At 46.8% G+C, this 71,623-nt stretch overlaps 1 protein-coding gene and 1 non-coding gene across 2 annotated transcripts; both read right to left on the bottom strand.

Annotated features, from left to right (window-relative positions):
* Window positions 1-23,019: 23,019 nt before the first annotated feature.
* STARD10 (StAR related lipid transfer domain containing 10) lies at window positions 23,020-58,510 on the bottom strand. Its single transcript, XM_027848250.1, has 7 exons — window positions 58,416-58,510; window positions 56,922-57,222; window positions 36,359-36,506; window positions 34,268-34,371; window positions 32,653-32,770; window positions 23,757-23,809; window positions 23,020-23,554 (listed from the first exon to the last, which is right to left on the bottom strand). The coding sequence occupies exons 2-7, from the start codon at window positions 57,123-57,125 to the stop codon at window positions 23,315-23,317; spliced, it is 867 nt and encodes a 288-aa protein (XP_027704051.1). The 5' UTR covers window positions 57,126-57,222; window positions 58,416-58,510; the 3' UTR covers window positions 23,020-23,314.
* On the bottom strand, window positions 46,438-46,574 carry LOC114032866. Its single transcript, XR_003567882.1, has one exon.
* Window positions 58,511-71,623: the final 13,113 nt, after the last annotated feature.

Genomic DNA, 71,623 nt, shown 5'->3' with positions numbered 1-71,623 from the left:
TGAGGAGAGGGTGGTACGTAGGGTGTATGTGATATGGGTAGGCCTGTATTTTAGGAAGATCTCTTTGATAGCTGAGTGGGGAATGGACCAAAATGGAGAAAGATGTGGCAGGCAGACCCACCAGCAGGGTATTGCAATAGTCCAGCTGTGAGTTGATAAGGGCCTGAACCAGGCTGGTATCAGAGGAGAGAAGGGGGCTTATGCCAGAGATGGTGCAAAGATAGAGTCAGCAAGACTTGGTAACAGATTTGGATATGGGAGGAGGGAGGTGAGAGTAGGAGTTGAGGATGACACTCAGGTTGTGAGTCTAGGGAACTGAGAGGGTAGCAGTGCCCTCAACGACAACAGGGAAGTTAGGAAAAGAGGAAGGTTTGGGGGGAGGGGAGTTAAGGAGTTCAATTTTGTACACATTAAATTTGAGACGTCTATGGGACAACCAGTTAGAGATGTAAAACAGGCAGCTGGTGATGGCAAGACTGGAAGTCAGGAGACAGAATAGAGCTAGGTAAATAGATGAGAATCATCTGCATGGGAGCTGATGAGATCACCCAGTGAAACAGTATATATTTCTTTTCTTTTCTTTTTCTTTTTTTAGGTAAGCAATTGGGGTTAAGTGACTTATCCAGAATCACCAGTGAAACAGTATAGAGACAGCCTTGGAGGGTATCACGATTAGGAGATGGGGCCTGGATGCACATCCAGAAAAAGGGACTGAAAAGGAATAGTTAGCTAGGTGGGAAGAGAACCAGGAGGGAGTGGTACCCTAAAAACCTAAAGAGAAGGGGGTAGCCAGGAGGGAACAGTGATAAACAGTGTCGAAGGCTGCAGAGAGGCTGAGGAGAAAGAAGATTGAGAAAAGGCCATTTGGATTTGGCGACTAAGTGAGCATTAGTAACTTCGGAGAGGGCAGTTTTAACAGAATGATGGGATCAGAAGCCAGAGTGCAGTTAAGAAGACTGTAAGAGGAAAAGAAATGGAGACCTCAGTTGTACATGGCCTTCTTAAAGAGTGTAGCCATGAAAGGGAAAAGAGACATGGGACATTAGCTATGGGGGACGGACAGATCAAGTGAGGGTTTTTTGAGGGTGGAGAAAACATAGGCATGTTTGTAGGCAATTGGGAAGCAGTCAGCAGAGAGGGAAAGACTGAAGATCAGGGAGAGTGAGGATGACAGAGGTGGCAATCTGCTAGAATGGTACGGCTTGTGCACATACAAAGGTGTCCCTTGGTAAGGAGAAAGGCTACTTCTTCACATGTGACAGAGTGAAAGGGGAGATGGTGTCAGAAAGAATCTAAGTGATCTGACATGAGGAGGACAAGAGAAGAGAGAGCTCTCATCAAATGGCCTCAATTTTTTTTCAGGCAAGGTTTTCAGCCAAAATCCCAAATTCCCCAAGGGTTTGGGTTAAAAGGCAGACAAACTGAGAATCTTAGGGACTTCGGAATTTACCTCATGTCACTACAGAAAGAGAAGTCAAGACCTCCCCCAAGGTCACACCACTGGCCAGGGATGGAGCAGAGACTAGAACTCAGGATTCTGATCCCAAGACTAAGATCCCTCATTTCACCTGACTCTTGGTCCTTGTCCAGAATGGGGATGATGAGGGGACCTGGTTTGGGCTGTTCCCCACCCCCAAAACCCAAACTAAGAATATCAGTCACAACTGCTCCAGTTTCTCCCCCCACCACCAATCCCACCCCCGCCACCACCAGGAACCCTTGGGATGGCAAAAGTGGGTTTTGAGGCCATTGACTGGAGCAGGTGATGGTGCCATTACTGGGGCCCTCGTCCCTGATGAGAGGCAACCAAAGACTAAAAAGCCCTGGCTTTTTCAATCAGAGGACTGAGGGTCCAGACCCAACTTGGCTGCTTATGTGACCTTGGGCCAGTCATTTCCCTTCTCCAGGCCTTGGTCTCCTTCTCTGTGAAATATTTCTACCACCTAATTTAGGGAATTAATTAAAGATAAAATAAAGTCCTTGAAGCATTTTGTAAACCTCAAAGGGCCACATAAATGTTGGCACTCATTCTTATTAATGATTCAGATTATTAGTATAGAAATGGGAGCTGTTATTCTTACTGTCCTTTCTATTATACACAAGCTCTGTCAAGACTCACCCATGCATGAATGGCTCCCTGTAACCTCACCTTCCTCCACTTCCCACTTGGGAGGCCCTGTGAGCTGATGGGAGCGGCGTTTGATAGAATGTAAACTCTCTGACAGCAGACAACATCTCATTTCTGTTTCTGTATACCAGGTATAAGGCATACAGTAGGCATCTAATAAATGCTTGTTATCTGGTTGGTACTCCAAGATAAACATGGCTCCAAAGCCTCATGTTCACTAACCATGGAGCTATCAACCAGCTACTGTCTCTGGTCCTGGACAGACAAAATCTAGTTTTATCTCTAGCCTGAGCCCATACTCTGGGTTCTTTACTCTTTACTCTTCCTTCCCCGTGTCCTCCAGACCACTATCCCCAAAGATGGAAAAACAAGGGAGCAGGGGGAAGCGGTAAAGTTCACAAAAAGACAGATTGTCAGAGCTGAAAGAGAACATGGGTCATGGGCCATCAGAACCAGAAGGGGCCCCAGAACATAAAATGTGAGAGCTACAGAGTACCTGAAATCAACCATCCAACAAGCAATGATTAAAGTATTGTACTAAGTGCTAGGGAAGCAAAGTCAATAAAAAAAAAAAATGGACCAGTTATTGCTCTCCCAGAGCTTATATTCTATCAAATACTGAATGCTGGAACTGGAAAAAACCTCAGAAATCATTCAGTCTGCCATCTTTATTGCAAAGATGAGAAAGAGGGAAGAGGCTAGCTAAGGTCACACATCTGAGGTGCCAAGGGCTAGTATTCCAAGCCCTGTGCTCATTCAGCTCCCTCATGTTGCCTCTCTTCCAGTCACAAAGACCTACCACTTATGTTGTCACTTATATCTTAATAAAAATAATAGCTAGCATTAATATAGTACTTTACAACTATTAATTCATTGGGTCCTCACAATAACCCTGGGAGGAGGGTGTTATTATTATCCTTATTTTACAGGTGAGTAAACTGAGGCTAAGAGGGGTTACATGACTTGCCCTGGGTCACAGAACTATTAAGTGTCCAACTCAGTATGTGAACTCAACTTTCCTAACTGAAGGTCCAAAATTCTATCGACCACACCACCTAGCTAGCCCCATGCCATAATCAATCAGTCAACAAGCATTTAAGTGCCTATGATGTGTGAAGCACTGGAGATATTAAGCCAAAAAAAATGAAACAATGTCTACCCTTTGGGGACTTATACTCTATGTACAACACATCCATCTACAAACATATACAGTACAAAACAAACACAAGGCATTAGGAGCTGGGGGAGACCAGAAGAGGCCTCCTACAAAAGGTAGCAGGCATAGGAACAAAATCTTGAAGGAAACCAAGAGGAAGACGTGAGAAGGGAGAAGATTCCAGACACAGGGGACGGCCAGTACAAAAGGCAAGGAGTCTGAACCAGGAGGGGAATAATCATCTATAGGTCAGTATGATAATGATGATGGTGGTAGTGGTGGTAGTGATAACAATATTTACATAACACTTTAAGGTTTGCAAAGCACTTTACAGATGTTATCTCATTTGATCCTAACAATCCTGTGAAACAGATGCTATTATTGTCCCCATTTGCAGATGAGGAAACGGAGACAGACAGAGGTGAAGCGACTTGCCCAGGGTCACACAGCTAGAAAGCATCTGAGGCAGGCTTTGTTCTCAGGTCAGCCTGACTCTAATTCGAGTTTTAGATCCCACTTGATCATCTAGCATGCAATGCCTTGGACCACCTGGCTACAATCCCCAAGGTTCAGGGCAGATCCCCAGGAACAGTCAAGTCAGAACACTGTCTCTACACAAGCAGGTACCATTTAAAAGCCTATACAAACTACACCATAGAGTGGGGCAAATCGTGGAAGTCATTCTGGGATGTGGACTCTAGGCTTCTGTCAGTGAAAGGCAAAGGTCAGAAGCACAGGGTAACTGTTCGAGGTTCTGAAACATCTGACGCTGGGCAGCAAGAACATCTAGACTGTGTTATGAATGAATGAATGAATGAATATGCATTTATGAAATACTTACTATTTGCTAAGTCCAGGTGATACAAGTACAAACAAGCAAGACAGCCCCTTCCTTCAAGGAGCTTATATTCTAATAATGTTCTGTATGAACACCTTCTGGGTGGTCAAGGAAAAATAAGAGATGGTATCATGGTACAGTATAAAGAGCCTATCTTTAGAGTTAGAGGACCTGAGTTCATATCCTGTCTCCATCACTTGATGCCTGTATGGCCTTGGGCAAATTAACTTCTCTAAGCCTTAATTTCCTCAACTGTAAAATGAGGAAGTTTGACTACATAGCCTTGAAGGTTCCTTCTGATACCATGATCCAAAGGTGCCCCTGTCTCTGGTCCACTGCTTGCTGAGAAGACAGAACAGATTCTGATGGGCAAATTTAGCTGTTCCTATCTTAACTAGTTAGATTTTTTAGAAGTTTGGCTGGGCCTGGGTTATTGGGAAGGGGAGGGTTGTATTTGGATTCAGAAGACCTGGGCTGAACCTTGAGCAAGTGACTTAATCTATCTGAGCCTCAGTTTTCTCTTTGTAAAATAGGAGGAAGAATTGTGTGGACAGAATTAGATTCTGTCTCTGAGGTCCTTTCCAGTCCTAAGTTCTAGATGCCTACACTGAACAACCAGAAAGAGAGGAGAATGATGGTAGTCTGGATAAAAGAGGATTTCTGAGGGATGAGAGGATCAGGGCAAGGAGCATCTCCCCAAGATGAAACATATAGGGTAGAAGACAGAGAAGGTGAGAGACAACTTTGGAAAAAGTAGCCTTCAAGAGTGAATTACACCAACCCATGGGCCCACCCTTCACCCCTGGGCTCCACTGGTCTTTGTGCTACATGCTATTTCCCAAACTTGGCACTCTATCACCCACTTCCCTGCCTTTGAATAGGCCATGTTTCATGCCAAGAATGCATTCCTTCCTCAATGCTGACTTGGAATTCTTAGCTTCCTTCAAGGCTTCCTGGCTATAGGAAGCCTTCCTGGATCCCCCCCCACTCCCACCCCAGTTGTTAATGTTATCTCCCAAGAGTCTTGCTCTTTTTTTGGGGGGGGCAGTATTTACTTATCTCTGGACATGTTGCATCCCGAAGTAGAATGTATACTCCTTGAAGGCAGGACCATTTGGTTTGGGCCGTTGTGTCCCCAGCAGCAAGCCTAGGGCCTTGCTCTTAGCAGGCACCATTTAAAAGTTTGCTGACGTATGTTCTAACATGCTACGTTCTAAAATTCCTTCCTGCTTTAACAGTCTACTCTATGCCCCATACAAGGGTAGAGCTCACAGCAGGGGATAGAAGGCAGAGGTGGAAGGAGGCAGGCCCTTTCTTCTTCCCCAGAGGTCCTCCTGTCCTGAAACCTACTCTCTCCTACAGGACTCATAGGTAATGTCCTCCTCCCCCAGAGAGATGATTTCAGCCTCTCTCCCCACCCACAATCTCATTAATCTTGTCCAACTAGTTTTCACCCACATACCCCCCACCTGGATGGGGGAGTGGGGCTGACGCTGGGAGAGGCCCTTGAGCCAGAACCTTGGATCACAGCCTAAGAGACCGAAAGGGGATAAAAGGCCAGTTAAAACAACACCTTTATTTTACAGATGTCGAAACAAAGGCCCATAGAGAGAAAGGGACATAGCCGAGGCTCGGTAAGTCAGTGGCAGAGCTGAGGCTCGAGCCTGGCTGCCTTCCTTCAGGACTCAGGGACCAAGACCCAGGAGAAAAACAGCAAAAAAGGGAAGGAGCTGAGCTCGGTAGCTCCAATTTTCTGTAGGGATTTACCATTCTCATGCACTTTTCTAGTCAGAGTCCTGTAGGACAGGTAGGCAGCGCAAGAACTGTTATTCCCTATGAAGAAACCAGAGACTAAGGAAGATTTATATGAACTGATGCAGAGTAAAAGAAATAGAACCAGGAAAACAACATACATGATGACTATAATAATGCAAATGGAAGGAACAATTAAAAAAAAAGAAAAGAAACTGAATACTGGTCAGTTATAATAACCAAGCTTTTACCTTAAAGAAGAGCTAAGAGAAAATGTACCTTCCTCTCTTCTTTGCAGCAGAGGTGGGGAACTATGGGTATGGAACACTGCACATACTATCACACTCAGTTGATGTGTTGGTTGATTAATTTTATTGGGTAGCTTTTTTTTTCTTTCCTATTTTTGTTCTTTGTTATAAGGCACATCTGCCTAGGTAGAGGAGGAGGGAGGGCTATATTCAAAGATGAAGATAAGCTGAAACAAAAATATCAGTTTAATAATTAAATGTTTAAAAGGAAATAATAAATAAAATGATCCAAGATAAAGATACAAGAAAAAAATTATTATTATTTTCTTTTTCCATATTAGGAAATGAGAATCTAGAAAGATAAAATAGAATATAATACAATCAACACATTAAGTACCTACTGTGTGCAGTGCTCTATGTTGGACACGAGGAAGATTAAAAAGTTTAGACAAGACTTGGTCTGTCCCTCCATGGAGCACATGGTCTAGGAGAGAGGTAAGATACTGACATAGGGAATGAAATGATCAGGTGTCTACAGTCAGTAAATAGGCATTTATTAACTGCCTGCTATGTGCCAGGCCCTCTACTAATCATTAGGGTTACAAAGAAAGGCCAAGGAGCTCACATTCTAATGGGGGAGAGAGCATGTAAGCCACTATCTACATACAAGATATTTATCAATCAATCAATGAACATTTACAATGTAAAAGACAGGAAGGCACTAGCAGTGGGGGGAAGGGAGGAAGAGTAGTGAAGGCCTTTTACAAAAGGTGGGATTTGAACTAGTCCTGAGGGATGTCAGAAAATAACAGTGAGAGGGTGAGGGAGGAGCATTCCAGGCACCACGGACAGTTGGTGAAAGGGATGGAGTCAGGATATAGAAGGTCACAGTGTGAGGAACAGCAAGAAGACAGTCACTGGATCATTGGGTGCATGGAGAGGAGGAAGATGGTAAGGGAGAAAAGGCCCAGCTTCTGAAGATGATGTTTAAGAGCCAAAAAAGGAATTTACACTTAATCCTGGAGGAAATGGGAAGCCACTATAAAACCAGGCATACCCTTTGATCCAGCAATAGCACCACTAGGTCTGTATCCCAAAGAGATTAAAAAAAAAAAAGGAAAAAGACCTCTATGTACAAAAATATTTATAGCAGCTCTTTTTGTGGTGGCAAAGAATTGGAAATTGAGGAGATGCCTATCAATTGGGGAATGGCTGAACAAGCTGTGGTATATAATTGTTATGGAATACTATTGTGCTATAAGAAATGATGAGCAACATCTCAGTAATATAATGATCCAAGACAATTCTAAAAGACTCGTAATGGAAAATGCTATCCCTATCCAGAGAAAGAACAATGGAGTCCGAAAGCAGATCCAAGCTTACTAATTTCACTTTTTTTTGTTTTTTGTTTTTTCTTTCTCGTAGTTTTCCCCTTTTGTTCTGATTCTTCTCTCACAACATGACTAATGTGGAAATGTTTAACATAATTGTACACATATAACATATCAGATTGCTTGCCATCTTGGGGAGGGCAGAGTGAAAGGAGAGAGGGAGAAAAATTTGGAACTCAAAATCTTACAAAAATGTTGAAAACTATCTTTACATGTAATTGGAAAAAATAAAAAAATACTCTTAAGTGGGGGTGGGGGAAGAAATGATGAACAGGATGATTTCAGAAAAACCTGGAAAGACTTACACAAACTGATGCAAAGGGAAGTAGGCAGAACCAGGAGAAGAATCGTACACAGTAACAGCAAACACTGTGTGATGATGAACCCTGAATGACAGCTATTCTCAGGAATACAATGATTCAAGAAAATTCTGAAGGACTCAGGATGACAAATGCCATCTATCTTCAGAGAAAGAACTGATGGAGTATGAATGCAGATCAAAGCATACTTTTTTTACTTTATTTTTCTTGGACTTGTTTGTTTGTTTTGGCTTGTGTTTTCTTTCACAACATGACTAATGTGGAAATATGTTTTGTACAACCTATATCTACTACAACCTATGTACAACCTAGTTGCTTGCCTTCTCAAGGAGGGAGGAAAGGAGGGAAGGAAGGACAAAATTTGAAACTCAAATCTTTACAAAACAAATGTTAAAAATTTTTACATGTAATTAGAAAAAAAATATTTAAAATAATAATAAAAAAAAAAGAAATAGGGAGTCACTGGAGTTTATTGAGTAGGGGAGTGACAGGGTCAGAGCTTCACTTCAGGGAGATCACTTTGGCCACTGAGTGGAGAATGGGATAGAGAGGGGAGAAAGTAGAGGCAGGCAGACCAACCAGCAGGTTATTGCAATAGCCCAGGCACAAAGCAGATAAAGGCTTGTACCAGGGGAGTGGTTATGTAAGTTGAAAAGCAGTGGTATGATGGAGAGATTGAAGAAGAGAAAGTGGAGGTGGGAAAACTTTATTAAGTAGGGGTCTATTTTGCAATAGCCCTGGAAGGTCACGGGACCATAGTTCTAGAAGCCACTAGTCCAACTCCCTCATTTTACATGAGAAAACTGATGTCCAAGAAAGTTGTGACCTGCCCAAGATCACACAAAGGGTCAGTGTCAGAGGCAGGATTTGAATCCATGTCCTTTGACAGAAACCTTTCCATTGTACCATTCTGACATCCCTCTCATGGGACAATGAGGGCCTGGGCTAGTGGTGTAGTAATAGAAACCAACTGGTGGGAGCATATCTAAGACATGGCACAGAGGCAGAATTGCCAAGACAAAATTAACTGATTAAACATGAAACACTGAGGGAAAGGGAAGAATTCAAAACGGCCCCAAAGTTATAAACAGGGGAAGAAGTCTAGGAGTAAAGATGAGTTCAGTTTGGGATCTTTTGAGGCTGAGGAGTGCAATTCTGGAGCACATAAGAAGACAGTGAGGAGTGAGGAATGTCACAGCCCCACAGACAGGTGGGCCCAGCAACCCAATGCAGCATGTTTTCCAAACCTTTATGTCCATCCGGAGTCAGGAAGACCTGGGTTCAAATCTGGCCTTTGACAATTACTAGCGATATGACCAAGAGCGTGCCATTTGACCACGTAATTGCCTCAGATTCCTCATCTATAAAATCAGGGGGCTGTAGTACTACATGGCCTTAATGAACTCTTCTAGTTCTGAATCTATGATCTTATGACCTTTTTCCCTCAAGCCCCCACCTCCATCCTTGTTTCTTTCTCAACAAAAGATTTCACCTCCTCTTGTACGGAAAAGGCTCAGGATTCCTGATGTGAATCCTTACATCTCCCTTCCTCAACACCTCAAAGCTCACCAGGTCCTCACCAGCCATTCTCTCTTCTCCATTCTTAGAGGAGGAGGAAGTGAAGGCTACCAAGACTAACTCTGCCTCTTGGGCCCTTAATATCTCTTTCCAGGACCCTGGTCCATCAATTATCTGCTATCTCTCTCTCCTGCATCATTAATCTCTCTCTACTGGAGGGCAACACAGTGCAATAGTTATATAGCACTGGTCAGTAATTTATTGAACCTCTCTGAGCCTCACTTTTCTCAGCTGCAAAATGAAGAACATAATAGCAACTGCCTCATGAGATTGATATGAAGATCCAATAAATAATATACATAAAATGCTTCACCAATCTTAAAGCACTATATAAATGTGAGCTATTATTAGTATAGGGGCAGCTAGGTGGTACAGTAGATAAAGAGTTGGGCCTGGAGTCAGGAAGATCCAAGTTCAAATGTGACGTCAGATACTTACTAGCTGTGTGACTCTGGGCAAGTCACTTAACCCTGTTTGCCGCAGTTACCTCATCTGTAAAGTGAGCTGGACAAGAAAATGGCAAATCATTCCTGTATTTTTGCAAAGAAAACCCCAAATAGGGTTATGAAGAGTTGGACACAACTGAAATGACTAAACAATTATTAGTATTGGAGCCTTTTGTTCTGCCTATAAATGAGCTCCCAATTCCTCAGGCTTAACCAGTGAGGAGTGGTCAGACAGGTAGAGGACCAGGAGGGTGGTCCCCCTGGTGCCTTCAACCTCCAACCTTTCCCCTGGCAACCTTTCACCCACTTCTCTCAAGCCTTCTGTCCCCTCTCTCTGGCCCTATGTAGCCCAAGACTCTGGAAAGAAGAATCTACATTGGCTGTTTCTACTTCCACCACTGTCTTTTTTCTACTTTTCTGCTTTTCCCACTCACTCATTCCTAAATATCTTGCAATCGGATTTCTATCCCTAACTCTATTAAAACCACTAGCTCAAAGGTCACCAAAGATGTCCCCATTGTTAAACCTCATTAATAGTCTTTGTTCAGCGGTTCCCCCTTGATTTCTCTGTAGCACCTGGTGCTCCCGTCATACCCCAGCCTCATCTGGCTCCAGCGATGCCACACTCTCTCCTGGTTCTCCTCTAAGCTGCCTGAGCACACCTCACTGATTCACCTTCTCCCTCTAACTGCCTCTTTGTGGGTGTCTCCAGTTCTGGTTCTGTTGTCCTCTGTTGTTCTCTCTCTGACGATCTCATCCACTCCCATATATTCAATTATCATCACCATGCAGATGACCCATAAATTCATCTGATTGCTCTCCTAAGCTCTAGCTCTTCATTTTCAAAAGCCCAAAAAGACATCCACCGTCTCAAAGGCAACATATCTAAAACTTGACCCATCATCTCCCCCCACCTCTCAATTTTAATTCTTCCTCCCTCGCTCCCAATCTAATTGACTGCCCAATTTGTAGACTTTCCCTTATCAATCCTTCTCACACCTATTCCCTCCCCTCCATTCACACAGCCATCAGAATGCCTCCAATCTCTTCACTTCTCCCATCCATCCTCCACACAATGCCAGAGTAATATTCCTAATACACAGATCTGACCATGTCACCCCTTTTCAAAAACTTGTCAATGGCTCTCCACTGAACAAAGTATATATACTCCTTAGTGTGGCACTCAAGGCCTTCTGCTAAGCTTCAATCTACCTGGCAAGGCTTCCTCACACCATTCCCATTCATGTAATCTTTGTTCCAGTCAAATTGGATTATTTTGGTGTTCCCAGTCCTCATTTCGTCCTGTCTCATCTCCAGGCTGTTGCTCATCCCAACTCTGGAGCCCAATTCATGCCAATAAGAGCCCACCTCCCAGTTCCACCAAGGCCTATCGCTCCCTTCAAGGTCTAGCTTAGGTGACATGACCCTCCAAGAAGCCTTGCCCATCTGGCTTCTAGATCCAGAAAGACTTGATCTCTTCCTACACAATGACTACAACACGGTAAGTGGAAAGAACCCAAAAAACTTGAAACTGGACACTGTGTATGTAATTATATGACTTGGCCCAGGAGGAAAAAAAATTGACAAACTTACACCTCCTTCCCTCTCTTTGCAGAGGCAGTGGGCTATGGGTTCAAAACATTGTATATAATATCAGACTAGTGTGGTGTGTTTATTAATTTTAGTGGACTGTGCTTTCCACCCTACTGCAATAGAGTGATGAAACTGTAAAAAATTGAGAAATTTCTGAGCTGAAGGATCAGCGAGTAGCCCCCCCACAAGCATATATTCATACATTCATTAGTCTTTGTATGGTGCTCCAAACACAAGGAGGGGCTTAACAAATGTTTCTTGTTTTGTACTGAATTTATTTGATGGTTTGGGGGTAGGGGATTACAAAAATTCCTATTATTTCTGAATAGGAAATAAAACATAAAAATATCCTGATTCAAAAAGAAAGAGATCTGTCCTACCTCACATTTCTCATAGCTCTTTTCATGAATCTCTCTCCTTTACATTGATCTCATTCTCCTTTGTAATACAGGCATTTCTGTACACAAAACAAGCATTTGTGTACATGATGCATTCCCTGTAATAGTGTAAGCCCCCTGAAGCAACAGACTGTCATTTTATCTCTCTAGACGAACAATTAGACACACAGGAGGTGCCTAAAAAAATGCCTGAGGAACTGAATCAGGCCTCTGTCCCTAGCATATCACCCTGACCCTCAGCAGAGGAAGGAAGCTGCTTTTCACACTTCACCCCCAACTCTTTACCTTGAGGCCTTGAGTGACATGAGCTAGGCCCAGGGAAGCCACATCATCTACAACCCCGCACCCTGCCACTCCCCACCCCAAGCCAGCTGGCATCTCTGAACTAAACATTGAAGGCCTAGGCCCCTCAGATCCTGCAAGCCCCGGTCAATTCCATCCCTACCCCTACCCCAGTCAAAGGTAGTGTGAAGAATCCTACCCAGGCTTTAGGGCTCAGTGATGGGGCTCAGCTTCCCAAGGGCCCCCAATGGAACTACTACAGTGGGGGTAAACCCAAGGGCCCCTGGACTGTGTCTAACGCTCTAAGGTCACCAGTGAAGTCAAGATGCTTCAGGGGCAGAGCCAAGAAGGTGAAGGGAAAGTAGTGACTTGCTTGAGCTTTCCCCCAAACCCCTCCAAATACCTGTAAAAAAAATGGCTCTAAACAAATTCTAAAGCAGCAGAACCCACAAAAAGACAGAGAGAAACAAATTTCCAGTCCAAGACAACCTGGACAGCTGATCAGAAAGGTATATCGTGCCAGGCAGGGAGAGGAGCGCAGTTCAGTGTGGGCGCGCAGGCTGCAGCAAACCTAGAGTAGGCCTCAGAGGACTGAATTTCGGGCAGCTGTGGTGGTTTCCAGACTTCTCAACCCACAAACGCCAAAGACAACTTGGAAGGTCAGTGGGAAAAGTCTGTGACTGTGGTGAGAGAGAGAAGGTAGGTCTCAGCCGACCCCAGGGCAGCGGCTGCCTCCTGAGCTTCTGGCCTACAGACTGAGGGGGAATTAAGTGGCTGATCAGGGGGGGATTGCGGGGATCTCTTTGCCAGTGCTGTGGCAGGAATCTCTTGCTTTGTTCATGCTTGGATCTGGGTCACAGTTCCGAGGGGTGGTCCTGGGGCGAGGAGGAGTGCTGATGTGGTGGAGCTTGTTGTGGTGGTGGAGAGGAAACATCTCGCCCCTTATCATACCACCCTGGAAGAACTGAAAATTTTCAGGTCCCTAGAAGTGTCTCTGAAAACAGCTGTACAAACCCCCGAAGCTTGGGACAGTACATTCTCCACATTGGAACAGACTCTTACCTTAACAAAGAGTTTAAAACTCACATAATTGGCTGGGATCATGAGCAAACCTCACAAAAAGAGTCAGACTATATTGTCTTACTTTGGTGACAAAGAAGATCAAAACATACAATTGGAAGAAGACAACAAAGTCAAAGCTCCTACATCAAAAGCCTCCAAGAAAAATATGAATCAGTTCCAGGCCTTGGAAGAGCTCAAAAGGGATTTTGAGAAGCAAGTAAGAGAAGTAGAGGAAAAATTGGGAAGAGAAATGAGAATGATACAAGAAAATCATGAAAAACAAGTCAACAGCTTGCTAAAGGAGACCCAAAAAAATACTGAAGAAAATAAACCTTAAAAAATAGCCTAGGAGCAGCTAGGTGGCGCAGTGGAAAGAGCACCAGCCCTGAAGTCAGGAGTACCTGAGTTCAATTCTAGTCTCAGACCAAACACTTGACACTTACTAGCTGTGTGACCCTGGGCAAGTCACTTAACCCCAATTGCCTAAAAAAAAAAAATAGCCTAACCCAAATGGCAAAAGAGGTCCAAAAAGCCAATGGGGAAAAGAATGCCCTAAAAAAGCAAAATTGGCCAAATGGAAAAGGAAGTCCAAAAGATTACTGAAGAAAATATTTCCTTAAAAATTAGAATAGAGCAATTGGAAGCTAGTGACTTTATGAGAAATCAAGACACTGTAAAACAAATCCAAAAGAATGAAAAATTAGAAAACAATGTGAAATATCTCACTGGGAAAACAACTGACCTGGAAAATAGATCCAGGAGAGAGAATTTTAAAATTATTGTACTATCTGAAAGCCATGATCAAAAAAAGAGCCTAGACATCATCTTTCAATAAGTTATCAAGGAAAACTGCCTTGATATTTTAGAACCAGAGGGCAAAATAGAAATTGAAAGAATCCACCAATCTCCTCCTGAAAGAGATCCCCAAAGGAAAACTCCTAGGAATATTGTAGCCAAATTCTAGAGTTCCCAGGTCAAGGAGAAAATATTACAAGCAGGCAGAAAGAAACAATTCAAGTACTGTGGAAACACAATCAGGATAACACAAGATTTAGCAGCTTCTACATTAAGGGACCGCAGGGCATGGAATATAATATTCTGGAGGGCAAAGGAGATAGGATTACAATCAAGAATCATCTACCTAGCAAAACTAAGTATAATCCTTCAGGGGAAAAAATGGTCATTCAGTGAAATAGAGGACTTTCAAGCATTCTTGATGAAAAGACTAGAGCAGAATAGAAAATTTGACTTTCAAATACAAGACAAGTGGAACATGAAGAGGTAAACAGGAAAGAGAAATCATAAGAGACTTACTAAGGTTGAACTGTTTACATTGCTGCATGGAAAGATGATATTTGTAACTCATGAGACTTTTGTCAGTATTAGGGTAGTTGGAGGGAAAAAATTAAATGTGTATATAGATATATAGATAGATAGATAGATAGATAGATAGATAGATAGATAGATAGAGGGCACAGGGTGAGTTGAAGATGAAGGGGTCATATCTGGAGAACAAAATTAAGGGGTGAGAAAGGATTACACTAGGAGAAGGAGAAAGTGAGAGGTAAAACGGGGTAAATTATCTCACAACAAAAAATAGAAAAAAAGAGCCTCTTACAGTGGTAAAGAGCCTCTTACAGTGGTGGGGAAATGGGGGAAGGTGAGAGGGAATGAGTGAATCTTATTCTCATAGGATTTGACTTAAGGAGGGAATAACACACACTCAATTGAGTATGGAAATCTGTCTTACCCTACAGGAAAATAGGAGGGGAAGGGGACAAGGGAGTACGGGGACAATAGAGAGGAGGGAAGATTGGGAAAGGGGGTAATCAGAAGCAAATACTTCTGAGGAGGGACAGGGTCAAAAGAAAGAACAGAATAAAGGGGGGGGCGGGACAGGATTAAGGGAAATAAGAGTTAGTTTTTCACAGCATATCTACTATGGAAGTGTTTTGTATAACTGCATATGTATAACCTATATTGAGTTGCTTGCCTTTTCAATGAGGGTGGGTAGAGAGGGAGGAAGGGAGAAAATCTGGAACCAAAAGTTTTAAAAACACATATTTAAAAAAAAATGTTTTCACATGCAACTGGGAAATAAGAAACACAGGAAATGGGGTACAAAAATCTATCCTGCCCTGCAGGAAAATAGAAGGGGAAGGGGATAAGAGAAGCAGGGGAGAGATAGAAGGGAGGGCAGACTAGGGGAAGGGGTATTCAGAATACATGCCATCTTGGGGTGGGGGGAAGGGCAAGATGGGGCGAAAATTTGGAACTCAAAATCTTGTGAAAGTAAATGTTGAAAACTAAAAATAAACAAATGTATTAATAAAAATGATTACATAGTTTAGGTTAAAAAAAAAGTCAAGATGCTTCAGTTGGAACAATTCCAAGGGGATCCCAGGCTAGTGAGCTCAGGAAAGTATAAGTAGTGCCATGATCCACTAGGAAGTGTTACTGTTAGAAATGCTGCCTAAAGTGGACAGCCCCTTAAGAAAGATTAGGACTATAGCTTTTGTGCCCACGTGTCTGAGAAATGGGAAAAGAACTTTGGTCAAAGTGAGGAAACCAGCAGCCTAGCTCTTAGTATCCACCCCATCTGTGCCCACATAGGAGGGTCCCAGAACTCCTAAGGATGTAGGGGCAGAAACCCACAGGGCTGGCAAACTCTGACCACCAGCCTTCCTCACCACCTCCAAAAAAAAAGACCAGTAAAGAAGACTCAGGCTCACCAAATACTCTAGCTGGCAAAGCCAGCTATTACATTAGAGATATTCTGCTTGGGAGAAGGAAAAGCAGTTACAAAGAGAAAAGTTACAAAGAGGCAATATGAAGCTTGATATAAGGGAAAACACTGTAACAATGACTGCTATGGCAAAGTGGAATGCGCTGCCTCGGTAGAAGATGAGCTCCCCGTCAAAAGGAGCATTCAACCAAGACTAGATGACCACTTGCTGTTGACGCTGTAGGGGGGATTCCTGCTCAGATGCCAAGTCAGACAGGATGGCCTGATTCTCCTTCTGGCTCAGACATTCCGGTAGACCTTCTAGTGTAATCCAATACCTCCATCATTTTACAGAGAAGGGGGAACAAAGCCTAAGGAAGGGAGGTGATGTGCACAAACCACTCCCCTGCCCCCCTGCAGAAAGGCTGGGACAGAGCAGAGGTGAGGTGGGACCCTGGTTTCCTAGCTTGGACTTGGAATTAACCTCCTCAATTTCCTCACCTGAAAAATAGCAATAATTGCACTCTACTGTACTGCCAACCCTCACTAATGAAGTGCCGGCTATTGATCCTGGCCCTTTTCCTATTCTGCGACAGTCAAGTTATCAGTTAGTCAACATACATTTATTAAACGCTTACTGTGTGCCAGGCACTGTGCTAAGTGATGGCAATTCAAAGAAAGACAAAAACAATCCTGCTTTCAAGGAGCTTACGATCTAATGCTAATACAAATCGCAATGCACAAACAACCACAGGATGGATTGAGGGTAATCTAAAGGGGAGGCCTTCGCATTTTAGGGGACCGAGAAAGGCTTCTTATGGAGGCTTAGCACTGCTCCAGTGTGGCCTCTTCTCACCCCAAACATAAGAATCTCCAGACCTCTTGGCCCTGGGATAACTCAGCCTATTGTAAGCTCTCCCCACTCTCTAAGGCCTCAGACCCTGGAGTGGGGCAGGGTAGGGCCAGCCCCCTCAGACCAGGGTGTCACTGAGACCAAAGACCATGGCTTCCCTTTAGACCAGGGCCAGATGGTAGGTTCTTCCAGGGCTCCAAGAGTTAAGAGGCCTGGGTAAGAAAGGAAGGAGAGTCAGCCCCCTGTGGTGACGGGCGGCTGTGTCCTGAGGTCAGTGGCTGCACGGGCCAGGAGCCCAGCCCCCCTCCCCCTCCCCCTCTCTCAGGAACAGAAGCCACTTGTTCCCTGGGCCTGGACTGCTTGGAGCTCTGGGTCCCCCCAGGGTCGGGGGAAGGGGGCCTTGAACGGAGCCCAGAAACTCCCCCTCCCCTCTGGCTGGCTCTCTGAGGGCCTTCTTTTCCCTAGGGCCCTAAGCCTCCTCAGGGGAACAGAGCTTGGGATCCTTGGGGTCACTGCTAGAAAGGCGCCAACCACAAGTCTCAGCCACTCAGTCCCACCATGGTCTAGTCTCCTAGAGAATGAAGAGCCAACTGAAGTGGGGGCGGGGGGGAGTGTCAGGGCTGGAGAGCCGAGGACAAAGGGGAGGGGGTAGCTAGGGGGCAAGGCAGAGAATGGAGAAAGGTTCAGATCCAAATCCCGGCCAACAGGATAGGTCACAACCTCCTCTGAGTCTCTCTATGCTCCTCTCTAGGCCAACTGTCCATAGACTCTCTCCAAGGATCTGGCACTGTGGGGGAGATGGAGGAAGGATAAGTAGGTCCAGATCCTACCCTCAAGGAGATCACAGTCCATGAGGGAGACAGAATTCACATACCAGGAACAGTCAGAACAGGACAAGAAAAAATCTGGATTCAACACAGGGAAGAATCAAAGTGGACATGAGAGGTTAGGGAAGCCTTCCTGGGAGGTGGTGATATTTGACCTGAGTCTAAATGAAGAATGAGAAGCATGCCTACAGAGTAGGAAAAACAGCTTAGATAAAGGCACAGAGGGCAAAAGGGACTTGACCCCTGCCAAGGAGGGTAGCCAGAATGGACAGAGACCACAGAGGAAGAGAGGGCTAGAGAGGAAGAATGGGGCAGACCTTTGGAAGCCTGGAACAAGGGACCAAGAAGTCTGATCTAGATTCTTTCCTGGCCTTCAGGGCCCCTTAGTAAGCTTACAGTGATTCTCAGTTGCCCCACAAAAGAAGCCAGCTGTTAATGGTACCTTAGTGGGCCCTGAGTCCTGAGTTTGGGGCCCCATCCAGCTTAAACCATAACTGTTCCCATTTCTATAGCACCTTAAGGTTGACATCTGACATCTATAAACTTTCCTCACAACAGCTCTATGAGGTAGACAGTTATAAGAGTTATAGCATTAAAACTCCCATTTTACAGATGATGAAACTGAGACCCAGAGACAGGTAAGAAGTTTGGACCACATCACATGGTCAGTACAGGTCAGAGCCAGGACTTTAACCCAGGTCTCCTGACTCAGTTCTGGGATATCTTTACACAATCACATAGACTCCCAAAGTCTGCTTTCCGGACCGCTTGTTTTTTTGGATTTTCTAACCACTCCAAGGTCCTGCCTGGGTCAGGGCCCTTCAATGTCCGGGCTTCAGATCTCCCTCGACCCCATTCTGAGCTAAGGCTGCCCTAGCTGTCCTAGTCACTTGCCCGCACAGAAGACTTACTCTTTAGAGAAAAGTGGAAGATTCTGCTGACCCAGAGAAGCCAGTGACAGTACCAAGAAGCACCCCAATCCTGGTGCCTCATTGGGACCCACAGGGCTCCCAGATACCTCTCCAGGGAGCTTCCTAGCCTAAGCTCCCTCAAATCTGAGCTGCTCATTGCAAAAACGGAGCTCAGAGCCTGATGGCTGGCTCACTCAGGCTGCACTCGGTCTCCTCCTAAGGAGCTCCCAGCATCCACTCATGGCTCCCGATCCCTACAATCCAGCCCACAAGGACTTCGGTGTGTCTCCCCTTCGCTAAGGTGAGTGAGAGGCTGCAGATCCTTCTTCCCGTGGCACAGAGGGGGCCCACTGACCATCAGAGCTGGAAGGACACTTGGAGATCAGAGTCCAACGTATCTCATTTTACAGATGAAGAAAGTGATACCCGAAGGGGAGAACTGACTGACCCCAAGCTCGTACCTCGAGTTAGGATCCAAGCGTGGGGTAGAATGCAAGTGGCCTGACTTCCCATTCAGGGCTCCCTGAGCCCCTCTCCCCGTAGCCCTGGGACACTACCTCCAGGAAGCCCTTCTGGCCTGAGATGCCTAGAGCCTGCCTCTCTGCCCCACCGCCTTTAGCTCCCAAGTCCACCCCCCCACCCGCCGCCTCAGAGGCTGGGGGCGGGATAAAACAACCAGTGGGAGGGGGAGGCGTGGGTCAAAGGTGACCTGCCAGGACCCTAGCACACCTTGAGATGGAGATGGGACCCTCAGTTTACCACTCGGGGAAATGGGGGAGCCAGGGGTCGGAGAAAAGTACTGACCTGAGGACCCAGGCGTTCAAACTCTCCCGGCGCCTCCGCGGACTCTCGGCAGCCCCGGCCCCCCGAGCTTCCGCCCGCCCCACGTGACGCCCCCGGGGAGGGGCCGGGCGGGAGCCGGGGCTGAGCAGGGGGTGGGAGGGAGGCCGGGCCCGCCTCCTCTGGGTCAGGCTGCAGCCTGCAGAGCCTGTCTAAGCTGAGTCTTTCTGTTTCACAGTCTTGTTTCTTCCTCTCCTGGCTGGCCATCTCACGTGAGATGGAGACGCTGCCCTGGACATAGGGGTAGGACTTGAATTCTGATGTAGCCTCGGGTACTTAGTCCCCGTGTGACCTTGGAAGAATCTCTACCCTTCTCTGAGCCAAAACAAGAGTTTCCCTTTCTTGCTCTAAATCTGTTTCCGCCTTCTTCTCGGATGTCCCCTAAACCCTGAGGTTGGGGTAGAGAGCAAAGTTCTTCCTGGGTCTTCATTACCTGGCGCTTTCCCCATCCCCTTACTCTGCAACCCAGCGACGCTGTCTCCATCTTCCGACTCCATGAAATTTCCCCTGGCTGTCCCCAATGCCTGGAATGCTCTACCTCCTGACTTCCCTGGCTCCCAAGCCCCAGCTTAAGCCCCACCTTCTTGCAAGATGCCTTTCGCAGTCTCTTAATACTAGTGCCTTTCCTCTGAAATTACCTGTCTATATTATACTGTGTATATCTTGTTAGTAGAGTTGTCTCGCCCTTTAGATTGTGAAGTCCTGGAGGACAGGGACTCCTTTTTTACCTTTCCTTGTATCCTCAGCACTTAGCACAGTGCCTGCCACCTAGAAAAGTGAAAACCCCAAGTAGGTGCCTAATAAATGCGTCTATTGACTGGGTCACGGTCTTGCTATGAGCTGGGTAATGGGCATTCCTAGATCCGAGATTCCTAAGCATGGACCCGGGGAGAGAGGGGGACATTAAAGGAGGACCTCTGACCCGGGGAACAGGAGTGGGGAGTGGGGCATTGTTCCCACTCAGTTTGCCACTAACTAGCTAACTGCATAACCCTGAGCAAGTCACTTTTCCCTGTCTCTCTCACCAAGGGATTAGGTTTTCCTTCTCCCCTAGAATTGGAGGCTTCCTGAGGGCAATGGCTCTGTTTCTCACCATGAACTGGGGCTCCCCAGGCTTTGGGATGACGTCTCCTGAATGGGGCCGGTGTTAAGAGGAGGATGCTCCCCTAGAGGGCGCCCAATGAGCTAGAATTGAGGGGCGGGCTGGAGTTAGTCCTTGAACTGTTTAACAAGACCCTGGTGGGAAGGGAGATCACAGGATTGAAAGGTCATGCAGTCATATATCTAAAATCTGAAGGGACTTCAGAAGCCATCCTGTCCAATCCTTTAATTTTATAGATGAGGAAACTAAGGTCCCGGGTGAGGAAGTCACACTGCAACCAGGATTTGAACCCCCAATACTGTGCTCTTTCCACTACATGTTATGTTGGTTCCCATTTCTAAGGCACTTAAAGGCATACAAGGTACTTTCCTCACAACGCTGTGAGATAGGAATGAAATATTATCTTACGAACAGGAAAACTGAGTCCCAATGAAGGGAAATGACTTGCTTAAGGTCATCCAGCTAGTGAGTGTCTCAGCCAGACATACCAGTATTCTTTCCATTCTGCTGTACTGCCCCTCTTCCTCCAAATTTTCCTTCTACCACCAATTCCAGACAGTTTTCCTTGACCAGACCAACCCCCACTGCTAGCCATCTCTATCCTTCCCTGGGCCTTAAGCACAGCCAGGTTCCTAAAACTTCCCTAAAGAATGAAGATTGCTGTACGAACTCCTGGGATGATGTGGGAGACGGGCAAAAGATGGTTTGAGGTGAACAAAGGCCTGTACCCGTCTGCTTTTCCCTTGGTAGAGGAGCAGGCGATTTGGCAGCAAAGTGCAAATACTGCCCCGGACTTAGGAGTCGAAAGAGATTTGACCTCCGCCCCTACCTCCAACACTGACAAGTAGCTTAATCTCTCTGAGGCTGTTTCCTCATTTGTAAAAGGGGGATAACATCTGTGGTAGCTGCTACTTAAGGATGTTGCGAGACTTGAGATACTGGGCGTAAGTAAGGCAAGCACTCTGCCAGCCCCACAGAAAGCGTAGAGGTCTATTATCATTAGAGCCCCTGCTCTGCCACTGATCAGATGTGTCACATGTCCCTCCAAACCGGCTTCCTCCTCTGTAAGATGGAAATAAAAGTCCTTCCTCAGAGGGTTGTAATCAAGACACTACAGAAATGTTAATTTATTGGTAAACAGTACAGATTTTCCATTGACATCCTTCTCCACTGCCTCACAGTAAGAGCTAACATTTCTACAGTTGCCTAGACACCAGTCTGGGAGAGCCCCTGGGGTTCTTATAGGCTATCCAGGAAACCAACAGCTCCCAGCCACAAGCTGCACTGGAGGCCGAAAGGGTTTTCAAGTGTAAAAGTGACGGGGTGGGGGATGTTTAGATCTCACTTCTAATGCTTTCAACCTGTGTGCCCCCTGGATAGGTGACAACCCTGAGACTCGGTTTCCTTATGTGGAATTAGAGGTTTGGATTCAGCAGCCCCTGATGTGCCTTCCAGACCTAGATCCAGGAGCTTGTGCTTGGGTCTAACCAACCCAAGGACCTCCTAGAAGGGATGAGTGTGGAGCTCCTTTCATCCACAAAGACCATTTACTAAAGCTGGGGGGGGGGGGCAGAGCATGTGATGAATGACGTCCACAATGAGAAGGTAACCACACTGAAACCAGAGAGCCTTAAAAGTGAAATGTAATTATTACAATTATAAATGTTTTCCATAATGGTAGAGCTCCCCAAACCCACTCTTGCCTCAGCAGGCTTCTCAATTGGCTGGCCAAGAGGGAGCTTAAAAGGCAAAAATCAGTCAAGCAACTCAGTCTGGTGCCCACTCAGGTGGGCAAGTCCGAAATCGATGGCCAGGTGCATGATGGGATGGAAGACTCCATTCACCTGTGGGGCCACGAGGCAGCCGTCAGCACAGGGCAGGCTGGGCCTGACGTAGAAGATATAGGCCCCTTTGGAAGGTAAGCTCTGCCTCTGGTTATACATACTCAGAGGGTATGGAATACCCTGAGCAATGGAAGCTGAGGATCACAAAGGTCTGAGAGGCTTTGGGTGAGCCAAGGGAGCACAGAGACTTGGGAAGTAGTGAAAACCCTAAGGCCTTAAAGAATTACCACCCCCCCCCCCAAAGTGCATGGGCCAATGGGTCCTGAAGTTCAGCACATCACAACCAGCGGTAAGGCTTTCCTGCTCTATGCAATGAAGCTTATCTCCTCCAACCACACTGAGAGCTCCCCAGGATTCTCAATTCAGGAGGGCCTGGGTTCAAGGCTCTTCCCGTTATACAGCAACTTATTAATGACCATAGCATATGGCTGGGGTGGGGAAACAAGGGAAGGAGGATCTGTACTTAGTATAGACTCAGAGAATAAATGAATGGACAAATGATTAGATTGAATGAATGAATCAATGAACAAATGAATGAGTCAAAGATTAAAAGGGGTAGAAGGATAAATGAAAGACTGGACAATTAGAAAAATGAATGAAATAGATGACTAAGAAAACAACAGTTGGGTAACAGAACAAACGAGTGAATGATTTAACAGGAAAAAGCTGAAAAGGCAGGGTACCCAGCAAAACAATGGAGAGAAATCAGGGCCCTGACCCAAGGCTGTGGCTGTAGTATCAGTTTAATGGGGGTTATTTCTATACAAAATCTGCCTCCCCCATTTCCCACCCCTGCCCTAGGAGAAGGGGACCAGCCTGGGTAGGGGGAGGGAGGTATCCCCCAAAGGGCTGTCATCACCCCCAAGGCAGAGGGCCCACTCAGCAGCTGCCCTATCCCCTTCCCTGAGAGAAGGAGGACATAAAGTAGCTTGGCCCAGGTCCCAGCCCTCTCCTCCCCTCCCCTGCAGCAGCAAGGCAGGGAGTGACTGGCCTGGGCTTCCCCAGGGTTCTAGGGGTCCCTCAGTTAAGAGAGGAGTCGTCATCACTGCCTTCACCCCCAGCCCCCCGCTCGTCCCGGCTCTCGGCCACAGTGCTTTCGTCAATATTCTCCAGGGAGTCGGCGTGCTGGACAGACAGCTCTGAGAGTGCCACGCTGGGCAAGGGGCTCTGCTCCGGGTGCAGCCATGGCTTGAAGTGAGGCCGGTGCTTCTGTTTCCATTCTGGATACTTCATGCATGCTTTGTACATCTTCTTCATCGCCTGTGCCACCGGGACCAGAGTAGGCAGGGAAGAGAAGAGAGGGTACCACATCAGGGGGCCTCCTACACACCCATACTGCCTTCCCATCCCAGGCTCCCCCTGCCCCCGCCTCCACCCACCTCTATGACTTGGTCTCCACCACCATTTCCAGGCCCACCCAGCCCCTTTCCCACCCTCCTCCCCACTTGCCAAGGCTACTCACCTTGGGAGCCAAGAACTGAGATGACTTATTCACTACCCACTTGGGTAAGGATCCTGTGAAGAGAAAAGAGTGACTGAAAACAACAAACTGAGCTGTAGGAGGGAGGGTATCTCAGAGGGCATCTATCCTACATCTACCCAAGCAGGAATCTCCTCTCCAATATTCCTGACAAGTGACTCATTCAGCCTCTGCCCGAAGTCCTCCAAATGACAAGAAACTCACTACCACATAAGACAAGTCATTATTCTTTTGTGTGACTCTGATCGTTGAAAAGCTTTTCCTAAACTCACTTTCTCCTATTTTCGGCTGGAGGACCAACAGTCAGAGGAAAAGAAAAGCTTCCTGCTGAGGACGGGGTGAGATGAGATGCTCCCTAAAGTCTTAACACCATCAAAGGAGGAAATGTCTAGAAATGGGCATGTGGACGAAGTGGGAGCCAAGAGACAAACACGTATTCAGACCTTCTAAGAGCCTCTGAAAACAAGAGATACTATATATTTTTTAAGCTGGCCACGTGACAAGGAATAGACTGAAAATCAGCAGTTTGGACGCAGTGGTCTAGCAACTCTACCGTTGTCAGCGAATCTCTTCTTCTACCTACAGGTACACTTCTACCTGGAGAAGTGGTTCCTGAAACTGTCCACAGGGTCCTCTTCACTGGACCTCAATTGAGCATATCCAAAGCCACCCTGGTTCTTCACCATGGTGCTTCTGACATCACAATCTTCATGGTGGACACCACCATTCACCTGCCTACCTTGTTCATAACTTACTACTGAATAAAGTTCAAATCCCTGTGCGTGGCACTTGCTCTCCACAATCTGATGCTTCTCTCCCTATCCATCCAACTTCTCCAATGCTCCCCCGGTCTAGACACACGGTACCCAACCAAATATACAACTCACTCTCCGTTTCTTGGGCCTCTACGCTAACCACCTTCATGCCTTTGCTCACACTGTTTCTTGCTCCTGGGATGATCACCCTCCCTTGATTCCCATTGAACTTCCAGTCACTCCTTAAAGCCCAACTCACAAGCTTCCTCCTCCAGGAAGCCTTCCCGGATATATCCCTCATCAGCAACACCCTCTCCCCTCAGAGTTCACAGGGCATTCTGTTTTTCAGTGTCGCCTAGATTGAGTTTTCACAAGACTATGAACTTCAACATCTAAATTAGCTTGTCCAGTACCAATGTACACAGTAGATATCTAATAAGTGATGAATCATCTACGAAGTGACAGATAATAAGCAACAAAAAAGGGCCCCTTCCATGATGGACAACCACAGATGCTGTCCTCTTTGAACCTTTTCTCATGCAGTAAGGAGATGACCCTTCTCTTATGCTGTATACTCGGTACTCCAGGATGGCCAATTCTCTGGCTGAGAGTATGTGTATTAGGGAAGGGGGAAGAAAGGGGGCTGCCATGACACATACATACTTCCCCCAGCAGAAGGCAGTGTGTTTCCTTTCTGTCTCTGTGTTCCCCGCAGGCACTTATTGGTTGACTGACTGGTCTTAACCTCACAATGGATGGGGAGAGACAATCTCTATGCCAAGGCTAACATCAGGTCCAGGGCTTAGGCCCTTATGGATTCTAAGCCAATCTTATCTCCAACCCTCAGCTTTAGGCCCTGAGGCTCTCCTGGCCTGGGCTCAGACACTGCTGACCATCTTTCCCTCTCTCCTTAGAGAGGCAGTGGGATATGGCGATGGGAAGAGCCCCAGACTTGGACCCAGAGCTAGATTTGGGTCCTGGCTCCGACTCTTACTAGCCAGGTGACCCTAGGCAAGTCACCCCCTGAAGTCTTATTTCCTCATCTACAGAATATCTCTTTCATGTAGAAAGGGGATTCTATCTGTGCCTGGTCTCAAGGGGCAGCAGGTGTGAACAACATGGGGAAACTGTGGAGAGGCAGACCACCAGTTACCACCAAATGAGATAGGCTCCCTCAGGAGGAGGTTCACCCTCCCTGAAGGTCATCCACAGGAGGCCTCTCCTGCCCCCCCATTTCTGGTGCCTTCTATAGACAGATTTACACAGATCTTGTGTGCACACTGCTACTTCATGTTGTCTTCCCTGTGAGACTGGGAGCTCCCTGAGAGCTACGCCTGCATCTAGCCTTTCCTTGTATCCCTGGTGCTCAGCACAGTGCCTGGAACAGTGTTTAATTAAGGCCTGCTGACCCACTGAGGTGGAGGCCGAGACAGAAGCTTTTTGGGGGAACAACAGAAGGGATTCCTGCTCAGATACAGAGCCAGACACTGTCATTCCGGAGTCAGGGCGATCCAGAAACAAGACCATGCTGGAATTGGGTTGAGGGAAGCTAGGAAGACAGCAGTATCCATCCAGCCCTCTTCAGTGGGCGAGGTGCCCATTCAGAAGGGCCAGAGCCAGAAGGTCACGAGAGTCACTGTGGCCACATCAGGGCCCCTTTGTAAGCACCTCCTCATGATGTTCTTGACTCTCCAGGTCTGCTGGACTCCCATCTCTTTCCTTAGGTCCCTACTGGTGTTCTTCTAAAAAGTCCAACCTGTGTCCCTGGTGACTTAAGGGGAAAAGTGCATGTCCATGCTGAAGCCAGTGACAGTATCAGACAAAGAAGGGGGCTGTGCCCCCTAAGGCATTTTTTTTTCTAGCGGAGAAGGGTGCCTAGCAAAGATAAAGCCCAGAAAAGGATGACAATGTCAGGTGTACCTGGGACTCAGGCTCTGGGCCACATTCTTTTTCTCTCTCACATGGAGAGAGAATTGAACAACAAATGATAGTGCCTAGCTCCCCCTGGAGAAAAGCACTTCCCAAGCAGCCCTCTGCTTGGACCCCTGGGGCACCCTTATCTTGTCACTGAGGGTTCTTGCTGTTTGTGGCTGATGACTAAATGGGGACATACAGCACCTGGCTCCACATACAGGAGGCACTTATTTTTAAAATGTTTGGAAGCTGAATAAGGAAGAATAACAACAGATCACACTTATAAAGTGATATAAGGTTTGCAAAGTGTATTAACACATTAATGTATAATATATATTAAATGGAAATTACATATTTATTATTCTAATATTTTAGATATGTGTATATACATACATACCTATATACATTTATATTATATGTGTACGTATATATAATATCTCTATCTAAAATGGAAAGAGAAACTATAAAGGGTCATCTTTCCATCTAAAAATCATAAATTTGACCATGTGTGAGTGCCCAGAACAGGAACTGTGGAATAAGGATGGGCCAGGATCACAGACTTGGTGCCCAGAGCTCCAACCTAGGACTGCAACCGAGGGCACAGGATGCCCAGTCTGATCATTGATTAACCCTGTCCCCAGGCACAAGAGCAGGTGGAGAGAGAAGCTGCATGCCCAACGGCATACCCAACTCTTTTCAACACAATGATACAGAGCAGTTCCAAAGGACTCATGATGAAAAATGCTATCTACCTCCAGAGAGAGAACTGGTAGACTCTAAATGCAGAGAGCCGAAGCATTTTTTTTCCTTTTTATTTTTCTTGCTTTTTTCCCCCCAACATGTCTAATGTGGAAATATGTTTTGCGTAATGTCATCTGTATAATGGGTATTGCATTTCTTGCCTTCTCAGTGGGTGGGGGAGGATTCTTTTGAAACTGAAAGTAAACATGAAAAATTAAATTAAAAAACAAAAAGCCAAAAGGATGCTCAGAGCTTCGAGCTAGGCCAATAGATCTGATTTGACATAGCCCCTAGCCCAGAGCAGTACTCAGTGTAGAGACTGTGGACTCAGTCCTCTGACAGGACAGTAGCTTGAGGGGAGGTGGGAAGGGAATGAGAGGAGAGGTTCTACCAAAAGGGGCAGCATCTCAGACTCTGCCCCCAGAGCTTCCAACTAAGCCAGCAACACTATGCTGCTGTCCAAGACAGATCACTGGAAGAATGAGTAAACCAAAAAGAGAAAGAAAAGAAAAAGCTATTTTGAGGCTCAAGATGTCCAGTACAGAAACCCAGAAGAGGAAAATAGCACCAGCACACCTACAAGAAAAGCTTCAAAAAATAAAAATAAACCACACACAGCTTGCCTACAAGACCAATTAGAATTCCCAGAAGAAATAATGCCAAGAGTTTAAGAACAGTATTACAAATGAAATAAGTGATAGAGGAAAGAACTGCAAAAGAAATGAGAGCTACGGAGGAAAGATTTAGAAAGAGAATTAATAGCCTGACAAGAATACAAAACCTTACCCAAGTAACTAAAAATAAGAATGAAGCAAACGAATTAGTGACTCTGTGAAAAAAAAACCAAGAAATATTAAAACAAAGTCAAAAGGCTGAAAAAATAGAAGAAAATATACGAGACATCATATCTAAAACAAGTGACTTAGAAAACAGATCAAGGAGAGTGAATGTAAGGCTCATTGAACTATGTGAAAGCCGTAACCAAAATAAACAAACCTAAATACCATATTTCAAGAAATCATGACAGGATACTGTTTAGATCTCTTTGAAGCAGAAGGCAAAATGAAAATAGAAAGAATCCACCAGTTACCTCCTGAAAAAAACAAACTCCAAAATGACATTTCTAGGAACATCACAGTGAAAATTCAGAGCTACCATGTCAGAGAGAAAATACAGTAAACAACCAGGAAGAAAGAATTCAAGTCCCAAGGATCCACAGTCAGGAGCACACAGAGATTCAGTAGTTGTCACTATACAACAGCAGAGAACATAGGATATAAAATTCTGAAAGGGAAGAGATAGAGGCTACAGTGAAAAATAACATATGCAGTAAAACAGAGTATAAACCTACAAGAGAAAAAAAAAATGGACCTTTAATGTGATAGAAGATTTCCAAGCATTCCTGATGAAAAGACCTGAGTAAAAACTTAAATTGGGTGGGGGAAGACAGATTTTTTTGGGCGGGGAGGGGTGGGTGATACGAGAATCCCCAATGTGATTTTTGTATGCTCTGATGATCTTTTTTTTTTTTTAAGGCAATTAGGGTAAAGTGACTTGCCCAGGGGCACACAGCTAAGTGTTAAGTGTTTGGTCTGAGGCTGGATTTGAACTCAGGTCCTCCTGACTTCAGGGCCGGTGCTCTATCCACTGCACCACCTACCTGCCCCTATGCTCTGATGATCTTAAAAGAAGGGGAAGATATAACAGGTAAGAAAAAGGGAAGAATGGAGGGGGGGGGGACTTATGAAATCATATCGTTAGGGGGTACAAGTAAAAGTCTATACAAATGAGAATAGGGTGGGGAGAGCAGGCATCACTTGAATTTCATTTTGAACTGATGAACAGAAAAGTGAGCAAAGCCAGGAGAATAATTTATACTACAAAAACAACATTGCAAAAAAAATCATTTTGAAAGACTTAAGGTCTCTGATCAATGCAATGATCAACCATGAATCTGAAAGACTGAGAAGCATGACAACCACACCTCCAGACTGAGAGGAAAATGGAACACAACTAAAGAGACACTATTTTTTTTTAAACATGGCGAATGTGGGAGTTTGTTTTGCTTGACTATGCATCTCTGTTGCATAGGTTTTGTTTTTCTTTTCAGAGGTGGGTTGGAAAGAAGAAGGAAATCTATTGGATAATGTAGGGGAAAACAAAATTTAATTCTAAAAAAGGGGAAAACATACATATATTATCTCACAACCACCTTAGGATAATAATTTCATAGGTTTAGAGCTGAAAGAGACTGTGGCAGGTGAAAGATGAAATGACTAAGGAAACAAAGGTTCACTCTTCTGAGCATATCGATTTATTAAGCATTGCATGCCAATTGCTCAACAAGCTGGGATCGTTTGCTGTTCTGAACACATCAATTTATTGGGGCAGCTAGGTGGCGCAGTGGATAGAGCACCAGCCCTGAAGTCAGGAGGACCTGAGTTCAAATCTGACCTCAGACCAAACACTTGACATGTTTTAGCTGTGTGACCTTGGGCAAGTCACTTAACCCCAATTGCCTCACTTAAAAAAAAAAAACAAAACATTGATTTATTAAGCAGTAAATGCCAAGTGCGCAACAAACTGGGACCAGACCGCCTCAGTTTAGGCCTGACCTCAAATATTGGGGAAGACAGACTTTTATACATTAAAAACAATTAACCAAATAAGAATTAATTAAAAGGAAACAATACAACATTTCTCAGTGGAGGAAAGATTAGGGACTTGTGAGGAGGAGAGTGAACAGGTACAATTCCTTGAAATCAGAAGAGGCATCCCACTCCACCCCCCCCCCCAAATGTCTGTAAACAATCAAAGGAACATGGAAACAGTAACTGATTGATCAGTAGGGGGCCAGTTTTCAGATAAGACACATAGGTTGCTCGAAATGTACAATTGTGAGAAAACTCCTTACTTCAGTCTTTGAATCAGACTGGGTTTCTGGTTGTCATAATCTAGGTCCTTGGTTAAGGGTTTTTAAGCAGTAGATTACCTAATGTTGTATTGTTTCCTTTTAATTAATTGGCCTTATTTGACTAATAGTTTTTAATGTATAAAAAGTCTGTATCCTCCTGTATTTGGGGTCCAGGCCTAAGCTACGGAAGGGGCCTGGTCCTGACGTGTTGGGCAATTGATTAATAAATCAATTTCCTTGGAAGATGGAAGCTTTGTTTCCTCAGTCATTTCATCTTCCACCTGCCATAGGACCATGGAGGCTACCTCATGCAAACCACTCATATTACAGACGAGGAAAATGAGGCTCAGAAAGCTTAGGTCACTTGCCCAAGTGGCAAAGCTGGGATTTGTGCCAGAGTCTTTGACCCTCAAATCCGCTGCTCCCTCTGATGCACCCTGATGTGTCCTGAGGACACAAGGTGGGATAGAGAATGAACCTGTGATTTCACTGGGATAGGGAAATCCTACAGGTTAGGAGAAGTTAACTCGGAGTCTCCTAGAGGACTAAGAGGGAGGGTAAGTGACTTGCCTAAAGTCACCCATACAAAGAGAAGAGGTAAGCCCAGGTCTTCCTGGCTGGCTTTGTCCACGATGCCACACTGTCTCACACTAAGAGGTGGGGGTTATTTTTGTTTCCCCGTTTTATATACAATGAACATGAAGCTGAGAAGTCAAGTGACCTAACAGGCTAAGAACTGAATGGGGCAGGATTTGAACCCAGGTCTTCTTCACTCCAAGTCCAATCAGTGCTCCATCTGCTAAGCCACACTTCCTCTGACTCAAAGGGGCTGTCTCCTCCTGAGGTCCCTCCCTCTATCCCAGGCTCTACCCTCCTGGTCCTCTATGTTTAAATCCTCAAGGTCAATCAAGGCAGCATTTATTATGCACCTAAACATGTACCCAGCATTGTGATAGCCATCAGGAGTACAAATAGAAATATGAGACAGTCTTTGCCCTCAAGAGCTTAATTAAATTCTATGAGGGGGGGATACATTTTCACAAATGAGTATATAGAAGACATTTACTAAATAAATACACTGACTTGGGAGGAGAGGAGACCCAAAAGTGGAGAAACAGGAAGAAGTTTCTTGAAGAAAGTGGTATTTAAGCTGGGTCTTGAAAGGATTCAGTGGTTCTAAGTAGCAGAGGTGAGCAGGGAAAGTCCTTTGGGCAGGACAGCAATCTCACTCCTTCCTCTCCCTTGTTTCCCCGTATCTCCCCCCACCCAAATCCAAACACAGTCCCTATGCCATCTGTTTTGTGAGGAAAGATGTTCCAAGCACGATTATCCCAATCTTAGAGGTAAGGAAATTGATATTCAGAGACAAAGTGATTTCCCAAGGTCACAGTTAGTAAGTTTTATAGCTGGGGTTCAAAATCATATCTTCTGACTCAAAGACCAGGGCTCCTTTTCCACTCTACCACAGCTGCCTCCCAAGAATTCAGGTGTCCCTCTTTTCCTAGTCTTCAATTCCTTCCCCTTGTCCCTGACCCCAAAGACAATAAGTTACAATTTTTTATGGAGAAAAGCGTCAACAAATTAGTCAGTGGTGGGGCAGCTAGGTGGCGCAGTAAATAGAGCACCAGCCCTGAAGTCAGGAGGACCTGCGTTCAAATCTGGCCTCAGATCAAACACTTGACATGTACTAGCTGTGTGACCTTGGGCAAGTCATTTAACCCCGATTGCCTCACCAAAAAAATTAAATTGAATTAAATTAAATAAAAAAAAATTAGTCAGTGGATTAGAGTCTAATGGCATTTGCCTGTTTCTGGAAGGATAAAGGGACAGGATGAAGAGAATTTATAAGATTTTAAAATTGTAAAGTGCTTAGAAGTAGCAAGTCAAAGTATTCCCATTTAACAGAAAAAAAAAAAAAACTGAGGCTAGACAAAGGAAACGGACTTGTCCAAGGTTATAGATCTAGCAAGGTCTAGAACCCAGAGCACCTGAGTCCTGCTACCCTGACTTCTGTCCAGCACTATGACAGGCTAAGGTGAATCTCACACCCTAATAAATACAGATTGAGCCCATCTCCTAGAACAAACAGAACAGACTATAAAAAGGGGTGGCCACATACCCAGTCATTTTTTTTATTCTTCATCCCCACCCCACCCCCATCTCTTATCCTCACTGACCATGAATAACTTGAGCTAATCTTCAAACCCACAGGTTTTCCCTCAGGCCTCATCCTCCTGGCTCTCTGAGTATGTAATACTGTTCACCAACTCTTATCCTGCATTGTTCTGAATTATAGTTACCTATTTCTGCTTGGGCCTCCTACCCAACAGCAAGCTCCCTAAGGCACTTCTGTCATATCAAGGGCTCCATTTGTAACCTGTATTTCCTATTCATCCCCTACCACTTTACCTGGCACAAGGCAGGGCACACAGCAGGGTACGGAGGGTATGGAAGGAAGCTGGGGATAGATATGTTGCTCTGTCTTGGGGTGGGGAGGCTCTCAGAAGGGAAAGGAACAGGAGGGGAGGGGGCCAGGCCAGATGCAATGTCTCACCTTTGGGGTCTACCTGGGCCAGGTAGGTGATGACAGAGCTCTTGGGACCTGTGCTCTGGATGAGGTAGCCCGTCTGGATGGACACAGCTCGGACCAGGTCTTTTCGGGGTGGGTATTTCTAGGAAGGGAATGATAGGCATGAGGTACAGGTGTGGCTGACCCCTGAGGCAGGAAGAAGAGGTAGCAGAGGCCTCCCTGGCACTTGGAGCCTAGAGGGGGAAGGCCTCCTAAACTGCCCTCCTACCCACATACACCTTCCCACACTCCCTTCTCTGGGCTGCCCTGGGGGCACTGTCCCACCTTGCCCTTGTTACACCTCTAGGGACCTCTGAGGCCCACCCTGGATCTTTACCTCTCTCCTATCCTCTGGCTCTGGCCTTTCCCCAGCCCTCTTCCATCTCAAGGTATCAAATAATTCAATAATCAATGCTATTGTTATAAAATTATCCCTTTCATCACCCTACTAAACTTGGAGCTTCTCCATGACTCTTTTCTTTTCTGCTGTTGCTTTTTTTTAACATATCTGTATCTTTATTTGAACAATGTTTTTCTGTGGTCATGACCCTCAGGTTTCAAACAATCACCTTGGAGGTCATCCAGTCCAACCTCCTCAATTTAAAAAATGAGAAAACTGAAGCCTAGAGTAGAGCAGGGGCCTGCCCCATGACACACGAGCAAATGGTCCATCCAGGACTGGGACCCAGGCTTCCTGACTCCCGCTGCAGGATTATAATCATGGAAAGAATTATGCTTGCCATTTCTCTAGAGGCCTGAGATTCATTAAGGACTCTCCCTCACATAAGTTGTTTAAGTTGTGGGTTATGATTCCTATTTAACAAATGAGAAAACTGAGGCCAGGCAAAGTGAAGTGAACTCTCCAGTGTCACAGCCAGAAGACCACTGGCCAACCCTCAAGATGTGACCTCAGAGTCTGAAGGAACTGACGGCAGAGACTAGAATGAGATTGGAGGCCATGACGCAGGAGCGTGGCAGGAGAAGACAATGGGCCACTGTAAAACGAGGGGGCTGGAGGAAATGATCTTTAGAGTCACTTGCAGCTCTCGATGCTATGATCCAGGAGGACTAGGTCTTGTGACATAATCATTCATATTTTCAGAGCGCTTTAACACTAACCAAAGCGGCTTTCCTCCCTCCAAGGCGTATTGTTGTACCCATTTTACAGGTGAGGAAACTAAGGCTGGCACAGGTGACTTGCCCATGGTCACATCAGTTGTTGATCGTAGGGCTGAAACTCAAACTCTAAGACTTGGGTTCTGTCCACTGCACTGCACTGCCACTCAACCTCCCCCAGGATGCCCAGACCCCAGCCTTGCACACAGTTGGTATCTATAAGCATTTGGTGCCCTGGACTCACTTTGTACAGGGCTTCAGACTTCCCAAAGCACTTTCCTATCTATTCCCTTCACTGGATCTTCAGTCCAAGGTGGAAGACAGGGGAGGAAATATCATCCCCATTTCAGAAATGGAAAAACTGGGCCTCAGAGAAAGGAAGGAATTTGCCCAAAATAACACATTAGGTCGGTCCCAAACCAAGTCTAGAATCTGGGACTCTCAGGCTCTTCTCCCAACAGCGGGTGCCTGCCAGCACACTCACTGGGTGCTTGACTGAGTAGTTCATGATGATGTAATCAGCTCCCATGGGCAGCCAGGATCGGAGGGTGATGACGTCACGGTTCTTCAGGGGTTTCGGACACCTCCCTAAGTAGGAGAAAAGGGCTGTTAGACTGGAGACCACATGCCCCACCTCATCCCACATGCCCCTCCCATGGCTCCAGGCTCCCTCCCAGAGACCAGGACTCTGCCAAGAGTGACTGGGCCTGGTCCAAGAAGCTACCAAGCAGTGATCCAAGTGTCCAGCTGTCCCAGCTGCAGCCCTGCCTCCCAGCAATCCTCTCCCTCCCCCAGGTGGCCTTCTCTGGCTACTAGTCCTGTGCCCTCCTCAACCCCAAGCATGGAGGAACCACACGCAGGAACACTGGCTTCTGTTCTTTCTCCAATTGTTTCCTGACGAGCATAATCACTTCCCTTACAAGGGCAGGAAGCTCCCCTGGGACAGAGGAGATCTCCTCCTCCTCCTGTCAGGCACACAGTGCCTGACACCACCCCGAGCAGGCAAAGCTCCCAGGGAGACTTCGGTTAACACAGGCTGGGTGAGAAAGGGGAAATGCTAGGAAAAGGGGGAGAAGCGAGACGGGGGAACGGAAGAAGGGAGGGTGACAGGATCATGGTCTTCCCATCTGTGAAGGGCTAACCTGGAGCAGAGAAGATAAGATTTGTTCTGCCTGGTCCCACAGGACAAAACTAAGACCAATGGGAGGGAAGTTATGGAGAAAAAGATTCCAGACCAACATAAGGAAGGATTCTTAACAACTGGGACCATCTGATCCGATACACCAATGAAATTAAACAAAGAGGAAGTCGTCCTATACATATAAAAACTGTGTTTGTGGAGTCAAGGAACTGGAAACTAAGGGGCTGCCCATCAATTGGGGGATGGCTGTACCAACTATGGTACAGGAGTGTAACAGAATCTACTGTGCTGTAAGAAATGATGAAAGGGATGTTCTCAGAGAAACCTGGAAAGATTTGAATGAACTGATGCAGAGTGAAGTGAGCAGAACCAGGAGAACAACTGATACAATAAAAATTTTGTAAAAACAAACAATTGCGGATGACTTAAGAACTCTGATCAACATAATGATCAACAATGATGCCGAAAGAGAGGTGACTAAATATACAGAATGAGATAAATTTTTGGTCATGCCCAATATGGGGATTTGTTTTTTTGGGTTTTTTTTTGTTTGTTTGTTTGTTTTGCTTTTTGGTGAGGCAATAGGGGTTAAGTGACTTGCCCAGGGTCACACAGCTAGTAAGTGTCAAGTGTCTAAAGCTGTATTTGAACTCAGGTCCTCCTAACTCCAAGGCCAGAGCTCTATCCACTGCGCCACCTAACTGCCCCAGGATTTGTTTTGCTTGACTATGCATATACATTTAAGTGTTTGTTGTTGGCAAGGGGCGATGGAGAAGGAGCAGGAAGGGAGGTAGCAGGTTGGGAGGAGTAAAAAATAAATGCTTAATAATTTTAAAATAATTAAAAACTTTAAACGTGAATTGGGACTCTCCTACAGTGAAGAAGTAAGCTGTCTTGGGAGGGAGGGAGGCAGTAGCCATCACTGAGGCCCCTGGTGTCAGAAAGGCAGCTCTGAATGTCAATGTCTGAGATTCTAATCTTCATGAGGCACCCTGGCAGAGGACAGAGTGCTGGAATTGGAAGGAAGACCTGCCTTCAAACCCTGTCTCTGACACTTTCTATCTATGTGACCCTGGGCTCAAAGTCTCAGAGTCTCAGTTTCTTCATCTGTAAAATGGGGATGTCTCTAGACATATCTCACCATCTTTCCGGGAGGCTCAAATGAGATAATGTATAGAGAAGTGCTTTGTGAACATTAAAGCGCTTTATTCTCGTGCTAAAATTTCATGATTCCAAGATGCCATGACTTCAAAGTCTTAGAGCCCAGAATTCTAAGATATTTATGGTTCTAAGATTCCATATTCTCAAATTCTGTGATTCTGTGCATCCATCACTCTTCTACAGGGGCACAGAAAAGGAAATGGGGGCTCAAGAAAGAGTGACAGGTGAGAAGGGAAGAGGCCGGAGATGGAGGATAGGTCCGCAGGTGCTCACAGGAGTAGTAGCCCACGTCGGCATTCACAGTAAGGCGGGCGATGTCAAAGGTCTCGATCACATTGCTGTCCCACTTCTTACGGTACTCGATGTCATGCAGCACATCATAGAGTGTCTCAGCCGGCACATCTCGGCACTCCATCCGACACTGCAGGTGGACAGACAGATGGACAAAGGTCAGTGCCCAGGTTGGAGGAGCCCCAGGAAGCCAGACGTAGAGAGGAGGGGCTGGGTCAGTCCAGTGGAGGATGGTCCACAGAAACCACACCCAACAAGGGACCCTGGACAGACAGCCAGGCAAGTGCAGCACCAAGCACCCTGGGGTGCTGAACTCTGGACCAAAGACTCATCGTTAAAATAATTCTAGAAATGACCAACACTTTGTAACGAGGATAATGAAGTGACCATAAACCTCTATGCCCCACATACATCAACAGAGCCAAGACCTCCTCCGCCTCACGTAAGACCTGTCTCTAGCAATGCAGAGCATGATCCCTCTACAGGCAATTAGGTGGTGCACTGGATAAGAGTACTGAACCTGAGAAGATCTCAGTTCAAATATAGCCTCAAGCATGTGTCACCCAGGCAAGTCACTTAAGTTCTGTTGACTTCGGTTTCCCCATATATAAAATGAGGATAATAGTACCAACCTCCCAGGGTTGTCGTGAGGACAAAATGAGTTCATTATTTGTAAAGCAGGTGGAAAGCTTTAAAGTGCTATGTAAATGCTAGCTATTCTTATGTTATTATCATCACAATTACAGTAAAAAATCATGGTAGCTAGTCTTTGAGTGAAGAGTCAAAAAGAATGATGGATTTGCAGTGATGAGTTGTTGTCTAGTCATGTCTAACTCTTCACGACCCCATTTGGGATTTTCTTGGCAAAAATACTACAGTGGTTTGCTATTTCCTTCTCCAGCTCATTCTGCTGATGAGGAAACTGAGGCAAACAGGGTGAAGTGACCTGTCCAAGTTACTTGCCCAGCTAGTAAGTGTCTGAGGCTGGATCTGAACTTATGAAAATGAGTCTTCCTGACTCCAGGCCTGGCACTCTATCCACTGCGCCACCTAGCTGTCCCTCTTGGTATTACCATACACTGGTTCAGGCCTTCATCACCTCATGCTTGGCCCATTGCAATAGTCTTGTGTGGTTGGTTTCCTCGCTTCCAGTCTACCCCACTTCGGTCATCCTCTACCTAATAAATGCTTGTTTTTTTCCTTCCTTCATCTTGGCTACCAAAGTGATCTTCCTAAAGCATAGGTATAACCACGTTAAACATCTATTTAGTGGCTCCCTATCGCCTCCAAGATAAAAAAATAAAATCCATCGTTTGGCTTTTAAAGGTCTTCATAAACTGCCTAGGTTCCAATTTTGCCTCACACATGTACTAACTGTGTGACCCTGGGCAAGTCCCTTTTTATGCTTTTAAGATGCTATGATTCTATGAGCCTACAATTTAATAGCAGAGTAGGAAAGAAAGAAGAGGGCTGAGCCCATCTTCTCCACTGTAAGATGGGGATAACATTACATTAGCACCTCAAGATTGTGAGGGAAGCAATCTCAGCTTTATGCTGAGATCATCACAGAAATGTGAACTAATGAGGCTGGTCTTTGGACAACAGATACAACTTTCCACTGGAACCATTCAGGAAGCCTTGGTACCTCGGCTGGACCCACAAGACCCACCTTGGACTGCACTGTGGAGCCTTCAAAAGCCTCAGCCCCTCTCCACACCACAAGGAGACCTCCCAGGATGGCTCAAGCTCTAGTCCAGCTCTTCTAAAATGGGCCTGAGGTAGATGGCCGAACAAACTGTAGTATGTGAATGCAGTGGAATCTGACTGCATTGTTTAAGAAACAACGAACACGAGGGATTCAGAGAAGCCTGAGAAGACACATATGAACTGACAAAGAGTTAAGTGGTACCAGGAAAATCACATACACAAGAGCTACACTAATGTAAACAAAAAGAATCCTAGAACAAAGCCAAATACAGTGTCTGCCTGGAATAGGCAATGTTGGCCTAGGGAAGAGATGATAAAATACACCTCCCTCTTTTATGCAGCATGGGATTAAGGGTGTGGGATGTTACCCACATCTAAGGAGGTCACTAGGCTGCACTGGTTTGGCTTAACTGGTTTTTTTGGTGAGAAGGCTCAGCAACCTGGGGCATGGGAGGGTGGTTGGTATGGCAAGTGTAGACGGATATGACTGTGCTTGCTTTCAAGCCAAAAGCCCCACTTCCAACCAGCTCCACAGCTTGGGACTTCTCTGCAAGTCTCCATCATGCCTTCCTTCCCCAGGAAATTCATCCTTAGGAAATCTCATTATGCTGCAAGATTGAATCTGCCTGGCCCTCTCATCAATGCCCTCTACCGTTCTGAATGGCTCCTCTGACTGGAGGGCAGGGCCAGGGGGGCACCAGAGCTTCTCTTTGAGGAAGGGGATCACCACAATCTTCTCCCCATTTCCCACCAGCTACTCTGCTTCTGGAGATGTTGGACTTCTCCATTGTGCCCCCAACCCTTTTCCACTTCCTTTTGTGGGCTGTCTCCCTCACATTAGAGTAGAAACTTTTTAACTTATATTTGTATCCCCAGCACTTAGCACAGTGTCTGACACATAATAGGCACTTTATAAAACTTTATTAACTGACTGACTGATAAGGCAGCAATAAAACATTTATCTTAAAAAAAAAAAAAAGGTTCATGATTGCACATACTATCAGATCCAGCTGATGTGTTGGCTACTTCTGCTAAACTGGTTTTTTCCCCTCTCTTCTTTTTTATTTTTATAAGAGATAGCTCACTAGCGAGGGGAAGGAGAAGGGGTATGTGGGTGTGAGGAGTGTGGGTCTATATGTATACACACACACACACACACACATACACACACGTCATAAAATTTTAAAAAACAGTAACACTGTATGGCAAACCTAATAAATAAATACAATGAAAAAATGAAACAGATGTGAGTGAGCTGCATACACAGATCCCAAAGTGGATCCTGGTATACCAGAGAACAAATGAACACACGAATGAACGCACACACACACACAAGCACAACTTGCTGCTAGCACACACTGGACATCTCTAAAATGAATGTGCTGCTAGGATAAACATTAACCAGACATTTAATTGAGCATCATTTCTCTGCTGCCTTGGAGTTTTTAGGAGGGCCTTCTGGGATAACTTAGATGGCTTACTTCTTTAAAACACACACACACACACACACACACACACACACACACACAAACACAAAAACCCAAGCTGTTCAAAAAGGTCTGTGTCTCTGGATAAATTTCCCTGCAGCAAAGCAGCAGTGGGGATTGAGCTGCTGAATCATTAAGCTGCACTCAACGCTGGGTTAGGGTTTGGTTGGGGGTTTTTTTCCCACCAGAGATAGCTACTGCAGAATGGAAGAAGTATTAACAGGAAAACTAACTGGGCTCACATTCTTACATTGCTCCATGATTTACCAAATTACTCTGCCTTAATCTCAGATTCCCCACAACAGGACTGCAGAAGAGGGAGTGCAGAGATGATTAGCCCTGTTTGATAGATGGGGAAAGTGAGGTTCAGAGAAATCAATGACTTGCCCAGGGTCACCTGGCTAGTGAAGTGGAAATGTCAGGGCGAGAACCATTGAATTTCAGAGGAGGAAGACGACCTTAAGAGGACTGGACATTCCAAACCCTCTAACTGTTATAGGACTGTAGGATCTGGGGCTGGAAAAGATTTTTAGAGATTACCTAATCCTAGAGTTTAATCTTAACTTGGGCTCCATGAACTTTTAAAAAAAAATATTTTGAAAACTGTATTTCACAGTAACTGGCTTCCTTTGCACTCCCATGTATTTTATTTTATGGCTTTAAAGAAAAAAGATTTTTTTGATACTGGGTCTCCCTTCCTAGAAGTCTGACCACTCACGGGCTAGCCTACAACTGCCAGCCATAGCAGCTTTGACTTGCTGGGCAAGCAGGTTTGCCCTCCTCAGGCAGCCTGGTGGTCCCTCCTCTAAACTTTGTTCCGACAACCCCATTGGCCTACCCTATTGCCCTTCAGAGCTCCCAGGATCATTGGACCCACTGGCTTCAGCTTCCCCAGCAGAGGGATCACAGGCATGCACCCCTACTCCCAGCTCAAAAGCATCATTCTGAGAAAGGGGCCACAGGCTTTACCAGACTGACTGCCCAAGGGGTCCAGGACACAGGACAAGGAAACCCCTCCCGCCTAGTCCAAACCCTTATTTTGCAGGGTATGGTAGAAAATACTGGAAGTCTGAGAACTTGGGTTCAAATCTTGGCTGTGCCACCATTAACTGCTTTGTGTACCTTTGATTCAGCCACTTATCCTTCTGAGTTTCAACTGTAAAGATGTATACACAAATGGGGGGGGTGTTGGATTGGGGAGTGGCTGACACTTGAATCTCACCCCCTCCACACACACACACACACACACACACACACACACACATACAATGGGTCCAGAAATACATTTCACTCAACAGGGAAATAGGAAGGAAAGGGGAGAAGGGGGGAGGGGGTATGAGAGTGAAGAAACATTAAGGGAGGGATTAGTCCTACCTAGGGGTGGGGAACCTGTGGCCTCAAAACCACATGTGGCTTTCTAGGTCCTTGGGTGCAGCCTTTTGACTGAGTCTGAGTTTTACAGAACAAATCCTTTTATTAAGGGGATTTGTTCTGTGAAGTTTGGATTCAGTCAAAGAGCTACACTTGAGGACCTAGAGGGCCACACGTGGCCTCGAGGCCGCAGGTTCCCCACCCCTGTCTATGCCATACAAACTCGAAGGATGTACAAAAATATTTATATACCTCTTTTTGAGGGGGCAAAGAATAGGAATCTGAGAAGGTACTTTTCAAATCTAGTGTTCCTTCTGTCTTAAAATTATTTTATTAAGAAAATGGACACAGAGAAGTAAACAAGAATAGCTGTTCTCCCATTTCTAGAGCTTGTTAAGGTTTCAAAGTATTTTCCTCACAACCACCCTGTGAGGGAGGGAGTATGTTATAGGCCCCAAGGGAAACTGAGGCTCAGAATGCAATGACTTAGCCCAAGTCACAAAGGTAACAAATGCCAGAGCTGGGACTCAAACCCAGGTTTTCTGCCTCCAAGATTGTGGCTGCTTCTACCATAACAAGCTGGTTCTGTGTATAATGATATAAAGAGGTGAGAAGGTATATTTTTGATCTGTGGATGCCTTAACTGCATACTGTCCTGCTGGGTAAGAAGGGGGAGAAAAGGAAAGATGCTGGGGAGTGGCGGGGGAGGCATTCCACTGGACTGCGTTGCAGCCTAGCCATGTCCTGTGAAGCTGCTCAGCACGGTAGAAAGAGCCTTTGGACCTCTGCTAGGTCAGGAGCTGAGGGAGCTATGTTGGTGTCTCTCCCTTCTCTGCCAGTGACTCATCCTGCTCTCTAGCCCCGTTTCCCTGGACACCCTCTCCCCGGGGGACTCTAGGGTCAGCGCTGTAGTCACCAGACCATCAGATGCATCCTTCCCTGATTTTAAGGCTTCTCCTCCTAACCCTGAGCCCAACATGAATCCCCTCCCTTGACTTTTTTCTAGGTCCCCACAGACCTGCCCCTCCACCCTGAGGGGCAGAGTAGTCAAGAGTAAGAAAGGAAAAGGAAAGGGACAAAGAAACAAGGAGGGGAAAGGGGAAGGCATGAAATGAAAGGAGACAGACTGGAAAAGGTAAACAGAGACAGTGAGCCCAGAAAGGAGATGGTGACAGATACTAAAAGGAGAAAGAGACAGGAAGAAAGACTGGAAAACAGGGAGGCTAGGAGGGAGATTGGGAGGGAAACAGTAGGAGAGAGAAAGACAGAAACTGACTGGGAGGGGAAAGAGATCAAGCAAGAACTGACTGACTGGGAAGGGAGAAAAAGAGAGGTTGTGAAAAAAAGAGAGAAGAGGACCTAGGAAACAGACCTAGAGAAATAATTGGATCAGATTCAGACACAATGTTGTTGCTGCAGTGACCAAGTATGAATCACACAGTCCCACAAATACACACACTCTCCCTTAGAGACACACACACACCCCCCTTTCCCTTATCCCCAAGTCCATGCCTCTCTCTGTATTGCCTTCACCCAGAAGCCTCCGATCTCCCAGACTGGCTCAAAGCTGACTGTGGCCTGGTCATGGCTCTGCTCCTGAGCACAGGGAGCCGTGGGGATGTGGGGACCCTTGCCTGGAAAACTGTTAAGGGACCTGGGCTCCCTCTTCCCAAACCCTAACTCTGAGAGAGATGGAATAGCTGCAGGTCAGCTGGTTAGAGGTTAGTAGGATCCCAAGAGATGATCAGATCATAGGTTTAGATCTGGAAGAGGCCTTGGGGGTCATAGAATTCAACCCCTTCATTTTACAGATGAGGAACCTGAGAAATGAAGTTATCTTGCCCAATATCACACAGCTAAAACCTGTCTGAGGCAGGATTGGAACCCAAGTCTTTCTGTCTCAGGTTCAGTGTGATGTTGCTTCTTAAAGGGTGGGATACAAAATGGAGCACCTTCTGGGAGCACCGCAGAGGGAAGTCAGAGAGATTTGTGGCAGAATGAAAGGAATTTAGGAAAGGTCAAGAAGAAAAGGCTCAGCCCCCACTCTCAGGGACTCCTAAGGGGTAAGAGAATATTCTTGACCTCAGACAAGCCAGTCTGAGCAAAGACAGTTTCTGCCCTCAAGGTGCCTTCATCGAAGAGGGAGACATTGTCTCTGTTTTTATAAACAAAAACCAAATAAAAAACTATATTTAGCTTTATTACTTTAAAGAACAGAGTAACTGAAATGGCAATCTGTGTGCTGCCTCCTAGAGATCCTGCTTTAATGATTAAATAACAGTTTAGAATAATTAGAACATAAAATAGCCAAACACTCAGCAGCTTCTATTTATTGCCTCCCCACTTCCAGAAGTCAGCTTCTCCTTCACTGTTTGTCAGAGGCCCCAGCACTCCCTCAGCCTCCCATGTCCATAACCTTGGCATTATCTTTTCTCCCAACCTCTCCTGTCCAATCAGTTACCAGGTCCTGCCGTCACACCTCCTAATCTAGCGTCCTGCTCTCTGCTCATACTGCCACCGCCATGCGTTCAATAGATGATCCTCCTGGACTCCTGAAACAGTCTCCAACTAGGTCTTCCCATCTTCCACATACTCTTCCCCATCCTCCCATCCATCCTTCTCAGGCTGACAGATTAATTGTCCTCACGCATGGATCTAGTCAGGTCTCTCCTCTGCTTAAAACCCCTTGTTCAGTAGCTCTCTGAGGCCCACTAAGTAAAGTTCAAACCTAAGTGCCGCGCACTCAAGGCCTCCCTGTAGCTCCCCTCCCCCCTCCAGATACATTTAATCTTAGATCAATAATCCCCTCCCCCTACTTCTCCATGAATGGTACACTCCGGCCAAACTGGACCACTGTGGCAGAGCCCGCTCCCTTGTCTCCTACCCTCGCTCCCATTTCTTTTTCTGGCTAGCCCGCTCTCCCCCACCTCCTCGCTTGTTGAATTTCTACCCTTCAAAATGAACAGCTGCATTTTCTATTCAAACAAAACTCAAATGCCACCTCTTGAAACCCAGAGGATATGTCAGTGACTTGTCCAAGGCCACATAAGGAGCTGAGCTAGAATTCTAACCTAGGTACTGACTCCCAGGTCCAGGTTTTTCCTACCACTTGCTTTCTCAAGATATCATTCTTCTTTTATCGTTATTAAAAATAATAATCCAGGGGCAGCTAGGTGTCGCAGTGGATAGAGCACCGGCCCTGGAGTCAGGAGGACCCGAGTTCAAATCTAGTCTCAGACCAGACACTTGACACATACTAGATGTGTGACCCTGGGCAAGTCACTTAACCCCAATTGCCTCAAAAAGAAAAAAAAATAATAAAATAAAATAAAAATGATAATACATATAGAAGACATCTGTATGGGGCTCTACAGTTTGCAAAGCAGTTTATATATGTTTTCTCATTTGATCCTTACAGCAGTCCTGTGAGGTATTATTATCTCTATTTTATATATGAGGGAACTGAGGCTATGAGAGCTAGAATCAGTTGTCAAAGATGCTCAGTATCCTCACTTCAAGGTCAGGGCTCTTTACACCACACTGCCACTGAAGACTGTGAAAAGATTATTATCCCTCTTTGACAGATGTGGAAACTGAGGACTTCCCAAAGGTCACATGATTTAGTCACTGTCCGACCTAGAATTTGAACTTCAGTCCTCTGTCTACTAAATCCAGTTGCCACGACTGGGTGCCATTTCCCAGGAAGATTAAATGTCTGACCCTGAAGGAATTTCAGACATTACTTAGTACTGGGGGTTTGTTTTATCGATAGGGAAACTGAGGCCTCCTGGAAGCTAGCCCAGATGATCTCAAAGGTCCTTTCCGGCTGTGATATCTGATCTGCCTGAGCTTTTATCCCCTTTTAACCGCTGCAGCAATCAGACCCTCCCAGGTTTCAGGCCTCTTTCCCAAGGCCACCTCTTATTCCCTTATTCCCGTTTTAGACAGCCCAACTATAGAGGCCAAAGGGTCCACCCCAGAGGTCATATCTTACCCACCCCTTTGGCTCAGCCCTGGCTCGGAGGTCTGGCCAAGCATGGAAATGAGCAAGAGAAAGGAAATCCATCTGTCTCTCTGCTTCCCTTCCTCCTTTCTCTAGGCTCTTGAAACTTTAAAGAGTCTCGGCTGGAAACTGAGCCCAACTTCATTAAAGTTTAAAGGGCCCAACCCCTGGGGGTGGGGGTGGGGGAATGGGCACAAAGCCAGCTCTGAGGTGGGTACTCTGGCTTTTACCTCTACCGGCCCTTCACCACAAGTCTGAAGAGACACACCCTGGGCCAGTGAATCAGAGCTGGAAGGGGCCAGATGGTCATTATGTCCAAACACCAGACAATATTACACACACCATTTGTCTAGAGGCAGTTTTTAGTCACCACTAGAGCCCAAGAGGCAGGAGACTGGTTTCTAGCTGTTTCTTCCAATAATGTGCCTGCCACGTGACCTTGGGTAAGTCCACTTCTCCCCTGAGAGAAGCCCCTTCCAGCTCTCTCATTCTATGCTCTGAAGTCTCCTCCAGCTCTGACATTCTGTGACATCTCCAACAATTTCCTTGGCCAGTTTCTATCACAAGCCCGGACCCCTCTCAGGGACATAGTTCACCATCAGATTCCCCAGGTAGGCCAATCTGTACTCAATTCCACCAATCATAGATACCTACTATGAGTAGGGCACCATGCTGGGCACTTGGGTAGGGGAGAGGGATGAAAACAAAGACTATCCCCACTCTAGGGGAGGATAATCCCCTCCAGTGAACTCCAGCTGGACAAGCTAGCTGGGAGCTCATTCCTGTCCTGCTCAGACTCGCCTGAAAACTGCAATTTTCCAGCAACCTCCAAGGCCCAGCTCAAGCTCCCTATCTTTCAGGAGGCCTCCCTGGACCAGCCCAGATTTCAGGGATCTCTTTGCTCTCTAACCTGCAGCCATTCTTCTGGGTAGTACTTGATTAAGTTACCTTGTATTGTTTGTTAACTAATAACAGCTCCTGTTTCCACATATTTACAAAGTCGGAGGAAGGGAGAGCAGGGCTTATCATATTCCCCTTTTGTGGAAGCAAGAACCAGTGCTGAACTGGACCAGGTTCAAACAGCTACAACTGGAACTCAGGCCCCCTGAGTTTTCAAGGCTTTCTGTTACAGTCTGCCACCTCTCTGTTGTAGATGTGGGAGCCTGGCCTCCCCATCCAGGCTGTGCACACCCCACCGCAGACTCTGAGGCAGTGTCTCCTCTTCCTGTCTCCCCACCCCCACAAGATGTTGGGACTTAAACTGATTTTATTTTGTAGTGACCCCCTTCATCTATCAAGGGGAACGTCTCCTGTCTGGGCCTTAGGGAATATATCGGGTCTCCCTTTCCATCCCCCTTCCTAGGCTTGACAGACTCCAGTTTCATCTTCTTTCAACCTCTGTCCATCTAGTCTAATGATGCCCTGTATCTTGGGAATTCAGAGTATCAGTGAATATCGAGCTCAACCTCTTTATTTGATTTATTTATTTTTTCCTTGTATGGAGGGGAACGATCAAGCTTAGCCAGCTGTCCTAAACCAGACAGAGACCTCTACTTTTTTATAGGAAGGCTGCATACGTAGACAAAAAGCATTTCATTTGTCCACACAGAAGGTGCCTGCAGCTTCCATCAACCTCCTTATCTTAACAGAGGAAGAAAGAAAGGAGCAGAGAAGGGGAGTTACTTGGCCAAAGTTACAAAGCAAGTCAGGATAGCAGAGCTAGCTCTCCTAGGCATGCCTGGGAATTCTTGCCACTAAGCCACCACTGGGATCCAGCTCAGATCTGGGCACCAAAGGTATGGGGCCTGGATACAGCTGGAGAGAAGACCAGGAAGGTCCTTCAAGCAGATGATAGATGTCCTGGAATGGACTCCTGCACAGATCTGTGTCCTGGACCAGACCTCCCTTCTATCTCTGAACCAAGGAGTACTTTCCCTGGGGAGTTGCTGAAGGAAAGGACTCAAAAAAGTGGCTCAACAGAGGAAACTTTAGTCAGGGGCTAGAAGAGAGACTAAGAGGTTTGGACCTTGGTTCAGGAGTAGGTTCTACCTTTTCGCACCATGGGACACTTAATCTCCCATGAGGATGTAAGCTCCTCTGGGGCAGGGGCTGTTTTCCATTCTGTGTATATCTTACTGAGGCTGAGCACAGAGGCCTGCAGGAGAGGTGCTAGTAAATCACAGAGGAGAAAACTGAGGCCCAGAAAAAAAAAATGGAAACAATGACTAGTCTAGGAGACTGTGACCCCAGGGCATAGCAGAATGTGAGTCTGCTAGAAGGTGGGAGAAGAAGAATAGGAGAGCCAGGGGAATGGAGATGGGTATATGTGTGCCTTCCACCTCTGCTGCAGTGAGGGTAAAGAGAAACCATGTGCCTTCATAGGGGAGGGTACCAATGGTGTATTTTATTCTAGAAAGAGAAAACATGTGAATTTGACCTCACTCTTTCAAACTTTTCACATACACACACACACACCTCTCTCTCTACCCCTCTAGGCTAGCCCAGCCCTCCATACACCAAGGATACATTTTCCAATCCTCCCAACCTATTCAACCTTCCCATTCTTCCTGGCCACCTCAATCCACCATGACCTCTAGCAGCCTTGAGAGTCCAGAGATACAGCTGGTTCTATAGCTATCTGTATGAATCATGTCTCCTATTCAGATTGGGGACTCCCCAAAGTCTGGACCATTTCTCCTCCAACTCTTGCGTCCCAGAGAACAAGGGTCTCTGGATATGTTTCCATCTCCCTTCCTCAAGGGAACAGCAAGATTTGATCTGTTCCTGTCTCCCATGAGGCAGCCTAATGTAAGACCTGGAACACAGAACCCAGTAAAATGAAATGAATTGAGCATGGATAGAGGGAAGTATCTGGATCTATAATTTCATCAGTATAGCAAACTCTCCTCTGCTAATTTAGATAGGCAACCTATAATATCGAGAGAGTAGCCTGGGTCCTAAGAAGGTAAGGGACCATATCACAGCCACAAAGTGTCAGAGGCAGCTGGACTCAAATGATGGCTGTCCTGATTCTGAGATAGGTTCTCTGTCCCTAAAGCCTCACTGTCTCCATGAACGAACATACAGTACCCCATAATTTGGGGAAGGAGTATGGAAGCTTCTCTGAATTCTCTAATAACAGCAGCACGACCTCCAAACCCAAACATTTAGTCCCTGGCTACTGAGGGGACAAAGCCCAGAGATCGTGTGTGCGCGTACACGCGCACGTGCATGCGTGCATGCACAAGCAAGGGAACAGAAACCAAAGGTACAGGTTAAAGGGAAGGGGTGCTAAAAGCAGAGTATGTATTTGGTGGGACAACAAGGATAGACTGAGTCAGAATAATATAGCGAGGAGAGCCCTGGACTGTGGAGCTGGGACTCTGGTTCTGTTCTCCGTTCTGTCACAGCAAGTTGCCCTGTGACTTCAGACAAGCCCCAACGCATTTCTGGGCCTCTATGTCCTCCCCCAGTGCAATGGCCTAACTGGTACCAGTAGCTCACATGTATGTAACACTTTTATTCTCACATCCCTTCCCAGGTCTGGTAGTTCTGGAATTCTAAGACGGCTGAATTAAATGTCCAGAAGTTCAGAGGCCATAAATAGGAAAGAAAGAGGCTGACCAGGGGAGAAGAGGGCAAGGGAAGGAACCATTCTTGGAATCCAGTAGGACACAATCCCGGTGCCCTCCAGCTCTTAAGTTCAGTAGGGGCCCATTCCTGATGCAATTTTCCCCGAAACACCTCAGTCTGAGATAGAAGAGTTTCAAAAGCAGTCAGTCAGTGGCAGGGATCAGACTGGTCAGCCTAGAAAGCCTGCTTACACATTAACCCTAAGCCAGATGGAGTACAAAGAAGGGACAGGCGCTTTGGTCTTTCCTGTTTACACTGAGGGTTGGGGTGGGAGTAGGGGCTGCCCTACCCAGGCCCAGCTCCCCAGGTAAGCGGCAGCTGATTTGGAGGAACAGTTCAGGGAGACAGGCAGGAGGGAGGAGCAGTCCCAAAATCTCTGCTACCTAAAGGAATCTAATCTCTTATCTGGCCCTGAATTCACTGTATATCAATATGAACTGAGAGGACCCAGACCTGAGGATGAAGGCCCCCTAACTCCAACCTTAGGCAACTAGGTGGCACAGTAGACAGAGTAACTAGACTTAGATTCAGGAAGATGAGTCAAAATCTTGCCTCAGATACTTACTAGTTCTATGACCCTGGACAAGTCACTTAACTTCCTCCTCTCAGTTTCTTCATCTGTAAAATGGGAATAATAATAGCACCTTCCCCACAAGATTATTGCAAAAATCAAGTGCAGTAATGTTTGTAAGTACTTCGTAAGCCTGAAAGTGTTATATAAGTGCTATCTTTTTTTAATTACTATTACTTTCATTTGACTCTCAACTAGGCCTGGGCCGTTCCCATACATTCATACAGATGGTCCCTATTCATCTATACCTTGTGACATTTGTAAAAAGAGACAATCCAAGCAGAGAAACGAGGAGAAAGAACCTCTAACTAGGCTTCCCAAAGAAATCTAGGCTTGAGTTAAGACTCTGGACCCTGTAATTCCCTTGAGTCTCAGTTTCCTAATCTATAAAATGGGTATAATTCTATTTGTACAACAACTTCTCTCACAGGGTTGTTAGGAAGAAAGCATTCTGCAAAATTTACAGAGGTATATCAATAATAATAACCATGACAAAAGACCACATTTATATCCTATTTTAAGACTGGCAAAATGACTTACACATATTATCTCAGTTGATTCTGAAAACAACCCTGTGAGGTAGTTGCTACTATTTTACTCAGGAAAAAACTAAGGCTGAGAGGTCTAGTGACAAAGCTAGTCAGGACTCACTGCCGTTTTCCTCACTCCAAGTCAAGCTCTTTACCCACTAGATTAGGTGGCTTATCACATCCTGGGGAGTGACTTGAAGGACTTGAAGAAGGGGATAGTCAGGAACTCTGGGGCCCAGCCCTGTTTCTGCCACTTACTGGCTGACTTTGGACAGGTCATTTCTCTTTCTCAGGGTACCAATAGCCTCATCTTTAAAATGAGGATGGTCATGCCTGTCTGCCCTGTCTCCCTTCCTAGCTGGTAGTAAAGTACAGAGGTGTAAATCTTGGTTCAAACTTCCTAACTCAAGCTGTCTAGAAATGCAGTAGGCTGTTGCTTGTTGAGGTAACAAGCTTCCCACCAGATGACTGCTTTTCAGGGACAATGTAGTAACAATTCCCTAGGGCAGTTATGTGGCTTAGTGGATAGAGCGCCAGCCTTGGAGTCAGACCTGAGTTCAAATCTGGTCTCAGACCTTTGACACCGTATGATCCTAGGCAAGTCACTTAACCCCGATTGCCTCACCAAAAAGCAAAAAAAAAAAAAAAAAAGAATTACTTGTCATGAATGGGTTGTATTAGATGCTTCCAAAAGTGCTATGGAGGGGGCAGCTAGGTGGTGCAGTGAACAGAGTTCTGGCCTTGGTGTCAGGAGGACCTGAGTTCAAATCCAGCCTCAGACATTTAACACTTAATTAGCTGTGTGACCCCACGCAAGTCACTTAACCCCAATTGCCTCACCAAAAAAAGCAATAAATAAATAAATAAATAATTTTAAAAGTGCCTTTGACCCTGAGACTATATCATTCTATGATGTCAACTGAGGTGATGGTCAGAAGGGATGAGCCCAGGAAAAACAAAAAAAATGTTCAGTAGTCATCTCCTGCCTTCTCCACACATACTCTTAACCTATTCAGACTACTCCTTCCCTCCCCGTGTCTCATCTTGCTCTGGTCACCTGGTAAAAGGCCAGAAGGTCTGGGAAATAAAAAAGGCATCAGGACTCAGCCCTCCTCATTCCCTTCCTATATCTACACCCGTTAGGCCCTGCCAGGACTTGTAAGTCACCTTAAACAATAAAAGGTGTATATTATCTCTCAGCAGCCCCCGCTGCAGGGAGCTGCCCTGTGTCCACACAAGCTGCTGTCTCTTCTGCAGCAACACGCCTGCCCTCAAACCCCTCAGGAAGCCCGAAGTAGTAAAGAATCAGTGAGAGCAAGCAAAGCTGGCAGAGATCAAGAGACGACAGGGCTCCAAGACCACTCACAGGCCGGATGGCGATGCCCAAGCCTGGTCACAGAAACAATATGGAGACTGCACAAGCTGCCCAGGGGCTTCAAGGAAAGATTGGTAGCCAGTGTCTGAGAGGCGCAAGTGTTCCAAACAGCAACAAATCTTACTGTGCAGAGACTGTTTACAATGTTTCCTCTAAGTACCATAAAGTCATTATGGAGAGAGCAGCCCCAGGGGCCACTGAGCCCTAATCCAAATGACAGAGAAGAGAAGAAAAGGAGGAAAGGCTTTGAACGTTTTTATTTGTGTTAAATAAGGCCTCTAACTGCCAACAAAGAACAGGGGAGGTTCAAATTCCACAATAGTTCTCACCTCTCACCCCTCCTGTTTCTATCACTGCCCTAGGATGGGATGTCTGTGGACTCTTTACAGTCTGCACAGGCACGGTATCCTGCCTCCACCTCCAATCTATCCTTCCAACCACTGCCATTGATCTGGCCATGTCCCTCCTCCTCGAAAATAATCTTCAGTGGCTCTCTAGCTCAAACTCTTGCTCGGCATTCAATGCCTTTGAAACAAGCCTCTCTTTCCTGTCTTCTCTCACACTCTTGCGCTCTGCACCAAAGAGCACATGCTAGCCAGAGGTGAAACTTGGGCAGCTCAGTGACACAGTGGATATAGAGCACTGGCCTTGGAATCAGGAAGACTCATCCTCATGAGTTCAAATCCAGCCTCAAACACTTACAAGCTGTGTGACCCTGGGCAAGTCATTTAACCCTATTTGCCTCAGTTTCCTCATCTGTAAAATGAGCCAGAGAAGAACATGGCAAACCGCTCCAGGATCTCTGCCAATAAGACCTCAAACTAATTCACAAAGAGTCAGACAAGACCGAAACGACTTAACAACAAAAGCCAGAGGAGAACGTGCTCCTACCCAGAATGTGCCCTCTCAACCCTACTCAGACTCACAGCCTTTCCCCATACCTGGAAGAGCCTTCTTCCTTCTCCTCCTCCTTTTCTTCATCTTTTAAATTCCTTCTACCCATCATTAAGGCCCAGCTCAAACACTGCCTTTGCCAGGAAGGCTCTTCTGAGCTCCCATTACTCTCATATAGCTTTTTGTACCTTTCCAGCACATTCACTACATAAAATAGTATCGTGCATAACTGTTGGCAATGCATCCCACTCCAGCTGACTGGAAACTCCATGAAGACGGGGGCCAAGTCTCATCTAAATGTTTTATCTCTGCTGGTGTCCAGCACATGGCTCTGCCCACAGTGCACATTTAATAAATGTGTGAATGGAACAACATTCTTACTTGTATTACTAGTTCTAGGAACCCTCACACCTCTGCCCACCAGCTTCTCAAGTCTCAGCCCAAATCACACCTTCTGGAGGAGGCCTTTCCTGGTGATCTCTAGGTGCCAATACCTCCCCCTTGCAGAATCCCTTTACACTCTGATAGTTTGTATCTGCACCTAGATATTTACATGCTATCTCTCCTATTAGTATGTAAGCTCCTTGAGGGCAGGGGCTGACAGATTCACCTTTCTATTTGTCTAGCACTTAATAAGTGCTTAATAAGCACTTCATAAAAAATGGCTTCTTGGAGAAGGGGACAAGAAAAAGGGGGGACAATAGAAATGAGAGCAGATTGGAGAAGACTCATTCAGAATCACGCTGTCTTGAGGGGAGGGAAGAGATGGGGAGGAAATCTGGAACTCAAAATCTTGTGGAAGTGAATGCTGAAAACTAAAAATAAATAATTAAAAAGTTAAAAAAAAATGGCTTCTTGATGGACTGCTTTCCTAAAGGCTGTCTTCATGCCTGACATGAACAGCCCTCCCTCCTTACCTCTGCCCCTCAGAATCCTTAGCTTCCTTTCAAGACTTGGCTCAGGCGTCACCTCCTCTTGGAAGCTTTCCCTGATTCTCTTTATCTGTTTAAACGTTGCTTACAGACAGGGGCCTCATCGTTCTTGTCTTTGTATTCCCCACACTAGCACAGTACCTGACACATAATAAATATCTAACTGAATTATCTGTCAGAAAGCCTCAAGTCCCTACTAGATAGACCAAGTACCCTTCAGCTTCAAGCACAAGAGTTCTGCACAGTGGAGGGATGGCATCAATCTTGTTGAATTGAACTAAAATACCAGCCTCGGACAACAGAAGACCCTTCAGAGGCCCTGCTGAGGGTTTAAGGGCCAAAAGAAGGCCAGAGAAGTCATGCTTCTCCCCTCCCTGGGACCCCTCCTGCAGCTGTTCCTCCCTGAGGGTCTGTAGCCCAGGCTGCCAGGGTTACAGTGTCAACTGCCCTAGGAGGATCTCTGAAAGCAAGGACAGTGTCTGCTGCCAGAGAAAATACTTGTTGAAATGAATTGCTCCCTCCATAGCCCACGGTCCCCTGGAGGAAGGTCTCTGATTCCATACAATCCAGTAACATTTATTAAGCCATTGTTACGTGCAAGGCTGAGATATAAACACGAAAACCAAAGTATCTCTCCCCTCAATGCGCTTACATGTGGAGCCAGGACAGGGGTGGGAGGGTGGCCCAAGGTGTTGGAATTATGGTGCCTGGATCAGGTCAGCCTGAGCTGAGGTCAGTGAATCCCCACCTCTGTTCCTACTTCTGAGAAGGAGAAACACTAACAGGAAGCCCAGAGAGAGACAGATACGTAGAGAAAGATGCCAGAAAATAAGGCCTGGGACCTGAAGGGAGGGGAAGAGAAGTTGTTGCCCAGCTCTGAAATTTCACAGAAGAATGTGCAGAAGGCACAGGGGTAGATCTCCAGGGAAGGAAAGGGGAACCACCCTTATCTCATGGAACCCTCTCCTGGGGGAGGGACTGATCCTAGTTCCTGAATACTGAGTATCCTCATCAAGGTCAGGAATGTTGGAGTAATGGAATGGGATTCAGGAGAACCAGGTTCACCACCAATTTAGGGACTATCCCTGGGTGACCCTTCTCTGTACCACGGCCACCATCTGTAAGCTGCTAGGGATCATCTCCAAGAGTCTTCCCACATCTGCCAATCTATATGTTCCATGGTTCTTTCCAGCTCTGACATCCTGCCCAAGCAGCCTCCCCAAGGCCCACAACTACCCTTGTTTTCCCCATCCCCCTCCCCTTTGCAAGCTTGGCAATAGGCTAGCCACTCCACACTTCCCCACCCACTTCTCTGCAGGAAGCCAATGGGAGGCTGGAGGGGACAGGGCTGGCAAAAGGGGAGAAATTTGGGGGTTCTTAATCCAGTTTGTGTCACGGACCCCTTTGGGTTTTGGTAGTCTGGTGAAGCCCATATGTTCCTTCTCAGAATCATGGTTTTAAACAAAATACATAGGATTACAAAAGAAACTCATTATATCAAAATACAGCTTTCAAAAAACAAGTTCCCAGACTTCAGGTTAAGAATCCTTGGGCTTGTACTGCAAGGACAGTACCCCAGGTATGGACAAGGCAGTGGTCTTTGCTGGAGGATAAACTTCTCTGAGAGTATCATGAAGTCATAGGACTGGAACTGGAAAGGACCTAGTCTCACTTCATTTTACAAGTGAGGAAACCAAGGTTTCTTCCCAATGGGAGGAACCTAAGGAGGAAGGACCTCAGATACAATAGCTATCACTCAGCAGGAGAGCCTAGAGTATGGAGATACCTTTACTTGAAGTGCATGTCCCTATCCCCAATGAGAGAAAAGGTTTTGTGAGGTTAAACAATAAGAGATGTGAAATGATAGGAAAGAAGAAAGTTCCCCGCTAGGCAGAAGTAAGAGTCCCTGACACGCACACTCAGAAAGAAATAGCTGCCAACAGCTTCCATTCCATAGGATGGAGCTCCCCATTCTACAGCTAGGAGAGAAGGGTGGGTATGCATGTGAGTGTGTGTGTGTGTGCGTGCTCATATGCGCACACACTCGAGCACAAGAGTGAAATTAGAGGGATGAAGGGTCGATGGACAAAGACAGAAAAAGAGCCCCAACCTCAGGGAGCTCCCAGCCCAAGTTAGAAGATGGGGCCCCCCACATTTAGGATGTGAGTACAAAATACAAGCACTTCAAAGAGACAGAGGGCCAAAGGGGTGAATGGAACCCAAAAAGCTTTCCACTGAAGGTAAGCTAAGAGCTGAGGGTTCAAAAGAAAGGAACAGGAATCACAGAAGGACACTCCTTCCCTTCCTACCCCCTAGAATGGTTCTGCAGTCCCAAAGTACCAAATCAATGAGAAGGAATATTGTGTCCCTCCTCATCCAAATAATCACAAACCTGACAACTGTTAGGCAATAAGCATTTATTAAACACTTATTTTATGCTAGGCACTTATTATATGCCACGCACCCTATGCACTTTTAAAGGTTTGCATGCATCATCTCACCTGAGCCATTGCACCCTGTCAGGCAGATTATGGCAGACACTGTTATCCCCATATTAGAGATGACTAGAGTGTGGTTCAAGGGAGATGGCCCACGGTCACAGAGCTGGCACATGACAGAGCACGATAAACCTAGGTCTTTCCTGAACTCAATTCTAGCCCTCTAGCTACTCCACAAGGCTTGGGGGTAGATGCAGTTTTTTTCCCCATGCCCTGAGCTCTGCACATATCTCACTAACCCTGTCCTTGAGTACTGACAGCTCTGAGGGGAGCCAGCCCTTGAGGGAAGGCCAATAGCTGCAGAAGAATAATTAGGAGGCCCAGCAATCCTCCCTACCATGGAAATCTTTCCTGGTTGAACCACAGACAACCTCTGCTCTGCCCAGGCCAATATGAGCAAGTAAAAAGCATGTCGAGAGCTGCTGGACTCATGAGATGCCTGGTGGTGGGTGACACTGGAGGGCTGGGAGGTCCAGCTGAAGAATGGAGGTGAGGGCACAACCGTGCAAAGGGAGGGGGAATCAGGGCAGGAAACTTTGCTTTTGTTCATGGAAAGATTTACAAGGGAAAATTCAAAGAGTGAGAGAGATTTCTGGGAGAATGGGAACAGAATCTCAAGAGAACCAGGTTCTGAGGGGCTATTCTGCCTAAGTGACCAAGACCAGGCACAAGGGAGTTGGAAAGCAAGAGGGCCTGGGGTATGGAACAATGAGGGCTGAGGGATTGGGGACAGCAGCTTCTGGCTTACAACAGGAAAAAAAGAACCAAGAGATCTGAATTCAAGTCCTGCCCATTCTCACAGACTTGATGTTGGATATTGGCCAAATCATTTCCCTTTTCTTGCCTGAATTTTTCCCATCTGTAAAATGGGTATATGGCTACATGCACTGCATACTTCACAGGGTTGTTGTGAGGAAATAGTTTTGTAAACTATAAAGCAACATGAAACTAGGAGTTATTGTCACTAAGAGAACGTCTCAGGGAGCCAAGTAGAGTGCCATGGCAGGACGGGGAAAGAACCCTGGGCTGAGAGACTTGGCACCGAGTCCTGGCTCTGCCATCAACTCATTCTGTGACTGAGCCTCAGTCTCCTCCTCTGTAAGCTACCGATAATGCATGACCTCCCTACCAAAAGTGTTGGGGGAAAAGTGCTTTGTGAAACCATGAAGTGTTAGAGAACAAATTATCTTAAGGGAGAAGAGACAACTTCTCAAGGAACTGGGCAGTTAGGGTGAGGAAAGGAAGTGGGCTGGAGTTCTGGCTCCATCAGTGGCTTACTGGTGTGACCCTGGGCAAGCCTATAACTCTCTGTGGGCCTCAGTTTAACCATTTGTATTCATAACTACTTACTGGTTTATAAATAGCTTCCAAGATCCTTCTAGCTCTAGGGTTTTATGAGTCAGGGAAATTCCAAGCCTGAGAGATCAGAGGCCAGGACCAAGTATCATCTCCCCCAACTTCATCTTCTCCTTCTCCCCACACTCTCCTCCTGCTATCCTCCCAGAGAACAGTGGCAGTGCCACTGGCCCAGGCAGGGCCCTTACCTTGATCTTGTGAAGGGGCCGGTCTAACTCCAAAGCCTGCACCCACACCCCCAGGCCGCCCTTGCTGTAGGTCAGGTTCCAGCCTGCTTCAGCCTCACACTCAGCTCTGAAGTTCTGGAAGTCATGGTCATCAGGCACTTGCACGCTGTCTCTGCCCAGTGCTGGTCGGGGGGCCTGGGGTCCATCAGGATCTGAGGACTCCATGGAGAAGGGGGGATGCGAGAGGGGGGTGGAACCACCAGGGCCCAGGTCCTCACCAGGGCAGAAGCCTCTGCCAAGGCTGACTCAGCCTTCCCCGGACCTGAAAGACCGGTTTGGGGATTGGAGTGAGCAGAGGAACTTAGAGGATGAGGACAGGAGGCAGAGGAAGTTGGGAGGGGGAGGGCAGGAATACTGTGTCCCATTAGCAGAGGGACACATCTCATTCCTCTTGGTAGGATGGGGTCAGGGGTAAGAGAAGGCTGGGAAAGGGACAGGAGTCCAGGATTAGAGCAAGAACAGACACAAAAATGGACCCTACCAGTTCATCCATCCCCAACCAGGAGGGAGAGTGAGTCCCCAGATGAGCCCAGAGAGAGGTACCCGGCACCCTGGAGCCCTCTGGGGGCAATACCAAATCTCACCTCCAGGGGAGAACAAAGCAAAAAAGAGACTGGTGAGTCTGGGAGGTGAGGCAAAGGGAGACCCTAGTAGAAGAGATCCTAGGAAAGAGAAGGGACAGTAGTATCTCAAGTCATTTGAAAGAGGATGAGGATATAAAAGAAGAGAATTGAGGGGGAGTCTTGGGGCATAGGTGAGAAACAGGAGATAGTCAAGGTCCTGAGGGATGACAACTGGGACACCAGGAGGGAAAGGAGAACCTAGGGGACACTGAGGAAAGTGACAGGGAAGAAAGAGGGGATATGAGTCCCGATATAAAGGTGCAAGAAAACCCTGAGAGCTGAGTGAAATAAAGGCAAGTCTAGGCTCCTGGAGAGCAGAAGCGGGTACAGAGGGGGACAAGGCAGGGGGAGTTCCAAGGAAATCTTTGGGACAGAGGGGTCCCCTGAGCTAGAATGACCAAGGGTATTCCGGGGCCTCGGGAACAGGGAAAGCTAGAAACTTGGCGAGGTCAGCAAGGCAGAGATTCAGAGGGAGCATTAGAGATAGAGAGGACTCGAGGATGGTGAGGATAGAGAAGGCTCCCAGAGGGAGGGCTTTGGGAGAGGGTATCCTGGAGACAGATGAGGGCAGATCCTGGAAGGCTGGCAGGGTCTCTAGGGACAGAGGGCGCCCCAGGTTAGCAGGGCTTACCAGGGGCGCTGAGGGGCCGGAGGGGAAGACGGAGGAATGGTTGGCATGGTCCTCTCTCGGAACCCAAAGAGGCCCGGAGCCGCGACTAACTCTACCCACAGGAGCTGCGTGCATGAAGATGGAGGGCTGGGGGGACGGGACAGGGGACAAGGACGGGCCCCGCGCAGCCCCCTCCGGCCCCGGCCCGGCCAGGCATCTCACCTGCTCCGGCGGCCGCCCCCGCCCAGGCCCGGGGTGCAAGAGTCTCCGCCTCTGCTGCCGCTGCAGGAGCAACCCGGGGCCGCTGCTTCTCTGAGGGGGCGAGGGGACTGGGCTCGGAAGCTGTCGCGCGCCCGACTCCCGGCCCCTCAGCGGCCCTCCTCCCGCAGACCCCTCGCGGCCCCCGAGCCGGCGGCCGCTCCAGCTGGGGTTTTTCCAAGCTGCGGAGGTGAAGCTGATGAGCCGCCCGCCCGCAGCCCAGCCCCGCCTCGCCCTCCCCCCGGGTCTTAGCGCCCGCCAGCACCCGCGCCTCTCCACCACCACCCACCGCGACACAGCCTACTTCCCCAGCTCCGCCCCACCCCGCCAGTCTCGCCCGGCCCCTCCCGAGGGGAGAGGGCTGAGGGGCGGGGGGCCAGGTGCGTTGGGTAGGAGTGGAGGTGCGGGAAGAGGAGGAAGCGGGCTGAAAAGGGGGAGGCGCCTGGAGAGACAGGAGTCGGGGGTGGGATGGCCCGGGTGGGATGGAGTTAGAGGGGCCGAGACAGGGAGAGGTTGGTATTTACGGAGAGCCAGAGTTGGTGCCAGTTGGGGAGTGGGACACGGGATTTCGAGATGTGGAGCTCGAAAGGATTTGACAGATCGCCTAATGGAACTCCCTCATTTTACAGAGGAGGAGGAGAAGGAGGAGGAGGGTTAGGGAGGAGCCTGAAGAGGGGGAGGAGAGAGGAGAAAAGAAAGGAGAGGGAAGAGGAGGAGGGGGAAGGGGAGAAGTGGGGGAGGAGAGGAAGAAGAGGGAGAGGGGGGAAATAGCGGGGGGGGGGAAGGGAAGGGGAGAAAATAGGAAGGAGGGGAGAACAGGGGGAGGAGGGGAAGAAGGGGAAGGGTAGGACGGGGGAGAGGAGAGAAGGGAGAAAAAGGGGAGGTTACAGGGAGAAGAAGGGGAGGGGAGAAAAAAGGCAGGTTAGAGGGGGGAAAGGAAGAGAGAAGACAAGAAAGGGAGTGAAGAGGAGGGAAAGTGGGGGAGGGGAAAAGAGAGGGGAAAGGGGAGCAGAAAGGAGGGAGAAGAGGAGGGAAGAAGAAGGTGTTAAGAGCGGGAGGACCTTAGACCGAAGAGAGTGGGGGGAGCAGGCCAGGAAATCCTTGACCCGGATGAGTGGGGTTGGAGGCCATGGGTGCCAGTGTTCTTGCACATGGTACCTCTCCAGAAACAGAGGCCTGACAGATAAACTTTTAGACCATCACATTGAACATAGATAAGAACAGCAGCTTCTAATTCTATATCCCTTTAAGGTTACTTTCCTCTGAGGCATATGGGACAAATATTATTATCCCCATTTTACAGAGTTTGAGGAAACTGAGGCCCAGAGAAAGGAAGGCACTTGCCCAAGGTCACACACATAAAAAAAGGTAGTTGAGCTGGAAACCCTGTGATTCACATCTGATATTCCTGGCCAGTTCAATAATGACAACCACACAAAGCCCACCAAGCATTGGAGGCAGAGGTAGAACCCAGATCACCTGGCTCCCAGTCTGGGTATTTCCCTTCCTTACCTCACCATTCATCAAGTGCATATTGATCACAGGATTTAGAGCTAGACTTAAATACAACAAACATTTAACACTAGATGTAAGTGCAGTCCACTTTCTGAAACTTAGTTTCCTCATTTCTAAAATGATTGGGTTGGGTTCCAGTTCTGAAAGTTTAGGTTCTACAAGGAACCTAAGACTGCTGCTGCTGCTACTAAATTCTGTAAAATGAGGATAATACGTTTACCTTGATGGGTTGTTGTGAGAATCAACTGAGGTAACATGTAAAGTGCTTTTCAGACCTTAATGTGCTATATAAATGCTCGCTGTAATAGTAATAATAGTAAAAGCTTACATTTCTATAGCATTTTAAGGCATACAAAATTCTCCAAAAAGGGGGCGGGAGGCACTTACCCTCCCTGACAACAGGCAGGCAAGAATCATTATTACCACCATTTTGCAAATGAGGAAACAGTCTCAGAGAAAGTAAACCCCATGTCTAAGGTCACACAACTAATAAATGTTGGAGCTGACAACTTTGATCAAGGTCTCAGAGGCCTCCAACTCCAATTTTCTTTTCATTCTTCCAAGCTGCTGAACAGAGCTAAAAGGAATCCTTGAGCCCAGCCAACCCTTTTATCTTACATCACAAGAAAATGAGTCCCAGAAAGGGGCAGGGACTTTGTCCAAGCTTCTGATTTCTGGAATCCTGGGCTGTCCTGTTCCGACTCTAGTCAAGGGGCCAGGTATGTGTGACCTGGGGAAGATGATGAGTCTGAGGATTTCCCCAACCCCCCACTGCCATTTCTCCACCCCCCACCAGTGCCTGAAACCAGAGCGGAATTCTTTCTGGAGAGCACCAATAGAAAGACCAGGGGTGGCTGTGGAAGGTGGTCAGAAGTAGCTGTGTTCCTAAAGAGTTGTAGGCACCCAGGAACCTTGGTGCAGCTGGGTCTATTTTAAGCACATCCAAGGCACTGGGACCCAAACAAGCCCTACAGGGAACCCCTTCTGTAAATCGAAAAATTCTTCTGTAAAGCAAATTATGATTCCTTCCTTGACTTGTCTGGCAAAATTGCAACTGTTTATAGATAGGTTCTCTAGAACTAGGTGTACTTGTATTCCTCTTTTAGCCATGAATTGTTTTTAACATAACTAATGATTTATAATTGGGTTAATTATTGATTCATGTATTACAATATGTATTTTAAGGAAGAGCTGGATTCTACTATGGCCAGCACTTTACAATGGACAGGGTGTAGTGCAAAGATGAATAAAAAAAAATCTTATGGGAAGCTAGGAGACTTTGCCAGTGGTTGTCACCAACTTGCTGTTTGACCTTGGTTAAGTCACCTGACCTCTTGGGGCCATGGTTTTCCTTTCAACAAAATGAAGGAACTGGACTGGGAGTTCACTAAGGTCACTTTTGAGGTCTAACATGTCAGTGAGTCAGTCCACAAGCATTTATTATGTGCTTACTACGTGCCAGCCTACTTAGACACCGGAGATGCAAGGAAAGGCAGAAACCCAGAGTGAACAGATGCCACTGTGTTCTAACAGTTCCAGGAGCAGCTGCAGACTTTCGGCAAGTTATTTCCCTTATTCTGGGCCTCAGATCTGGAGATTATGCCTTCATTTACTGGCCCTTCCCAGAACTGGGAACCAGAGTTTAGGACTCCTACAATGTGAGAGACTGACTGGCTGGGAGCACTGGAAGAGGTAATGGTAATACAAAGACTTCCTGACCTGACCGGCAGTAAGGGGGAAGGAGTAGATGGGGGACATGGGGGGGGGGTCCTTTCTCCAGTCCTTCTACTTCAGACTAGGAGTCTTCCTGAGGGAAGGTGCTGCCCCTAGACTCAAAGAATGGGCAGGGGGAGAGGAATGCAGGGCTATCCCTCTGTGAGCCAGCCCCCTTCACAAAGAGCAGAAGCCAAGCCCCTCCCGCCCCTGCCCTTAGGAAACACCTAGTTTTATAGAAGACAATAAAGCAAACACAGGTGGACAACACAGAGAAACCGAAGTTATTGCCCAAAGCCAAACAGAGATTAACCATTAACAGACTGCTCAAGTCCCAGGAAAGGGTTGTCCTGGGAAACAGAAGAGGCATTCTATTCACAAAGTGTTGCCTCAGAGTCTCCCTAGGAGCCTGGAGATGGGAGGCTGGGGTGGGGGGGGGGGGGGGGGGGGCGGGGAAGGAGGGGGGAGTACAGGCAGACAGAGTAGGAAGAGCTGCAGGGAGCACCTTTAGCTGATTATCCTCTTTTCCCAGTAATGCCCCTGCACAGTAAACCCTGACTTTGGAGTCCCCCGGCTCGACCTGTGTGACCTTTGACTTTCTGCTCTCAGGGCATCCAAGGCTCCCTCTCTTTCAGTAAAATGACCGGGTCAGAATAGATCCTTGATCATGTCTGAGGCCTCTTCCAGTTCTAAGTCTTGGGATCTTTTCTAGTGCACGTAACTAGGTTTTCTCCCCTGGAACTCTTTTGTTCCCATTTGATCTGGGGAGAAAATGAGGGTCCAAGAAGGAAAGCAACTGGCAAAAACCCTATGCAAAGGCCAAAACTAAAATGTAGGGCTTTCAAGTCCCAGCCCAGGGCTCTTGGCCTATACAACAGTTCTCTGAGGACCTGCTTTTAATTCAGTCATTCATTCCTTTGTTCATTAATTCATTAAAGAAACATTTATTGACACTGAACCTTCTCCCTCCCCTCTTCAAATCTGGCTTTAAAATAGATACCAAGAATCTACAGTGAATCAATGGCAGCAGATTCATAAGTCCTGGGCTAGAACCCAGGTTCTAGTTCAAGTCCCCAATCTACCTCTGGTTCCTTAGAGCTGGACTGACTAGTTTTAATATCATCCACACTCAGTGGAAGCAAGCAATACCAGACTTCGAGTGAGCTGAGAAAAGAGAAGGAAAGGGCTTGGGACCAACCCTGGCTCATCAGGTTGGAGGAAATGTTAGGAGAAAGATTCTGCTCTTACTCACCATCCAGACAGACAGAGGGTGGGAAAGGGCTGACTCAGTGTCCTCCCCACTCTAGGAGATAGGGAGAAGGGCCCCCCCTGTCCCCTCCTCCCCCCAACCCCTCCTTTGGGATGGATGGCTGAGGCCTGTTTCTAGCCAAGCCAACTGTCAGGTTACCTGGGTGATAAGGTAGAGTTGTGAGGGTGGGGCAGAGGCTGGACTTCCCTGGCAATTGGGTGATTCCCTCTGTGATGTCACCAGAGAGTAAGCGTGGCCAAGGTGTAGGAAAAGCCAGAGGAAAAGGGGTAGCTTTCCCCTCACCCCACCCCTTTACTTCCCCTTTGACTCAGAACCCCAGAGCAGGGTAGCTCCTGAACTTAACATTCCAGGTCTACTCATAACCCTTCAACACTCCAGACCACAGTGACCCTTGATCTCAATACTCTGAGGTCCTGGGGCAGAGGATTCTCTTGGGTAAAATGGTAATTATTCATGCTCTTCATAGGGCACATAGGATACAGATTCCCTGCCTCCACCCCCACCCCATCCTTACCAGGTGAGAAGACTGAGGCCTAGAAAAAGCTGTTGCCTGGCAGAGGGTTAGACAGCTACTCAGGTCAGGAAGAGTACCATCCCCAGGTACCTCCTGCAGGAGCTCTGTGATTAATACTGTACAGATCTCAGGGGAGGGTTGCTAACTTATGGGAATAGATATTTTCTAAAGGTCTGAAAGGAGTCCTATCTTTCCCTTAACACTTAAGTAAAACTGTAGATGTTTTGAGCTTTGTGAATCCATGTGCTTTTAAGGGAGGAGAATGACTATACTCCAGGGGCCAGGGCTTGTCAGATATTGAAGTTTCCATATCACTTGGGTGGGATGAATGAGCTCTCCATGGAAGAAGTCCCCAAAGTATAGCCAGTCCTTTGAAACAAAGGGTTATACTGGCATGGACAGGGAGTGGCTGGACCCGGATCTGGGGCCCAGAGGAGGGGAAGTAGTGTTTGCCCAGGGAGGGGATTCCAGGTTCTAGGGAAGCAAATACATGAATGGTGGAGGGAGGTAGATCCGGCCAATCCCCAACTCCTGTGGCCACCAACCTTTTCCTAAGCTCTTTAGTTCTTGTCATACTTCACTCACACTGACTCTTTGAGACAGCCTCATGTTTCTCCCCCCTCTCTTTCACTCCCCCCAAACAAACATATCTCAAATTACACCAAGACTTAACACAGAGACTTACAAATAACAGGTCACAGGGTCCTAGAAAGGATATTAGAGACCATCTTGTTGGCTCTTTACACTGCTGTGATTTTGAAGGAAACAGTGAGAGGAGTCATGTATAAGACAGTTGGAAGGCAGGCTGTGAAGGGCTTTAAAAGCCCAGAAGAATTTCTAGGGAGCCATTGGAGTTCACCGGATTAGCAGTAAGAGTGTCACAATCACATCTACACTTTAGGAAAGTCACTTTGGCAGCTATGCAGAGAGTGGGTGGGAAACAGGAGAGAGGCCTGAGGTGGGGAGAGCCAGCTAGGAGGCTACAGCAGCAGGTTAGCTAGGATGTGATGAAGATGACTGGAATAGGAGCCATGGAGTGGGGTGGTGAGAAAGAGACAGAAGAGCTATCACAGGGGTAAAAATGACAAGAGTTAGCTGGGTGAGAAAAGGTGGGGATTCAGAGGTAACTTCCAGGTCAAGAACCTGGGGGACCAGAAGTAGAGAAGTTTTGAAGGGGGGATGGGTTTGGGGGAAAAGAAAGGGTTCTGTTTTGAGTATGTTGACATCAAGGTGCCTACGGCACAGTGCCTAGCACTCACTGGAGCTCCAAAAATGTTCTCTCCCTTCCTCTCCTTCCCCTACAGAATGCCCAATTTGAACTATCCAATAGGCAGCTGGTGATATGGGACTAGAGCTCCAAGGAGAGATCCAAGCTGGACATAGAGACCTGGGAGTAGTTATCAGCACAGAGATGATAACAAGCCCCACGGCAGCTGACGAGGTCATGGAGTGAGAGAGTTTAGGGAAACAATTGACTACAGAGTCCTCACTAGGAGGCCAGAGGCCTGAGCTTGAGTTTTTGCTCTGATCCTACTAGCTATGTGCTCCTGATTAGGGGATTTCTCTCCTCTGGGCCTTGGTTCTCTCTCCTCTGTGAAGTGGGGGTAAATTCCTGCCCTGCCTCACTTTCAAGTCTGGTGTGGGAAGCCAGTGACACGAGACCACACAGTGCAATGGGGAGGGCACTGGGCTTGTCATCAGAGGACCTGGGCTTGGGTCCTGGTTCTTCCATGTATCAGTTGTTCAGCCTCAGTCATGCCCATTCCCCTCAATAGGCCTCAGTTTCCTTTTCTGTAAAATGAGAGCAGACATTCCTTCTTTCTCCTCAAGCCAAAACTTTGAGGAATCAAACAAGAAAATAAGACAGGCCTAGAGACTAAGAAAGGAGAGAGGAGGGGAAAATTTCTCTATTTATTGTAGAAATGCTGGGGCTTCTTACCAGGGAGACAGGATGACCTTCAGGTCTCTCTTCACAGGCTTCTTTATCAGCCTATCCCATTCAGGGACACAGAGTTCCTGACAGGGACAAAACAAGAGTCCAGACAGTCACACTCACACAGGCCTGGTTCTCAGCATACTGGGCACAGAGCCCAGAGATGGAAAAACCAGGGACCTGAGACCCAGTATAGCCCTCAGAGGGCCCAAGGTCTGAAGAGGGGAGGATTGAGGGGCTCATTCCCCTCTGCCCTTAAAAAACCCCTTGTCTAAAGGGGAGATATAGCAACTGATCTCAGGGAGCCTTTCATATTTGGCGTAGGGGGTTGGAGGAGAAACAGTGCTCTGAAAGAGCGTGATGGTCTGAGAGAGAGACAGGAGAGTGAAACAGGAAAGTCCTTAAAGATGTTAAGACATATTGACCTTACTCAGAATTGCGTTTGGGCCTTCCAGGCAGTGCACTAAATAAAGATCTGTCAATGCTGCTGCTTGCTAAAATGTCATCAGAGATGATGAAAGCACATCTGGTCTTGAGTTCCTACTACTACTCCCCACTCTACCCCTTCCTCAGAGTACTGAGTTCTAATTCTACTCACTTCTCTGCCCTGGTTTGGGCTTTTCTCATCATAAGAGGCTCCAGATCACTTATACTTGTCTTCCCGAAAAGTCCTCGGTGTAGGCCAAGTCAAAGGGATGCTCGTGGGATGACCACACACAACTCTTATCTCCCAAACCTCTGAAATTCTCCCCAATTAAAAGGGAAGCAGCCCAATGTGGAAGAGAAGGACCTGGGTCAAAAGTCAGGAGCTCTCATTCAGCCACTTGTTGTAGGACCTTGGGCATCTCCATTTACCTCTCCAGGCCTCAGTTTCTTCCTCTTGTCAAACAGATAAAATATCTGCCCTGCTTGCCTTCCTGTTCTGGTATAAGAATAGAAGTATATGAAAGGAACTTCGAAAAGTGTGGATAGAGCACTGGGTTTGATGTAAGTTAGACCTGGGTTCAAATTCCACTTCCCAACACTTGCTAGCTGTGTGACCTTGAGGAAGTCACTGAACTGCTTTGAACCTGTGTAAAATGATGTTAATAAGAGCACCTACTTCAGAGGGTTGTTATGAGGGCTAAGTGAGATGATACTGCAGTCAGCCAATAAACACTTATTCAGCACCTACTATGGGCCAGGCCCAGAAGATACAAAGAAAGGTGAAAGACAGTCCCTCTTCTGGAGGAATTCCCAACATAATGAGGTAGATAACATGCCAATGACTATGTACAAACAATCTAGAGTTAGGATACATTGGAAATAATCAAGAGAGGAAAAGCTTCCTCTGGACAGTGAAATTTTATTTGCAATCTGAAGGAAGCCAGGGAAGAGGAGAAAGAGCATTCTAAGTAGAGGAAGCATCAGCTATTAACAACTACAGTTTGGGATCAGAAGCCCTGGGTTTGAATCCCAGCTATCTCAGAAACTAGCTGTGTGACTTCAGGGAAACTCCTTCACTTCTCTAACCTTCAGCTTCTCCATCTCTAAAACTGGGGAGGAGAGCAGTGGGAGTCACAAGGCCTGAGCTCAAATCTTATCTCCGCAGCCAGCCAGCTTTGTGCTCTTGGGTTTCCTTTCTCTGGGCCTCACTTTTCTCATTTCAATTCATTAATTGACAAATGGTCATTAAATAACCTCCTACAGGCCAACCTGGTTGCACTAAAGAGTGTGTGAAGGGGCATAACATAGAATAAGGCCAGAAAAGTAGAGTAGGGACAGTTTGGGAAGAGCTTTAAATGCCCAGCAGGGGAGTCTGGATTTGATTCTAGGGGTAAAAGGAACTTGCTGAGCAGGAGTCGCCATGGTCACACCTGTGCTTTAGGAATCTCACCTGGGTAGCAGTGTGGAGTAAGGGGTGGGGAGAGGCCTGAGGCAGGGAGCACAGACAGGGAGCTGATGCAGGAGTGGGGAGAGAGTGGAGAGAAGGGATGGATGCAAGAGCTGTTGTAGATGTGGAATAACAGCACTTGACCCCCTGATTGGAGATGTCAGGTGACAGAGAGTGAGAAGAGGGTAGAATAAGGGACTGAGCTAGAACCCTGATGTGTCTTCTACGCTCTGTGATTCTGGGCCACTCCCAATCTGTGATCCTGGGTGCAGTGACAGAAGGGTTGGGGAATCACTCTGTAAACTGTAAAGGGCTGTGTTATATTCAGAAGTGAGTCATCATTCATTAGAAACACAGACTTCCAGGCTCTCAGGGCTTGAAGCAACCTCTGGGGACATCAAGCCCAACGTGTCCCTGAAGGAGGTATCCTCTTTACATCTACAGAGGACCATCCAAGCTCCAACCCTCCCTGAGCAAGCCATTGTACTGTGGCACAGCTCTGCTGGGAAGGCCAAAATCTGCCTCCATGGGCTCTGTTCTCCTTACCCTCCCCTCATACAGACTTCATATGTAGTGAACTTGTGTGCAAGTCACATACCCAGAGTAAGCTCCTCAAGGGCACAGACTGTTCTGTTTCAGCTTTAATCAATAGCTGATAAACATTTATCAAAAGCACCTATTATGTGCCAGGCACTGTGCTGAGTACTCTGGGTAAAAATATGGAAGAAAAAAAAAAACCATCCCTGTCCTCAGGGAGCTTACAATCTAATTGTTTCCAGCATAGGACCCAGTGCCTTACACACAATGGCCGCTTAATAAATGCTGAATTGAATTAGATTGAATAGTAGGATGTTAAGTCCATTAAAGTCTTCCTCCAGTAGCTCATCTTGGCAAGGAGATGACCTTGGCTTCTTGAAGGCTGTGCCTTTGGAGTGGAAGGCCTAACAGGTCCTACCAACTAGGAAGGCTGCACAACCATCATCTGAAAACCGGCTCAGCTCAGAGATGCTCGCCACTAGGGCGGAGTCTGATGAATTATTTGGTCAGGACAACTCAGGAAGACTGCTACCGGGTGCAAAGGAGGGAACCCCTCCTGTGAGAAAGCTGGGCATCCTGAAGCACTAACACATATAAAGTTTACAAAGCACTTTGTTCACAACAGTCCTGGAAGGTAAGTAGAGCAAGGATTATTGTCCCCATTTTTTGGATAAGGAAACTCCAGGCTCAAGGGAGTTAAGTGGTTTGCCCAAGCTTACACAGCTAGTTAGCGCTAAGCTACAGGATTGGCTTGCCAGACTCCAAGTCCAGTACTCTCTCCATGGGTAAAATCTGCAGTCCTCCATGGGAGGTAGTGTGGTGTAGTGGGAAAAGCCCTGGTTTTGGAGTCAGTCAGAGGATCTGGGCTTTGCCACTTATTCCCTGTGACCCTGGACAAGTCCCTTAACCTCTGTGGGTCTCAGTTTCTTCATCTACTAAAATGAAGGGTCTGGATCAGATGACCTCTAAAGTCCATTCCAGCTCCACCTGGGCTTGTAACAGTAACATCAGCCTTTGTGACACAGTGGTAGAGTCACAGGCCCTGTGTTACCTATTCTGGCATCATTGCCTGGATCACTTAACCTGCTTGGGCCTATAACATGTTTGGGCCTCCTCTATAAAAATGACACTGGGCGGGGAGGGGGAGGACAGAAAGGTTCCTAGAAAGTTTTTGCTTTTATAAATGTAAAGGAGGTAGATCAGGGAAAGGCTCTGATCAAAATTGAGTTTACCTTAAAAAAAACCCCAATAATAATGGGGTACAAAGGAATTCACTAAACCCAATTACAATGTATGCAGGAGTTTCCAAGACAATCTGATAACCCAAGAAGGCGTTGGCCATTGGATGGAAAGCAGGGAGAACTTCTACTAATTGGCCGAGAGGACCCATCATGCCTCTTGTGGCCTAAATGAAAAAGCTGCTTCCACAATGAGTTAAGGGGGTTCTTCTGAGCCTCCCAAACAGTATAGAAAGGTAAACAAGGGATGACTCTCTCTTTTACTCCTCAGCAATGGCATCTTGCAATAGTACTTCAAAGCCATAGGAAAATAGGAAAATACACCCGCCTGAAGAGGGATTTCGTAAAGTTGCTTCCTAAACCCCAATGTTCTGCAAGGAGTTAGAACAGAAAGCTTGGCACCTGGAATGAACTAACAGCTTTGAAAAGCCCGAACTGGGGAGACTTCCCACCAGTGAGGGTAAGGCTTCTGGGCTCGCTGTGAAAGAACCTGCCTTGTCCCAGTGGACAATTTCAGCTGCCCTAGGAGCTGGAAGCGGCCGAGACTCCAGCCAGCCGTTGGATCAGGGTGCCCCAGAAAGAGCAGGCCCACGGAACGTTAATCACAAGTGCAGCATGCTTAGTGCTGGCGCAGTTTCTTATTAGAAGCACAAAGCCACCAAAGAGTTCAGCTGAGCTGGGACTGGAGACAATGAAGAACACAGCCAAGCCATCTCCACCACGGATCAGTAGGGCAGGATCTGAAGGAGACTTGGACGTCAAGGTCAGAGGAAAGAATGCAAGATAAGGGGTCCTAGGACTCCTCCTCACATGTACAGGCCACACAGATTCCCTGTGTATGTGTCTGCACTCATGACCTCCTTGTGCCCAGTCTCCCTACTGAAACGGAGTGTGTTTGTAAGAAAGTGTGCCTGAGCCTTTGGGGAGAGAGAATGCTCTAATGTAAGTTCTATTATACTGCTACACCAGAAAATGCCTTTGCTCTAAGCTAATTGTTCCTTCTGGCCAACCATTGAAAGGTGAGCTAGAACTTTAGGAGTGCATCTGGACCCACAAAGTACCCTGATCCTGTCAAGAATATAATTTAAGGGGCAGTTAAGTTGCACAGTTGATAGAACACTGGCCCTGGAGTCAGGAGGACCTGAGTTCAAATTCAGACTCAAACACTTGACACTTTCTTTGCTGTGTGACCGTGGGCAAATCACTTAACCCCGACTGCCTTGCAAAAAAAAAATAAAAAAAAAAAAGAATATAATTTTAAAAGGACAGGTCCTGGCTTTTGAAGAGCTCATAGCCTCCTTAGACTGCAGGTATCCTCTGGGGGCTGGAATGGTGGAGACCTATCTTACAAGTGCAAGTGGGCACTGGGATGCCCACAATCAGTAAGAAATAAAGTGAGAGGAGGCATCTCTGAAAGGCAGGAGGTGCCCACTGCCACTAGTCAGTCACAGCCATGGGAAGTGAGTGAAAGGGGCAAGAGAGGCAGGGGGAAGGCAGAGAATCAGTCAGCTGCAGTCCTGGCACAGGTCAGCTGGCCAGGGGATGTTAGCCACAGAGGTGAGGAGCAGCAACAGAAAGGAATGGAAAGAGAAGAGAAGAGGAGGAAAAGGAACGGATTCCAGCTCTAAATCCTAGGATTCTTTCTGGTGGCTGCCTTCAGAGCTGGACTCACACATTTATTAAGTACCCACTAATTATGAGACTATGTGTCAGGGATATAAAGATGGGGGAAAAAATGACAGTTCTTGGTTTTCACAGAGTTTATAGTCAGAACAATATGACATGTACACAAATAAATATGATGCATGAGAGTTATGCAAGAGAAAGGCAGAGTGAAGCTGTGAAGAGAGGGCTGTGGGAGGCCTGGCCTGGGAGTCAGGAAGATCTGGCTTTGAGCCCTTTCTCTAATGCAGACTGGTTGAAACTTGGATAAAGCTTGACCTCTCGGCTCCACAAACAAATCTCTAATAGTGTAAATTAGAGAGAAGTTACTGATGCATTAGAGGGAGGTATCTCCTCACTGGATGTTGGATACCCTATGAAAACACAGGCGCAGACCAAAACCAAAATAAGGGAGAATTCAATATTGTGCTGGACTTAAGAAAGAGATGAAAAAAAAAATATTAACAATGCAGATTAAACTCCAAGTTTCTGCCATCTACCAGCATACCTCTCAGGGACATTATAATAATGGCATAGAAGCAAATTTTAAAATCCAGGAAAATTTAAGGTAGTTTGGAAGGTTCATGGAGGAGGTGGCACCAGCACTGAGTTATAAAGGAAGAAAAGGACTCCCATTTCTAAATCTTCTTATTATCAAAAGTTTTAAGGTTTTTTCCTTGAATCCTGGAGGAACTGAGGAAATTGATGGGGTCCTCTTGGCAGGGGTCTTTCTGGGCCCTAAACACAGGATTCAATTACCCAGGAGAATTTAGGAAAATCACAACCTCTGGACCCATTTCCTTTACAGTAAAATACAGCTTTATATCCTATTTTCCTCTAAGGGGCTGGGAGTTACTACTGGAAGCAGAGGTCAGAGAGGTCCCTGCACTTGGGGGGATGAGGGCATGGGGATCTTA

Source organism: Vombatus ursinus, unplaced genomic scaffold (genome assembly GCF_900497805.2).
Source record: "Vombatus ursinus unplaced genomic scaffold, bare-nosed wombat genome assembly UNPS02005659.1, whole genome shotgun sequence".
Taxonomy (NCBI): Eukaryota; Metazoa; Chordata; class Mammalia; order Diprotodontia; family Vombatidae; genus Vombatus; species Vombatus ursinus.
Note: the sequence above shows the minus strand (reverse complement) of the source record. Positions and strands in the feature narration are given on the sequence as shown.

Excerpts from the sequence above, each read along its gene's own strand:
- STARD10 (XM_027848250.1), bottom strand. The coding sequence starts at position 57,125 with ATGGAGTCCTCAGATCCTGATGGACCCCAGGCCCCCCGACCAGCACTG. Across the intron at positions 36,507-56,921 it reads GGCCCCTTCACAAGATCAAG|TGTCGGATGGAGTGCCGAGA; the intron begins GTAAGGGCCCTG and ends GTCCACCTGCAG. Across the intron at positions 23,810-32,652 it reads GGCCCAGGTAGACCCCAAAG|GATCCTTACCCAAGTGGGTA; the intron begins GTGAGACATTGC and ends TTCTCTTCACAG.